We start from the raw sequence: 72089 nt of genomic DNA, 5'->3' as shown, positions 1-72089 counted from the left end.
GTTTTGAAAGAACTATGATCTCTTGCTTGTTCACTTTAAAAATACACCATCAATATTAATCTTTTGGATCTCCAAATTTGTTTTGGAGTCTCGAGATATTCCGATAGTTTGTTGCCTCTTCATTGTCCATTGAATATAATGAAAAGGCTTTTGGTTCACCTCTATTAATTCCCTAGCTAATATTCTTTGAACTTCTTTTATTATTAGGTGTTAAAATAAAATTTCTTTCATATAGTAATTTGATAATAAAGAAACAGTAATTAGATAATAAAATATAGTAGTTGGCATGATTAATATGAGAACAATGTGTTTAACTCGAAATATGCTTTGCATACATTGTATCTCCCTTCTTAATCACCGTCTTGTTATTTGTTTGTTTAGTTCAATTAATTTGAAATGTGCAATTCTACTCGTTTAACTTGTGTGATTACATAAATATGAGCCACTAACTTAAAAAAAAAATATGGTAGATGAAAACTATTGGAAGTTTGTAACTTACGTTGTTATGAAAACGAAAAATAATATATAGACTACATATACCAACTTGTTTAACATGTGTGATTAGGTATTTTGCTCTATATTTTGTCGTTCTAGTCATCCCAAATGAAAGTAAAAGGAAATGAGATACTCGGTGCTCCATAGTTTAAGCTTGTTCGGTCTTAAAAAGGAGTAAAAGTGAGCTTGAAAGTTTATGCAGCAGATCTTTGCAGTTTTGCACTGCAGGTCTATCCTAGCAATCCATCCAAAACTTTCTTGGACTTCTTTTTTAGAGTTAGTTTAGCCGTTTTAAACCATGGAAATGTGTATTCTATTCTGAATGCTACAGGTAGTTTGTTTGTTAAGAAACTTTCTTCAGCAATGAACTTCAGCATTGCAAATATCCACAAGGCAACAGTGTTCGAATTCAGGCTGTCCAGGGTTCATGAAAAGATAGGTTATGTGACTATATAGTATATACCCCTGTCATCATCTCTATTAGGGTAAAAAAAACTCACTATTATTCGACTTTGAATGAATCATGGTGAAATAAAGTAAACTGGTTTACTTAAGACTTGGGAATTTTTACTAATGCTTTAACCTTAAAACTATCCGTCCAGTATAGTCATTGTACATATAATTGTAATACGAATAACTTTTAGTTAGATCTTGATTAAATTGCGGTACATGATTTAGTCTTGTGGCTATATTCGTTTTAAGTAGTGCCATATCTCTCTATTCAGTAATACCATTACTTTGGGTATCAAGTTTGGTGGTGTCATATCTCTATTCAGCAATACTACAACTTTTTACATGGGATCTCATATACGTGTGCTTATCCACACATGAATCCAAGGATATAAAAATTCGATAAATTAGGGATTTTGATATGGTGAAGACATGGGAGTAGTTGTTTTTCGGCTAGGTGATTAAATTATATAGGTAGGTGGCATTTACTTTAGCAAGCTTGTAAAAATTGAATTATTTGTTTGGAAATTTAGATTGTGGACATATGTTCTTAATCGAATATATCTGAAGTCGCTGAAATAAGATTTGGAGTAAACCCCTGGCGTATTTCTCCTCAAAAGTTTGTTGTCTACTACTTCTTATGTTGATTAATTTCTCAGCAGGCCGAGGACTTCGAGACCGCAGAGGAAGTGACTGAATTTTGTTCATTAGCAACTTCTTCTTTTTGTGCCATGGTATAGTTTGTGAATTTTGTAACTATGTATATTATTCACTGTTGACGTGTTGATATGATAATCTTAATTTAACACGTTGATTCTGTTGTGTCAGTTATCGTGTTTTTTATTAAGAATAACTAATGTATTATGGTCCTAAGTGTCGTCTACATGGAGCTTGCAGAAACACAACATGAACAACAATACATTATTATTGGTATAGAGAATTTTTTAAAAGTACTAGAGGTTTCATTGTCCAGATTGTCATTCATTTATTATTTACTTAAGCAGAAAAGTAGGCCTTGGATCAAAGCGAAAAAGTGAGAAAGAAGTATTTGCTATGAATGGTCATCTTGGTCACCAGGTATCAAAGATTGAATCATGCCCTTTTAAATTTAGCATGTCGTGTCTTTGTCAGTGTCTATATTTAAGGTCCGAAGTTTATGAACTATATGGGTTGTATTATGTTTGGAATTGCGATAGGTAGAAGTGCAGAACTATCCAAATATATTAATTAAGCGGATCATATGGCACATATGCCACTATTGAGGCGAAGTTTTCGCCTGGATAATTTCAGAAATAGCTTGAGAAGTATGACTAATCATCATAACTAGCTATTTCCCAAGCTTTTGAACTAAGGCGTGCACCAAAGATGCCGTCTTTTGTGAATTTTTATTGTTGCTTTATTAAGGAATAGGTGAAGTCTTTGAGCAACCGATATGAGATTAAACAAAGGGTTTTCTCCATCCTGAGTATTGTCCACAATATGTCCCTTTAGAAGATTGAGTGAAGAAAGATAAACACATTGATGAGAAAATGGTGTATAGATCAATGATATTACTCCATTGATGATGGTGGTGTTAATGTCATGAAAATGGATGGATTCTCTTTAGTTATTTCTGTAATATTATTGAGATTCGAGAGTAGTACATTAGTAACTATGTTAAACGATGTGTATTGATCAACTCAGATCCTTGTTGGCTATTCGAAAGCAACATAATTAAATCTGACCTATATTTTATTTGGACGTGAATTCAATGGTTAATGGGTACGTTGTTAGGGATATACTCTGTTTTTCTTTAAGAATGATGCTAAATGCATTGAATTATTTAAGTATTTCATACTTCCATTTAAGTATGAATAAATTGTCTTTGTATGGTTTTAGAGAGGTTTATTGACTACTAGGTTTTTAATTTGTTGTTTCGTTTACTTAATGGCTTGGTATGAATTCACTCTAGAGGAGTTTGGATAACATAAATGTTGTAGCAATGTTCTCCAGTTTTATGAAAATAGCTTAGTATGAGTTCACTCGAGAGATTGGAAACTTCGGGTACAATAAAAGCGGTAGTAATGTTCTTTAGTTTTATAAAATGTTGGCCTCATTTGTCGATGGGAGAGTACCAATATAATACTCTTCATTTGGGAAAATAAGTAGTTTTATTGAGTCTACTTGTGAAAATCAAAGCAATTAAAAGCAGAAACCGAATTTTCTGTTTCGTAACTTTTACTGCTTTTGTCAAGTGTTGTTTGAATTATGTTCAGTCATTCAGCATTCGAGATTGGGGGAGGAGGAGGGACATTAGGAGAGGGCAAGGGAGAGGGAGGGGGATGGAGATGGAGAGAGGCAAGGGAGGGAGGGAGGAGAGAGGGAGAAAGGAAGAAATGAGTGTGGGAATGGGGTGGGAAAGAGAGTCTATATTTGTTTTGGTTCAAATTAAGGGTGCTAAAGGGAATGGAAGGGGTGATGTATCTATTGCTTTTGTTAATATTGTCTTCTCATTCTTAAGATATTGTAGCTATGTTCTACACCAACTTTAATATACCAACTTAAATGGCATTCTTAAGATGTTGGGTTATTGGGGCTGTTAATGTGTATCTTAAAGCACATTCTTAAGTAGCATTCTTAAGATTGATCTGCGTTTTGTGACTTGTCATGTAACACAACTTAGCTTCTTAATGACCTGGCTTTTTTCTGGCGATTGTTTAGTATTGGATGTCAGACGAGACAACGGCGCCTGAAAATGGTGAAAGACTATGGAAGCTTAATTATACGTGAGTTGTGCTATTAGTTGCTCATCCTTCGAATCGCTGCAATGGTGTTTTCTCACTGGGTTGTGTTTTTCTTGATAACTCAGATGTCTTATGTTTTCTACAGGTTCGTATGATTAGTACATTTATGCTAATAACTGATGTTTCTCAATACTTATAAGTCCATTCCTTAAAGACGCTTTAGGGAAAGAGATAACCGAATAAGCCAGTTGTTGTTTCACATTTTAAAACCTGCTTAACCACTGTGGCAATGCCATTATATGAGTTTGATTGGTCTTAGACTTTTGTAATGGCAAATATGCCATATCATGTGGAAGGTGGCATGCGCATTGTCAAGCCATCATCACCTGCTGACATCACCACTTTCTCGACTGTGAAGTAAAGAGTCCACCTCTAAGTTAAACCCACAAAGTACACCTGAAAAAGCAAGCTGACGATTTGTTAAATGGTCTTTAGATGTCAGCCCCCAAGTCTCATGGACCTTCCATCTGGTGGCGACGGCTGAAATACAGGGTGGATTAATTGATAAAATGAGTTTGCTACCATGAAGCAATATCCTACTTCACAAGAAAACCTGTCTTTACGAATATTGTCGTCTAATAACCCCTTTATACAACAATATATGTAAAGGCTCTTAACTACTTTTTTGTCATCACTACTATCGTGGAATGAAAAGTTAACCTAATCGTTTGGGCTTAGATTATGTGCCACGTCATAGTTTAATTTATTTATCTAATTCAAATATAATTTTGAACATGGATATATCCCTTTGAAAAATGTAACTTTGTATTGTTGTTAGTCTCAATCAGTTTCCTCACCACTTGTTTCACTTTCTTGCATTTTACTTAGTCAACTGATAAGGTCATCTTTGGTCTTATTTAACCTATGGTTGTTTGTTTAATGTATCATATGCAGATCAAAGCCAAGAAGGCATCTTGGAAACTCGAGTGGTTCAGTTTAGTGATTAGGAAATAAAATTGCCTCCTGGTAAGGGCGTTTATTTGTCTCCAAAATATTTGTTTTTCATCAAATAGTCAAGTATCTGCATATTAATTCAACCAGTCATTACACGCTGAGGTGTTGTTCCTTGTCGTGGCATATGCATACCTGATTAAACCGTGCTTTATTTGGGTCATTTGTATATCTGTTTCCTGGCAGTGGTTTCTCTTAGGGATTAGTGTATTTTTGAATATGTTAGGTGCTGATGTTGTCGTTTACAGCTTGGAGTCAAGTTATGGAAGCTGCCTTACTGCTAAGAGGGACGACAAGCTGCTCTTTGTACTGCGAAATGGCAGGTACTAGCCAGTTCATCATGTTCATACTCCCCCTGTTTTTTTTAATTGTCATTCTCACTTTTCGAGATATTCATTTCTCTCTTCAATATCTCTCAAAATATATGACTAAATATATTAAAATGTATACTCATATTAAAGCTTTATTCGTAAGGAATTTTATGGTGTAATTTTTATAATTTTTCGACCAATATATTTTTGTATAAATTGAATTCAAAGACTCGCCTTGTAAATTGAAAACGTCAATTATTTAAGAACAGAGGAAGTATATCTTAAACACCATATTCTTACCATAAACCCCAGGAGTAGGCCTTGGTTTCAACTAATTATAGGAGTAGGCCTTGGTTTCAACCAATTATTATTGAAATTCACACTGTGAGGAGTTTGTTGAGATAGTTAATCTAACACTTGTTGAACAAAACCTTCAGATTAGGCCAAGAGGCCCAAGCTGATACCGTATATGTTCCAAAGCTTAATCAACATGTGGAGTATAATGACCCGGATTAAGCTTTGGCAAGAAAAAAACTCCTCCGTCCCGGTCATTTATTTCCAATAAGCTTTCATTGTTTTCGAAAATGGAGTTTGGCAGACTAATAATACTACTGCAATTAGCTATTTAGCTACGGAGTATACAACAACAAGAAGGATAACGAGCAAAATAATATTTAGAATAGTAATATAGTAGTAGTAGTAGTAGTAGTAGTAGTAGTAGTAGTAGTAGTAGGATGAAAAGTGAGGACATATGGAGAGGACAAGATGGAAAGAGTCAGTTAGTGGTGAGATGAAATTATCTGAAGGGGTTAGAGCAGGACATACTGGCTGATAGTAGAAGTTTTTTGTTCAAGGTTCTGTTTATGAATTTAGAGGAGAGGACTATGTGTTTGTTGTTTATTCTGAGGTGTGTAGTATTTAAATTATATTTGAGATTTAGAACCTGGTGTAAATTAGGAACATATGTCTTAACTCTTAATAATTACTCTGTTATCGCTCTCAATTTTTTACAGCGAGAGTTTATTCAAACTTACGAGCATCGTGCCACAACTTAATCAACTCTGAAATATGATGTACTGTATGTTGAATGCAGATAGATATCAGGTGCATGCCCAGTTTCTCTTCTTGTATCACTGATGCTCTTTCGCTAACATCAACGAGGCCTTCCACACGGTTTTATTGGCTTCTAAGGCATGTCATTGTTGCATTAGACCAAAGCGTGTTTTGTATTCGTTCTCAGTGTAGTCGTTTTGTGTTGTAATCTCGGTCTTTAAGTCTGCTTGCAAAAAAAAGGCCTACACCTTTGTGCCAGTGTAATTCTACCTTCTTTTTATTAAAGTTTGTTGTTTAATTGTGTATCATTATTTTGCATTAGACATGGCGTCAAGCATTTAAGCAAATTTTGTAATAAATAATAAGCTTGTTCCACCATCTATCTGTAAATATGCAATGGACCAAGCACCTTTCTATTGATACACTACCACCAACTTAATCCCGCTTAGCATTCCACCAAATTGGGGTACCGCGCTCGATATGGCGCGGTGAAACAACTAGTGTGTTTAAATGCCCACAAAACATTTGACATCTTCACTTTCCATTATCTACTCAAATTGCGTGATATCGTCAACCCTACAAAAAAAATTGAAAAGGGGAACTAAAACTAATCTATACACCAATATCAAGAGTATTCATTATCAAAGATTGTTAATTAAGCAAATATACATCAATCACAAGGATCAAATATGAAAAAAGTAAGTTGGAGGTGTCACCTTGTGAATGTAGGATAAGTAGTTTGGGCAAAATTGAGTGCTTATGAATAGAGATCATTTGTTACATGTAAATTTTAGTTTGAGGGGGCATTTGAAAGGGAAGGTTGGTTATAACAATAGTAAAATTTAAAGGTTAGGACTTAAAAGATCATTGGTAGTTTGAAAGACAGGTTAGGTTACTAATTCACTATAACATTTAAGAGCTTTTAATTGGACCTAATGATGATGATGATGATGATAAGTGTTAATTAAATATCATTCAAATCTTGCTTCATGTGTCATTATAAGAGAGTTTTAATCTACCTTTTTATATTATTGTATAGATTGATTATGTCATCTTAATTAATTATTTAATTAAATTATTAATTAATAGTAAGATTAAACAAATGCAACAAAACCTTAAATTAAATATAAGAGATCCCAAGACTGCCACATATCACAATTTGATGCTCAAGCTAAGTTTTTTATGTTATTATATAGATTATGAGTTTTACTGTTAAGTTTCTGAGTTCATTCACTTAAACAATAAACTAAAAAAATTTAAATATAACTCAAAAATATTACATATAGGCTTAGTTAAATTTGAGTTTTTACAGAATTTTTTTTTTAAATCCAACTTATAAACTTTAATAAGCTCATAAAAATTATACGTATGCTCAAAGTCAAATAAATTTTGAGATATAAGCTCATAAAAAATACATATATGCTCAAAAACAAATAAACTCTGAGGTAGTACATTCCGTATATATTCCTTCAAATTGAACTATTATTATTTTTTAATAGAAATTCCCTACTTTATCAATAATTTTTATGTCGATAGAAAAATGTAAAAAAATAACATTAAATGACAAATCTAATTGATGAAATTTAATTTAATAAAAATATTTGATGTGAGTTATGTAAAAAAATTATTTAATGTGAGAATGAGGATAGCTGCTTGCAAAATTCATTTTTGTAAACATAGGATTCCATTAATAAATGGAGTAATTGTTCACCGTATTAATTAGAAAGCATTACATAGTTGACCAACATTAACAAAGGGTTGTATAATATACGGAGATGGAGTAAGGGAGTAATCAAAAGTAAAGTATTGTGATTGATCAAAAGTGAAAAAACAAGTCTAGGGTTTCCTAGGGCTCCGTCTTAACTTTCTAGGGTTCCGTCTTATCTTCTTCGATTTCTCCCTTCCTCTCGAGGCTTTTCTCACAAGTGATCGTGGGGATTGTTTCTTGCATTGCGCGTTTCTTTGTTGCTTTTTGTTTCTCTTTTGCAGGTGCCGAAGAATTTCTTTATGGCGGGCCAACACCGGGCAGGGAAAGAGCCGATGGGGTTAGAGGAGGATACTTTCGTGTGGGATGATGATGGAGGAGCAAACGTGGATACAAACGATCTTATTCTAGTCGGGAAACTATGGTCGTCTAGGGCAATTAATGTGAAGGCTGCCATTGCTATGATGATTAATCTTTGGAATCCTACTAAATCGATCTTGGGGAATGTGGTGGATGCGAAGGATAAGACTTTCATTTTTCGGTTTGAAACGGAGAGAGACAAGGCTAGGGTTTTGGAGGGACAACCCTGGCACTTCGATAAATTTCTCTGGTGCTTCAACGAACCAAATAATAATGGTAAGCTCACTGATGTCCCGCTTTTCCATTTTCCTATATGGGCACGGGTATATGACCTCCCTCTAATGGGTCGAAGTAGTATGTCGAATGCAAAGCGCCTTGGTGATATGCTGGGTTCGTTCATTGATGTTGAAGTCGGTCCGAATGTGGAATTGGATAGGGCTATTCGTATACGTATTTTGCATGATGTGCGTAAACCATTGAAAGCGGTTGTCCCTATTCAAATGAAGGGGGGTAAGACTATAAATTTTGACGTCAAATATGAACGGCTACCCATTTTTTGCTACGGTTGTGGTATCATAGGCCATGGGGAGAAGGATTGCGATGACGGTCCTTATGATGATGAGGAGTTGAAATTTGGGGAGTGGTTGCGTGCGTCACCATGGAAAGTCGTGAAAACGGCCAAGGAGGGTCCAGGAAAAGCAGCCAGGGACCTAAGGGCAAGTTTCGATTTTGTGAAGGCGCAGGAAACTGAGGATGCTGTCAGCTCTATGATCACTAAACTTCAGTCTATTGCTTTGGATCTGCGTGCTAAAAAAACAAGAAAGGAAGGGCTGGACAGTTCTGGGAGTGGTGAAGAACAAATGGTGCTTGATGTGGGTCTGCAGGCCATGACTGTGCAGGGGAGAGTTAAAAGGGAGAAGGGCGGGGAGGAGGTAGAGGAAGTTGGCTACGCAACTGAGGTGAGAAGGGAAGCTGGGAGCAGGGGGAAGGGGAGCTAACAGATTCGGGGATGTTGTTTTTGTGGGCTTTACAGGAGATTTGGGTTTGGGTATGGAGGAAGGAGGTGGGGGAGATGCTTTGATTTCGGAGGAGGCAGGGATTTATGGAGGTGTAGCTGGGAAGGGGGGGTACGGTCAGGGCAGGAAGTGGAAGAAACAGGCACGGGGGGAGGGTTATGGGACTGTGGCTACTGCCATGTCATAGGTGGTCTTAACTGATGGGGGGAAACGGAGTAGAGATGGTGAGGAGGATGAGGGTGTGCATAAAAGATCTCGGAACTGCTTAGACGGGGGCGTCTTAATACCTGAGGCGGAGGTTGATGAAGCTCAACCCCGCCGGACCCAATGAATACTCTAAGCATCAATTATCGGGGCTTGGGCAACCCCGACTCGAGGAGTGCACTCCGTGATCTTGTACGGAGGTAGGCCCCGGCCATACTTTTCCTATATGAAACTAAATTGTGTGGTCGTGAGATGAGGAGGGTGCGTGAGAGTATAAAAGGTTACTTTGGTATTGATGTAGATACTTAGGGCGTTCGGGTGGTTTGTCTTTTTGGTGGAGGAGGGAGGTGGATTGCATCTTTCAGTCATCATCAGTACATCATATGGACTTTTTGGTTCAAGGTGCGGAGGGTGAGTGGAGAATTACAGGGTTTTATGGGTGGCCGGCTATTTCGGATCGGCATCTATCTTGGGAATTGCTGCGGGTCCTAAGCAGGCAGTCTTCTCTTCCATGGGTGTGCATTGGCGATTTCAACGAAATTCTTTTTTCTACTGAGATGAAAGGGGGAAGCAGACCTCAGCAACAAATGAATAATTTCCGAGCTGTAGTGGATGAGTGTGGATTGCGGGATGTGCCGTGGGAAGGATATAAATTTTCTTATGACAACGGGCAAGCATGTGAGTTTAACAGACAGTCCATGCTTAATAGAGCCTTATGCACGATCTAGTGGACATATTTGTTCCCCTACGCAAAGCTGTTTTATCTTAACCGGGAATGGTCGGACCATGCTCCTATCCGTCTAGTTCTTAATCATAAAATACAGAGAGAAGTCAAGACTCGGCCCTTCAAGTTCGAGCAAATTTGGGTGGGTTCGGAGGGTTGTGAGGAAGCTGTGGAGCGGGGTGTTGAGAGGGGGAGAGGTGACCTGGTCACGGTGCTGAGGGAGTGCACTCGGGAATTGTAGGCGTGGAAGAAAACGAGCATTAGTAGGATAGGGCGGGATATTGATCGTAAATGTAAACAGCTGGAAAGGCTCAATGAAGGGGACATGGATGAGGAGAGTGTGCGACGTCGAAGGAAGCTCGTGGCTGAAATTTCTGATTTGCGTAGACAAGAAGAACAATATTGGCGACAACGGTCCAGAGCTCTATGGTTGAGGGACGGGGACAAGAGCACTAAACTCTTCCATATGCGGGCTGGTGAGCGTAAGAGGAAAAATTTTATAGCGCAGCTGATTGATGATGAGGGTGTTACCCGGATGGGGGATGAGGAAGTGGGGGTCGTGGCCAATAATTATTTTGCAGAGCTCTTCTCGACGTCTAACCCGGCTGATGACGAGACCATTTTCCAGGGCTTGGAGACGAGAGTGACGGATCCCATGAACGAGGTGTTGCAGCATGACTATTGCGAGGATGAGGTTATCGAGGCTCTTAACCAAATGCACCCACTGAAGGCCCCGGGCCCAGACGGTATGAATGTCTTTTTTTTATCAAACTTATTGGAGTACGATTGGGCCAACGGTCAATAGCACGGTCCTTGCTGTTCTTCGTGGCGAGCTATCTCTGAGGGATATTAATAAAACCAATATTGTTTTGATCCCAAAGAAAAAAGCTCCGGATAAAATTCGTGACTTCCGACCCATTAGTCTCTGCAATGTGGTTTATAAATTAATCTCGAAAGTTTTGGCAAATAGACTGAAACAATTATTGGGTGACATCGTCTCAGTCAATCAGAGTGCTTTTACTCCGGGAAGGGCCATTATTGATAATATTATGATAGCTTTTGAGATTTTTCATCACATAAAGAACTCGAAGGGGACGGATGGGTCCATGGCTATAAAGCTTGATATGGCTAAGGTGTATGACCGCGTAAAATGGAGGTTCTTGCAGCGAGTTCTTGCTGCTTTTGGTTTCGACAGAGGGTGGGTAAACAGAGTGATGGCGTGTGTGACGACGGTGTCGTTTTCGGTTCTAATTAATGGGCACCCGTCTAGAGAGTTTAGACCGTCGAGAGGACTACGACAAGGCGACCCTTTATCTCCGTATCTCTTTATACTGTGTGCTGAAATTCTTTCCCATCAAGTGCGTCAAGCAACGGAGATTGGAGCTTTACATGGTGTACGTATCTCGACGAGTGCACCACCTATTTCCCACCTTTTATTCGCCGATGATAGCCTATTTTTTTGTGAAAGCTATAGGGGAGGAAGCGGATGTGGTCTCAGATATTCTCAGGAGATACGAGCAGGCATCGGGTTAGCTGGTCAATCTTGATAAAACTACGGTCTCTTTTAACAAAGGGGTGCCGAGGAATAGGAGGAGTTGGATTGCTAGTAGACTGGGGATAGTTGAGGTTGAGGAGCAACACCGTTACTTGGGACTCCCTATGTGGTGGGCCAGTCTAAAAAAGTTCTCACAGATATCATTCGGGATAAACTAAGTAAACGGCTTCAGGGATGGCGCGGGAAAATCTTGTCTAGGGTTGGTAAAGAGGTTCTTCTAAAGGCTGTGGCCAATTCACTCCCTACCTACGTTATGAGTGTGTTCAAAATTCCTGCAAATTTATGTGATGAGCTACGTTCAATGATGTCGCGCTTCTGGTGGAATCACGAGGAAGGTAAGAGAGGTACAAGTTGGGTCGCGTGGAAAAAGGTTTGCAAACCCAAGGGAATGGGGGGAATGGGGTTCCGGGATTTTAAGCTGTTTAATCTCGCTCTCCTTGGTAAGCAAGCATGGAGACTAACCACAGAGGCAGGTAGTTTGTGGGAGCAAGTGATGCGGGCTAGATACTATCCTAATGGCGACTTTATGACGGCTACTCTGGGACACAACCCAAGTTACATATGGCGCGGTCTGGTTGAAGCGCGGATGGTCCTGGATAGAGGTATGCGAAGGAGGATTGGGGACGACAATTCGACAAAGGTTTGGCGAGATGCGTGGTTACCTAGGACCCATACGGGACGGATTATATCCCCGTGTACTGCTGGTAATGAGGAGATGATTGTATCGGAGCTGCTGACCGCTGGTAATGGCTGGAATGTGGAGCGGATAGCGAGCCTCTTTTTGCCTTTTGAGATGGACCGTATTACTAATATTCGTGTGAGCCAACATCGGCCTAGCGACATATGGTATTGGAGGATGGAAAAAGATGGAGTGTAGACGGTGAAATATGCCTATAAGCTTCTCGCTGGGGGGGATGGTGTGGATATGAGTGGTGCCTCAGACTGGAGCAGGGAGATGTGGCTTTGGAAGCGGCTATGGCAAGTCCCGGTTTGGCCCTGAGTAAAACTGTTCTTTTGGCAACTGTACAGTGAAGCTTTAGCAACGAGAGCGAACATTGCAACTCGTGTTCGAGGTGAGAATTCTTTTTTCTCTTTATGTAATTATTATTTTGAATCAAGCTTGCATTTGTTTAAAGATTGTTGGGTTGCCAAGAAGGTGTGGGAGGGGCTCGGGTTGGAGGGTGAGGAGGGGGAAGGAGTGGGCTGTATTCGCGAATGGGTGGAGGAAAGGTGGAGGGAGCTCGGGGCGAGGGAGGATAGTGTGTTTATGGTCGGTTGCTGGGCCTTGTGGGAGCATCGAAATAATGTCATTTTCGAGAGTAGGGAGGTCGATCCTTGGGTGGTTATAAGGAGGGTGGGTGATGTGGTGGCTGAAATGGAAGGGAGTGCATACGAGGCGATTAGGGGACGTAGGATGAAGGATATGGGGTCGGGGTCTAATGGGCCGAGGGGGTGGGCTCCTGCTCCTAGAGGTTTCGTTAAAGTAAACGTCGATGCTAGGGTGAAGGAGGATGAGGGGGTAAGTCTAGGCCTGGTGTGTCGGGGTGAGATGGGTGACGTGGTATGGGGTGTCACTATAGTGCAGGACCAAGTTTGGGAGCCACATGTTGCGGAAGCAGTCGCTGTTCTTGAAGGTCTGAAGGAAGCTTTACGAACGGGCTTCAGGGATGTGGTAATCGAGAGCGATTGTTTACAGGTTGTGGAAGCGCTCAAGAAGAAATTATCTGGTCGAAGTTGCTTTATGTTAGTTATCGAGGAAATTTTGCTTCTTTGTAATTCTTTTAATACTGTTCTTTGGTTTTTTTCTAGTCATGTGAACAATACTGTTGCTCACGCTTTAGCGCATATTTATCCTAGAACTACTGGTAGAATGGAGTGGTCGGATACCCTACCTCCGTCCGCAAACGATGTTGTATTGTTTGATTTATCGTTATTAAAGTAAGCCCTCGGGTTTTCTTCTAAAAAAAAACATTAACTAAGGGTTACATCTATATATAATAATAAAAACTCAAACTAAACATCTAACTTTTTGCCACATCAACATCTATATATACCAAAAAAAAATAACAATAATCTTATTAAAAGGGGAACTTAAAATGCCACGTACACTTGACATGACAAATTTTAATGTAACATGGCGAGCTAATGTGACATGAATTAATAACTTATTATTACATGGCATTAATTTACATATATTATTTTCCAAAATTTATATAACTCTTACAAATTTACATCAAAGTTTAATAATTTATAATTAAAATTGACATTTTAATTGAAATTTTTGTAATAAAACATGTTAATAAATTAATTAAAACTCTTCATATTGCTTAACACCCATCATTTTTATTAAATGTTTTTTCCTATTTAATTCTATTTTATAATAAAAACATGTTAATAAATTGATTAAAATTATTCATAATACTTAACACCAACCAAATTAATTAATATTTTTTCCTATTTAGTTATTTTTATAATAAAATATGTTAAAAATTTGATTAAAACTCTTTATATTACTTAACCCTCACCATTTTCATTAAACTTTTTTTCTTATTTAATTCACCTCTTGAGTTTCTCGGCATTCAATTATCTTATTCAACAATATCACAAAATAAATTAAAAATAAATTTAAATATTGGAATCTATGGTTGTGTAATGGCTATAAAAGTTATTGTTCCGGGTGTAATTCCAGAGCAGATATTTGTTACCACTCGTAGCTCGTAGAATGACGTCTTTGCTTGAATCCTCCTGTCGGTCTCCTGAAATGATGAACAAACTGAGGGCTCGGCTTTGGGCCGAGCGAACTCACTCCGACGCTCAAGTCAGTAACTTAGAGAGGTAAGTTGTTACTTGACTAAATGTATATTGTAGAGAGATAAGGAAGATAATACCAGATGAATAGTGATTCTTAGGTTAAATTGTGGATCCTTTCCTCAATGAAGGTTGAGGAGTATTTATAGACTTTCACCTTTTGTCACGTAGTGGCCAAGTGGCTAGCAAGTGGAAAGACCGTTCTACCCTCGGCCGATCGACCTATGGCAGGCCGGCCGAGGGTTCTTGGATATGAGTACGCGGATATGCGCCCACCGGTGAGTTGTCATGCCGAGACCAGTGACAGCCGATGGGTCGCATCGGCTAGGTCGTCTAAGTCGTTGACTTGTCAGTGGACACCTTTGACCTTACTCAATATGTTGACTTGGTCGGGTGCGGGCAATATGCCCCATCAATTTGCCCCCAGCGTAGTCTATGCCGTGGTATGGGCTCCGATGTATGTTTGAGCGTATATTCTGCGCAAGTAATTTGTAAAAAATTTTCTCGCATCGGCTTCTTCTCATCAAGGTCGGCCTCTTCTACTTCGGCCTGGTCTTTCTTAGGCCGTACCATATCCCCCCTCCACATGGATGTGTAAAGGGCATCCGATGTGGAAAAGAAAGTGACGCTGGCCGAGACCAGGGTTGAGAGTGCCGGTTGTTTTTGATTGCCCCCGGCCGCGCTACCTAGCTTGGTTGATCATGTGGCCGTGCAGAGAATGATGCTTGGGAATTTGTTGAGGAAGGTGAATAGGCGGAGAGATGTGAATGGGCGTGTTGAAGACGCTTGGTCACCGTTGCATTGATTGACGTTCAACTGCGCAACGATTGACATCCCGTGGTTGCATGTCCGACACGTGTCCGCACGCCGCGATTGGTTGACGCTTCATGGGTCATTCTCTCGATTGGTCCTTCTTCATGGGCTTTTCCCTATAAATAGGGCAGTTATTCCGTGAAATTGGCCACCAATTTCATTCTCCCAAATTTTCTTTTCTAAACTTTCTAGGGTTTCTTCACTGTTACTTCGGCGAGTGTTTTTCTTTAAGGTAAACAAACAAATTTCTTCACTTTTTATTTTGTTAAGTAATCATTGCTATCATGTCTTCTGCTGACGCCGGGACTAGCACTTCTGCGTCGGGGGGTTCCCCGTCGCGTCTTGATGGGGAGGAGAAGCTAGACGCCCTCCTGATAAGGTCTGGGGGCCCTAGGTTTCCTTCTCCTGAAGTTGATCCTCAAATTTTGGAGGAATGGGACGATGACGATGATGTCGATGATGACGCAGACGATTTTGGTGATGATGCTGAAAAGGCTCGTCCTAATGAGGGGAGGCAGTACGTTATGGATCACGGTGACGTCTGTAAGGTACGCGTTGACCGTGCTTGGACCCATAAGTTAGCCAGTTGTTCCGGCGAGACATTTTTCGAGGGCCATTTCTTCTTTGGCAGGGGATACAAAATTGTTATCCCTGAGGAGGGTCAGGCCGTCTGTTGCCCTCCACCGGGCTACACCGGCATATACATGCGACACTTGGAGTACGGGCTCCGGTTTCCGCTGAATGAGTACGTTATGACCATCATTAGGGCCATGAACGTTGCCGTTACCCAACTGCACCCGTTGGCTATGAGGACCATAGTCGGCTTTGTCTGGCTTTGTCTCTTCAAGGGGGAGGCCCCAACGGTGAATTTATTCCGCCGGCTTCATCATCTCCACCACAATCTCTCGGCGCGTCGGATGGTACAGTGTGCACATGGAGAAGGGTTATGTCTCTGTTGACAAACTTACTTCTTGCAAGGACTGGAGAGATCGGTGGGTGTACGTTAAGGTGCCGGATGACTATCCACTGCCTCGCTCCTTTCAGCACCAAGTTAACTTGCGGTGTGAGACTAAGGCGGAGCATGACAGATGGGTCTCCCGGAAAAAGCTCAAGATGGATGCCAGCAAGGTCCTTCTTAAAGAGGATGAGAAGTCATGATGAGGCTTTTTGAGGCGGACAAGAGTGGGGTGCCGAAAAGATGGATTCCCCCAACGCAGATCATTCTTCAGGATGAGCCGCTCTGTCATGTCGGCCTCATACCGGCCCTAGCACAGGGTGAGTGGGGTCGGTGTGAGGCCCATCACCGCTCTCAATGTTCCTGTTTTTCGAACTTCGATTTATTTCTTCTACTTAACTCTTGCTTTGTTTCCTTCGCAGACCACTTTGGACCGGATTTGTCTGAGGATATCCTCCGGAGAATGGGGCTGCACAAAGATAAAACCGTTGCTAACTTGCATCCCAAGGCTCTAACCCATGACCGCCGGACGTCGCCGAATGATCTCATGGATCAGCAGCTGAAAAGCTTGAATGTGGTGGAGGCCCAGGCGAAGGTTGTTAGCAACATGCCGCGCCATACGCGAAAAACAAAGCCTTTGGCGGTGATGGCGTCGACATCGGTTCCACCTCCCATCCCCCCTGTTCGGAAGGAGACGGTGGAGATTGTTGATATCACCAATGGGGAGGACTCCGATGAGGAGGGGTCTCCCCTTGTTCGTAAGAGAAAGGAGACGGCCTTTACCGCTGCCGTTGCTTCTGCTGCTGGCGAGGAAATGCGTCCTCCGGCCAAGAGGGCTAAGCATGGTACTGATCTATCCTGGTGCTCAGATTAGGCGCTGCCGTTCATTAGGCGCTGCTGATGACAGGCTCTCTGGCGTGCCTATGCATACTGATACTGATGCTTTCGTTAAATTTTGTAGATCAGCCGCCGTTGGCCGTCGTTCTTATTGAGCAGCAAGTGGAGGAGAATCCCGCGCAGGCAGGTGATCTTAACGTCGCCCTTGACTCTTCATCCCAGAAGGCTTCCCCCTCCCGACTGCAAGCTGGTGACCGAAACGTCACCACTGACTCTTCATCCCAGAAGGCTTCCCCTTCCCAACTTGTGGCGGAAAGCGCGAGGTTGATCGAGAGGCTGGCGAGGTGGAACGAGCTGACCGGTGCTCGTATTATAGAGCAGGAGAAGGCCGTGGCTCAATCCACTTTTGAGCTTAATGCCACTAAGAAGGTGGCCGTGAAGGCGAAGCTGGATCTCCTCAATGAGCAGAGGCTTAGGGGGGATGCTGAGAAAGCGCTCTTGGCTGAGAGAAAACTCAGGGAGGACGCCGAGAAGGAGGTCCTTGCTTTGAGAGAGCCAAGGCCGAGGCTCGCTGCGCCGAAGTTGCAAAGCTGCTGGCGAAGTGTGACCTTGTTCAGAGGCACGCCGACCTTTATTTCCAGCAGAGGAATGAATTCAGGGACCGGTTTCAGATCCAGGGGAAGGTGATTCGGAGCAAGGAGGCCATCATCAGACAAAAGGAGGATGACATTGAGATGCTCCAAACCGTCATGCTCCCTAACATGTGCGCCGAATTCCGGGATCTGGCCGAAGAAGCTGCCAGGGAAGTGATTGGGGAGCTCTTCCCTCTTGATGGTTCCTTTCCGTGGGGCAAATTTAACGAGCTTTTTGACGACAAGCTCGAAACTAAAGAGGAGGCCGTGACGGAGAAGGCCAAGGAGGCGGTGAGGGTGAAGATAGAGAAAGAGGCGGCCGCGGAGGAAGCAGCCCTTGCTGAGAAGGCTAAGACGGCCAATGAGGAAGCCAAGAGAATGAGGGAAGCTGAGGCTGCTAGGAAAACTGCTGGGTTGCCCATCGAAGAAGATGTCTTGCTACCGCTAGCGATGGCAAGCAAAGAATGACATAGGAGACATACTTGTAACTTTTTGTTTTTCTTTCCCTTGTTTTGTTGTAAAACTCTTGGTAGGTTGTGTTTAGGCTTATCCCTATGGGGACGGCCGTCGTCTGCATTCTCCTTGCTTGTAACCTGTTATTACTTTTAATAAGAGTTCGTTTCTTCTTCCTCCGGCTTGGCCGAGGTTTTTACCTCACTTCTTTTTCTTGCGCTAGTATTTGAGCGTCTCAACTGTACTTTAGCGTTTTTACTTTGCCTCTGGCTTGGCCGAGGTTTTTTTTTTTTTTTTTTTTTTTTTTCGTCTTCGTCTGGGTTGTCTTCTTACGTTATTAATTGAGCGTCTCTTTTGTTTCCGCCTCGGCTTGGCCGAGGCAGTCTAGAGTGCGTATCTCAATTGTGTTTAACGCTTCCGAGGCGTTTTGATCGCTTCAGCGAGTGTCAACTGCGCTGGTCGTGACCGTCGCGGTGTCTGTTTCTTGTCAGCGACTGCCGTGGCGTCTACCACTTGGGGTGACTGCGACGGCGCCTACTTCTTGATGGAGATTGCCATGGCGTCTACCACTTGGAGTGACTGCGACGGCGTCAAACCTCTTGGGGTGACTGCCGTGGCGTCTACCACTTGGAGTGACTGCGACGGCGTCAAACCTCTTGGGGTGACTGCCGTGGCGTTTACTACTTGGGGTGACTGCGACGGCGCCTACTTCTTGATGGAGACTGCCGTGGCGTCTACCACTTGGGGTGACTGCGACGGCGCCTACTTCTTGATGGAGACTGCCGTGGCGTCTACCACTTGGAGTGAATGCGACGGCGTCAAACCTCTTGGGGTGACTGCCGTGGCGTCTACTACTTGGGGTGACTGCGACGGCGCCTATTTATTGGTGGAGACTGCCATGGCGTCTACCACTTGGAGTGATCATGCGACGGCGTCAAACCTCTTGGGGTGATCGCCGTGGCGTCTACTACTGGGGTGACTGCGACGGCACTGCTTCTTGATGGAGACTAGTGGAGTCTAACACTTGGAGTGACTGCGACGGCGTCAAACCTCTTGGGGTGGCTAAGTGGCGTCTACTACTTGGGGTGACTAACGACGGCGCCTATTTCTTGGTGGAGACTGCCATGGCGTCTACCACTTGGAGTGACTGCGACGGCGTCAAACCTCTTGGGGTGACTGCCGTGGCGTCTACTACTTGGGGTGACTGCGACGGCACCTGCTTCTTGATGGAGACTGCCATGGCGTCTACCACTTGGAGTGACTGCGACGGCGTCAAACCTCTTGGGGTGACTGCCGTGGCGTCTACTACTTGGGGTGACTGCGACGGCGCCTACTTACTGATAGAGACTGTCGCCCTTGTCGGTATGACAGTGTGAGCCGGCGTCTGCTTCTTCCTAGTGACTATGGGGAAAATGAACATTTTGATGGAAGACTTGGACGATTTTTCATTAGATAAAAACATGCATCGGGGTGCCCACAGCTGTTTTGGACACCTCCGCCGCTACATAAAGTTTTCTATGAGATCAGCAGCGTCCTAATGGCTCATCAAAGGCACACCTTCCCAGTCAGCCACCAATCGCATCCACGAGGTCGCCCTCCTGTTGTAAGGATGGACTTTTCCCTTTCTCTGATTTCTTTGCCACTTTGAGGGATTGCATGTTGTATCCTCTGGCAGCTATCTGGACGTTGACCACTTCGTCCTTCTCGTCCTTGGAGATGAGCTTATGCGCTTCCCCCCGGTCCGAGACATACATCAGTGTTAGGGCCCGAATGGACATCACCGCGTCGGCCTCGCTCAGAGTGACTCGGCCTATGAGAACATTGTAGGCGGACGAGCCGTCAATGACCACGAACTCGGCTAGGACATTCTTAGCCGCCTTCCCTTCGCCGAACATCACCGGGAGTCTGATTGACCCCAGTGGTACCAGGCCGGCCCCGAGAAGCCGTATAGTGGGTTGGTGCGGGGGCTTAAGTCCTTGACTTTCGGCCGAGGCCGAGGAAGCACTCCCTGAACATGATGTTCGTGTACGCGCCTGTGTCAATCAGGCACCTCTTGACCAGGTGGTTGGATATGTCCAAATTGACTACAAGTGGGTCGCTGTGAGGAGCGATGACTCCTTCGTAGTCCTTCCTTCCAATGGTCATATCGGGGATGTTGGAAGCGGGGATCGCTGTGTTGGGCACAAAGTTGATGGCCCGATATAGCTCGTTCGGTGTCGTTTGTGCCCATGAGCGAACCTCCGTTCTCGTTGCCCCGATGACAACATGGATCACTCCTATCCGTTCAAGACGGATTTCTTACCCGAATCGCCGCGTCGGTCTTTTGGCCTTTGGCAACGTACTTGCCGAGGCTCCCCTTCCGGATCAACTCTTCAATGGCATTCTTCAGATGTCGGCAGTCGTTGGTTAAATGGCCGGTGTGGCCGTGGTACTCACGATCTTGCTCGTGTCACCGTCACTTTTTGGCTTGGGGGTCTCTCCCACTTCTGGCCCTCGTTTTTGCTCAGGGCGAAGACCTCGGCGGCTGATACGACGAGAGGGGTTTTATCATTATACCGCCTCTGGTGGTACGTTCCCGAACTCCACCCGGCGCCCGTCGAGTCCTGTTTCCTGGCAGATTTGTCGATCCGTGACCTATTATTCTCACGGCGTCTTTCATCGGACCGTGACCCGTTGTTGTCACGGCGTCTTTCATCCGGGTTGTCCTCCCGGCGGCTCTTTTTTCTTGAGTGCCCGGCCTCGCTGGGGCCTACCCAGGTCTTGTGATAGTCCTCTACCTTGATGGCCTGGTCGGCCATCTTCCTAGCGGCGTCCAAGCCCAGGCCTCCGCACTTGATGAGCTCATTTTTTAAGTCTCCCCTTGGGAGGCCCTTCATCGCCGCGAAGGCCGCCGCGGGATTAATTTCTCGAATCTGCTGGACCTTTCCGTCGAACCTCTTCACATAGCTTCGTAGAGACTCGCCCCCCTCCTGTTTGATAGTTAGGAGGTCCGACGTCTCCACGGCCCTCCTCTTATTGCAAGAGTACTGGGCTAGAAAGGCGTCCCTTAGGTCGGCGTAATAGTATACCGAGCCGTCGGGAAGCCCCTTGTACCAACTTTGAGCCATCCCATGCAAAGTTGTTGGGAAAACTCGGCACCAGACCTCATCGGGCTGCTCCCATACCGACATGTAAGACTCGAAAGCCTCGGCGTGGTCGGCTGGATCACTATCTCCTTTGTATGATATGGGTGGCAACTTGAGCTTAGTTGGCACCTGGACTTCTAGGACGTAGGCGCTGAGGGGCTGTCTGACCACGTGTCGAACGATACGCGGCGATCGACTCCTCGCATTCCTAGTCCGACTCCTCCCCTCGTAGCGGGAAGGACTCCTTCTTCGACTCGGACTTGTTCTCCAACTCTGCTGAGTCGGACTCCTCTGGCTCCTTTGGGGTAAGCCTCGTTCGTGCTGCGGGGACGCTGTCCTCCCATGAGTGCGGGAAGGACTTAGGTCTACCACGCCCACTTTGGGCTCCCCCGGCGTCTTGACTGGGTCAGCTTCTCCTAGTGCTCCGTTCAAATTTCTCGGAGTCACATTTCGGACCCTGGTCTCCTGGACGGTTTCCGCCGCTCTTGTCGGCGTGACAGTGTGAGCAGGCGTATTACCAATTAGGTCCAGGAGCATTTTCAGTTTTGCTACGTCAACCACATGTCCCATGATGGTGACCTGGTTGGCGGCGATGGCGTGTCTGTATTATTGGCATCCCGAACTCCGGTTGGATTACTCCGCCGGTGGAGGGCCGCACGACTCGCAGGTGTTGAAGGTATCATCTTGGTAGAGCGCGGTTTCGTCGGTCACGACTGCGTCTTGTTGTTTCGACATCTTCTTAGCTTTTTGGGTGGGTTTTTGTTGTTTTTTTTTTTTGTTTGGGAATGAATGTGACTAGCTTTTAGTAGCGATCTTCCCCACAGACGGCGCCAATTGTTCCGGGTGTAATTCCAGAGCAGATATTTGTTACCACTCGTAGCTCGTAGAATGACGTCTTTGCTTGAATCCTCCTGTCGGTCTCCTGAAATGATGAACAAACTGAGGGCTCGGCTTTGGCCCGAGCGAACTCACTCCGACGCTCAAGTCAGTAACTTAGAGAGGTAAGTTGTTACTTGACTAAATGTATATTGTAGAGAGATAAGGAAGATAATACCAGATGAATAGTGATTCTTAGGTTAAATTGTGGATCCTTTCCTCAATGAAGGTTGAGGAGTATTTATAGACTTTCACCTTTTGTCACGTAGTGGCCAAGTGGCCAAGTGGCTAGCAGGTGGAAAGACCGTTCTACCCTCGGCCGATCGACCTATGGCAGGCCGGCCGAGGGTTCTTGGATATGAGTACGCGGATATGCGCCCTGGTGTGCAGTTGTCATGCCGAGACCAGTGACAGTAGATGGGTCGACGGGTTAGGCTAAAGTCTAAGTCGTTGACTTGCTGTGGACACCTTTGACCTTGCTCAATATGTTGACTTGGTCAGCGGTGCAGAATATGCCCCATCAGTTATAATAATACTTATAATGGTTTATATTCATTTCATTTATTTATTTAATACCTATTTTCCATTTGTCCATGAGTTTCTAAGTTGTGGGCTATATATTTTATGATTTAATTATTTATTTGATTATGGTTTTTTTTTTTTTTTTTTTTTGGCAGCTGAAAAGAAAGGTTCCTAAAATAAACTCATAGCCTTTTTCGCCAAGGCATGAGCTTTGGAGTTACAGTCTCTGCGAACATAACTAAAACACAAGCAATGAAAAGCAGATGAAATAAGAGAAATGTCTTGGAGAATGCCCTTTATGAGATGGTGCATCGTCTGATTTCCCATCCATTGCGTCAGAAGCGAGAGGCAGTCAGAAGAGATTTCAATGTGAAGAAAACCTTCCTGACGTGCCCAAGCGATGGCCTCCTTCACTCCTAGAGCTTCAGCTTGAAGGGGAGATTCAGCCCGACCACATAAATAACCTTCATATATAGAATTTCCTTCAGGCCCAAAAGCAATCCACCCAAACCCCGCAAGACCCGGTTTTTTCCAACTTGCATCAACATAAATATGTATCATAGCATAAGGAGAGAAACTTCCGATACAGTAAAAAGGTCTACCCATACGTAGAATCTGGAGATCAATATCACCATCAGAAGGGGATCCTGGGGTACCGTCCTCAAAACCAGGCGGATGTAAAGGGGCATTGTTACTCCTATCATTTGCTTGAAGAACCTCTTTAATCAGTTGTCGAGCCTTGATAAAGAAGACGTTCGGGTTAAAGACTTCACCCCTGAAGCGGATGTTATTTCTTAAAGACCAGAGGCTAACCAAAATATCGAGAAAGCTTAAGACAAGAGTAACCCCCTCCTCAAGACCAGATAGATAAAGAACCCAGTTAATAATCCAGTCTCGAACATCTAGAGTAGGAAGATGACTGACATTGATACCCAGTTCCGATCCAGCCCAAATCCTGGAGCTAAGAGGACAATCACGGAAAAGGTGATCAAGAGTCTCCACAGTATCGCCTGCATTGTTGCACATAGAACAAGAGGGAGCCCAGTTTAAGTCCCTTTTTGCAAACTCACTCCCAACCGGAAGGGAACTTGTCATGATTTTCCATAGAAGGATCTTCCAAGGTTGAGGACCTGGCAGATTCCATAATCTTTTCCTACAAAAGAGTTCCCAGTTCGCGTGGAGCCTTTCTTTATCCTTTTTAGATCCATGCTCATTGAAGTAATCTTGAAAGCTAATGCCATATCCGCTCTTAACAGTGTAAGTGCCGCTGCTAGTTTTGGGCCAGAAAATTTCATCTCGTGATTGAGAAGCACAAAGAGGGATGGCCAGAATTTGATTCGCGCTATCTTCAGTGAAGAGTAACTTAATAAGACCTTCATTCCATCCTCCATTATTTACGCAGATGTCCTTAACACGAAGATCTTTTAGGAAAATAAAGCTTCCATCAAGAAGGCAGTCTTTAGGTTCCGGGGTTTGCCCGTTAACCCATTTTTTGTCCCACACATTAAGGTTAGAATCAATTCCAGACTTCCAGCCAATATGTTCCTTAATAATCTTTAAGCCATGTGAGATGCTCCGGGCCCCCCAGGAATAATACTTTCTGCTGCCAAGCCATGAATTGTTAACTATTCCCAATGGTCCCATGATCTTTTCTCTGAAGACCGAACAGAACAGAGATTTCTCATTTGACACAAGTCTCCACGCATGTTTTGCCAATAAAGCTTGATTGAGACAACCCACATTTCGAATACCAAGACCCCCTTCACTCTTCGGAAGACTAGTAAAGATTCCACTGCACCAGTGGAGGCACTTACCTGTTTTACTTCCAGCCCACCAAAAATGCGACAAGAGAGCATTAATCCTCTTAGTCACACTTACCGGTATTTTAAATGCCGATAGAAAGAAAATGGAGAGATTGGATAGGACGGAAGAGATTAAGGTAAGTCGTCCAGCTGGAGAGAGAAAAATCCCAGTCCACGAAGAAATTCGCTTCATAACCGCCTCTATAAGACCCATAAAAACCACCTTTTTTGATTCCTGGAACTCAGTTGGAAGGCCAAGGTATTTCCCAAATCCTTTGTTATGCTTAATGTTGAGGGACTTTAAACAAGATCTTACCTGGCGTAGAGTGGTGTTTGGGCTGAAAATGAGCCCCGATTTATCATCATTAATGACCTGACCCGACGCCTCGCAGTAATTAACTAGGAGACGTTTGAGATGGCGCACAGCCGCACCTTTGATTTGTATGAAGAAAACCGAGTCATCCGCAAAGAAAAGGTGCGTTAAGGGGGGCACCCCTCGACACAGTCGGATACCCTGGATAATGCCCTCACGTTGGGCACACTCGACATTGCAAGATAAGACCTCCATACATAGAATGAAGAGATAGGGTGATAGAGGGTCACCCTGCCGGAGTCCACATTGCGGCTTAAAAGGGCGGAGAGGGACTCCATTTAGTAAAATTTCATAACTTACTGTTGAGACACAATTCATTATCAAGCTAACCATCCTTGAAGGGAACCCGAAAGCAAGCAAAACAGCCTGAAGGAAATCCCATCGAACTCTGTCAAAGGCTTTGCTCATATCCGCTTTGAAGGCAACCCTACCAGATTTCCCATGCTTGTGTGAGTTAACTTTATGGATCGCTTCATGCGCTAGCAAAATATTGTCAATAATATTTCTTCCAGCCAGGAAAGCATTTTGGTAGTCCCCTACTAAGTACCCCATGACCCTCTGCATGCGATTTGTGATACATTTGGTAATAATCCTCATAATCACATTACAAAGGCTAATTGGCCTATAATCCTTGACCTCTTCGGGGCTATCACATTTGGGAATTAAGGCAATAAAAGTACGGTTCATTTCCTTCAAAACAGCGCCAGAGTTGAGGATGGAAAGAATAGCCTTAGTGCAATCCCTTTTAACGAGATGCCAGCATCGCTGGTAGAAAACTGCCGGAATACCATCCGGGCCAGGAGACTTCATTGGTCCCATTTGGAAGACCGCCTGCCGGACCTCCTTAGCAGTATAAGGCTTACCCAGAAAATCCGCATCATCATTAGTTACTCTGTTTTGAATATTCCCGATCAACTGGGTTAGAGGGGAGTGCGAGTGTCCATGAGGTTGCTGAGCCTGGCATGGCCGAGAGAAAAGGTTGGTGAAAGATTTCTGAAAATAGTCGCTAATCTCCTCATGATCATAAGTCCAGTTTCCATCATTTCTTTTAATGCCCAGAATATAGTTTCTTCCCGCTCTTCCTTTGACCCAGTTGAAGAAATATTTAGTACAAGTGTCACCATCGACCAACCATTTCAGCTTTGCTCTTTGTTTCCAAAGAAATGTGACCATTACCCTTGCAAACTCACGAACCTCCTCATTTACCAGTTCATATTCTTCTTCCCCACCTCCCGCAGTAGCAATTTCAATACCCCGTTCCAGGCGTTTATCAAAATCATCCCATTTATCAGACCAATCATTCCTTTTATCCAAGGCCCACTTTCTGACATGTTGTCGAACCCGAGCAAGTTTCCGAGTAACCCGGAAAGCTGGGGACCCATTATCGGATACAGTCCAAACATCCTTAATAACTTGAATGCATTCTGGATAATCCAAAACCCAAGCATCCAATTTATAAGGTTTGCTGCCAGTTGGTTTAGTAAGGTGAAGATCAAGTTCAATAGGTGCGTGGTCCGAAATCTGAATCGGATGGTATTTGATTATGGTGAGTACATATATTTGTATGTTGTTGTTGTTGTTGTTGTTGTTGTTGTTGTTGTTGTTGTTGTTGTTGTTGTTGTTGTTGTTGTTGTTGTTGTTGTTGTTGTTGTTGTTGTTGTTGTTGTTGTTGTTGTTGTTGTTGTTGTTGTTGTTGTTGTTGTTGTTGTTGTTGTTGTTGTTGTTGTTGTTGTTGTTGTTGTTGTTGTTGTTGTTGTTGTTGTTGTTGTTGTGTAGTCCTATAAAGTATATTTTTTTGGTTTTTATGAATTGTTTGCTTTATATTTGAATTTATGTTTTCCATTTGGTTTTTAAATAATTTACATGTGACAATGTTATGATTCGTTTGTCAGTTTTTGCCATGTTAATGTTTTACTTTTAGGTCAATTGGAGAGGGAAGAAATACAAAAGGCACAAAAATGAGGTAAAATTAAAGGTAAGAAAATGTAAGGTATAACTTATAAGTTATGGATGTATTGTTTATTAGTAGATAGACTCAAATAAAAGAGCACATATTTTGTCTCAAATGTCAATGGGTTGGAAAGTTTCCAAAACAAATTTTGGAAAACAATTTGTTCAAATAACGATAATTGATTTCATAGTCTCATATTTGTTTTCGTAATTGACACACAAAAAAAAAATTGTCTTCGTAATTCAAACTATTTATATTTTTTAAAAAATATAAATTGTCTTGTACTATATATCGTAATTTGTGCAAGAATTTATTATACATTTATACTCAAAGTTAAACATTGGTGTGCAATTTTTCGTTTAAAAATAAACGTCAAATTTCTAAGAAAACATACTTATATAGCCTGTGCATTGCACGGGTGACAAAACTAGTTTATCACTTATTCACCCATTTACCCTCCACTTCATCAACAACACATTTTCTTTAAAAAATAGAATAAGAAAAAGGCCACTAAGTAACAACTCTTCATCATCCCTTATAGGCTCATATTCATTACCTATTTTATAAAGAAAATCCCACCAAGCAACAACTCTTGACCCATTTACTTATGTAAGGCGACCTTAAACAATATTATTATAAAATGGGTCATTTTAATAACTGTCTTTATTCATTATCTTTTTTATGTTTGGATCCGTTTTACACCTTTTTTTTTTAATGTAAAACCAACTTATAGAAGTGACAAGACTATCCAATTTTTTAGATGCAATCGAAGCAAAACATTTTGCGAAAACCTACCATTTCATATAGAGTTTTTTTCCTGCAGCTTTAGTCAATAGTTTCTCTATTATAGTGGTTAAATAAGAAGTCTTTGAAATAGAATGTATAATGACAAAAATATGAAACCTACGTGCATTGCACGGGTAGAAAAACTAGTTTTTACTTTCTAAATGAGAAACAATTCAAGTAAACATTTTTCCATTATTTTACATGTCATCTAAATCAAGTGAGATCGAATCCTCGTGAACTTTATCCACCACAAAAAAAAGTATCACTGGTAAAAATAAATGGGTTATTTAATGAGAATACTCTGAACTATATGGGTCCTTCTCAAAATACTCTGACCTATGATTTAACTATGAATAATACCAACTAAAGTATCATTTATCACCTAATAGAACGGGTGGAAGGGTTACCTGTTCCACCGGTTACCTTTGATTAAACACACACATTTATCCCTAATTTTAAACTAATTCATTCTATCTCTCTTATTACCTTCCTTTATCTCTCTTTTACCTTTTCATCTTTTTCCTTCTACTACACACCTTATGACGCCATTGCTACTCTGAAATCAACCGTCATTCTTCTACCATTGTTATTCATTTTCATCTTGTTCCCTCATTCTTATGCACAAATCACCTGAGTGAAGGCGGATTTCTTTCAGTTTTGCCCTAATTTGATTGCACAATGAAAAAGGTAATTCGATTTTACTGATTTTAATTACCCTTTTTCCCCAAGTTTGATTTTATTTGTTGTGTTTTTATGCATTACAATTCATTCCACTTAAATTTGCTAATTTTATTTCCCTTTTTTTCCCCTAAGTTTGATTATTTTACAGATTTTAATTCAGATAAGGTGAAGTTGTTCTAATTTCTTGTGTTTTTATTCATTTAAGACAATATGTTGTTTTTGTGATTTAATTAGGCAAATCAATGAACTGTTGTGACTTCTTCATTTATGAAGAAATTTAGAGAGAAGGGAAATGGGGCTCTCGGAAAAGCTTTAAACCAAAATCAGTTACATTCATAAGTAGCATGGTCCAGCTTTATTCCTTTCTCTGTTCTCTAGAATAAGCAAGCTATACAAGAGATGTTCCCGAAGTGTATTTTCTGGGGAAGATGAAGTCTAAGTATCTATTCCACCTTAAGTTGATGAAGCTTCCGAAGCTGTTGGTTGATGGCCAGGCCAGAAGTTTTCTTGTTTAACTCGAAAAATGCAGGCTTGACTGATTGGTTTCACTAACTTTAATAAGCTCTAAAGATGCTGTTAAGTAGCTAAAGGAAGCAAAATCAACCGAGACCCCGGCTCTCTATCTAAGCAAGATGTTGTTAATTTATATATATATATATATATATATATATATATATATATATATATATATATATATATATATATATATATATATATATATATATATATATATTTAAATCAAAGATTCCCGCCTTACGAATCGCCCCGTGGATATCTTTGCTTCAAAATTGCGATTTTGTGTATAAGATAAAAAAAAGTATAGACGAGAAATTGGAGGCAGTTGTACAGGGAAGGAGATGGAATTGTGAAGTTAAGGAGATGAAGTTGTTACTAAACAAAAAAAAAATGGGCCTCACATCAAAGGTTACCTGCTACAACAGGTAAAAAAAAGGGAAATTCTATTTTAAGAGAGGGGGTATATTAGTTGGTGATATTCATAGTTAAATCATAGGTCAAAGTATTTTGAGAAGGACCCTCATAGTTCAGAGTATTTACATTAAATAACCCAAAATAAATTGAATACTGTTTAGGTATTTTTACCCAAGTCGATTAATTAGGGTCAATGTAGTCTTACTCGTTGGTTGCGTGTATGCTCGTTCGTATGTAAACAAATAAATAAAAAAATAAAGTGCGTAATGTAAATTGACACATAAGATTTGGTGACGCGGAAAACCCAATGTGGAAACAACCGCGGGAGGGACGGTACCCTGCCAAGTATTGCACTATATGAATGGGAGGATGATTACAATTATGGCACGAAGCTAATCCTGTTGGCCCTAGGCTTCAGGCCTGCAAGATCCTGGACGAACGTATATTTGAGTATAATATGTTGAGGTGTGATCTTGAATGCGGATGTTTGAATACGGGTGTGTTGAATGAATTCTTGATTTGCTCCTTTGGCTATTTATAGGGCAAGAACCCTTGATATGTCCTACCTCGAATATGGAAAGGGAATATAATTTCCATAAGGACTCTTTCCAAACCCGAACTCCCTTGCCAATTCTCCCTGATTTCCCTAACTTCTCCCTAACTTCTCCCTGACACTTCTTTCCTTAATGCGGACGCCTCCTATGATGTGCTCCTAATCTTCCTTGAGCCCGTTCCCCTTTCTCCAACCGCGGGCTTCCTTCTTCCTTATCACTTCTTTCATAGCCTTTACTTTATTAAGTGGGCCTTCTTTATTGTGCTATTTTTAGCCCAAACAGTTTGCCCCAAATTTCTTGTGAAGTACGCTTTCAAGTATCGAGCAAGGAATTTTACGTAACCAAATGCCAAAAAACCCTACGCCGTATTTTTTACTCCTTCCCATGCAATCCATCACTTCAGCCTCCTTTCTCCTCTTTTCTCGCACCCAACTCCCTCTCTCCTCTTTATAACTCCAACGTCCATCTTCCACTCTCATTAATCATTTCAAATCATTTCAAAAATACTTCTTCTTTCTTAAACCCTCAACCTTCCATCTTTTCATCCTTTGCCGGCTCTACTGTTCATCTTCCTCGTCTTCTTTATCAGGTAATCCTTCCCCCTTCCTTCTTTAATTTTCACTTTCTTTCTCCACCATGGGCAAAACTCGTCAATCCTCCACACCTTCTGATCGTAATCTCGACCCCACTTTTCCTTCTCGGGGACTTTTTAAGCACCCCCACGACTGTGATTCTGCTTTAACTCCGGCCGACATTCCCACGATCAAGAATCTGCTTGGTCTTGGTGACGGGGTGGATATCGCCATCCCTGAACTGGGACAAAAAGCTGACGCCCTTCGTCCAGGGTGGGTTAGTTTCTACCTGTACCCGTTTAGATATGGCCTCCGTTTTCCTTTCCCCAAACTCATTCAAGACTTCATCTTCACCAACAATTTCGCCATGGCACAAATTTCCGCTGCCATTTGGAGAGTTCTTCTCTATTCCCTGGCCGCTGGTCAGAGTACTGGTAAATCTGTCACTCTGGGTGACCTAGCCCATATGTACAACATCAGATCCCTAGGCAGGGGTCAATTCTCATTCTGCGGCCGTGGAGAGGCTCCCTTCAGACACGTGTCAAAATCCCGTGATGAGAAATGGTTTGAGGACTTGTTCTACATGAGAAAGGACTCCATCCAGCCTCCTGCTGACTACATTTTCGAGAAATGCGTTCTAACTTCGAGTAAGTAATCTTCCTGTCACCTGATTTGTTTTATCTCGCTGCTTACTAGCTTACTTCATCGTCTTCGTGTAGGCCCCTGTGACCTTACCCGTATTGGCGCCAAGATCCCTGCCTTCAGCAAACTGTTCAGCATCTCTGAATCTGAGAGAATTTTCCAGATCTGCTTCCTGGTTTTTCACCTGCTTCCTCCTCCAATCCTCCTCAGTCAGCTCACAGTATGTCTTCTGGTAAGACTTTTGCAACCACTTTTTATTTGCATGTTGTTTCTGCTGATGTTTTAAGTATTCTGTCATCTGAGGCTATCTATGCTTGCAGGTTCAAAAGTTGATCAGTTGGAAATCATCCTCCAAAGTGCCAAATGAAAGAGACCTTCTACCAGCCCTGATGTGGCCTCTGCCTCCAAGAGGAGTGCTCCTGCTGCCTCTTTCCAGACTTCTCCCACAGTTTCCAATTCTGCTGCACGTGAGCCCTTGGAGGTCAACCCGTTATCTCGCCAACCGCCTACTCCTCCTGCCAGTCCTCGGGCTTCATCTAGCGGAGGCATTATTGCTCATTTCCCAGAGGGCTTTGGTAATGTGGACAAGGCGCCCTACTGGCCGGAGATTGATCAGCTGCTCTTTCCTCCTATTGAGGAAACGTTTTCGGAGTTCTCCCCAGAGGAGGTGGCTGAAAATGACGTGCACAATGCCTTTTTGGTGAATATTCTTCATTTTCTACCTGTCTGTATGTCTGTCTGCTTTACTTAGATTATGCCTCCTGACTTCCTTGCTGACTCTTGACTTTTCCTGCCCCAGACCCTCCAATCTGCACTCTATAATAGGAAGATGATCAACATAGTGCAGACGACCAGCCGTGCTACTAGCGCCAAGAACCAGGAGCTGAAGGAGACTGTTGCTGATCTGGCACAGCAGCGGATCGATCTAAAGGAGCGTGTGGTAGAGCTGAAGACTGAGCTTGCTCTCACCAAGAAGAAGCTGAAAGAGGGGGCTGATCAGCTGGCGCGTACTCAGGCCAATACTTTCTCTGACTCCCTCAAGCGCTCTGATGATAAGATCAGTGAGCTGATCTTCCTGGCCACCAACGTTGTTGCCTATGCTACCTGGCGAGAAAGATCAGCGGGATGTGTGCTGCCCTCGAGGAGGCTCCTACCCAGCATGCTATAGAGGAAGAGGAGAAGCAGCTGGAAATGATTTACCCCACCCAACCTGATCTGAGCGTGCTGATGCCTGAAGTTGGGGAGGTGAATTCTCCTGTACTTGCTGAGGAAGTTGTTGGGGATGGAGCTGGGACGTCCCACGACGCTGCTGACGGAGCTCAGGGAGCCATGGCGGCTGAGGATGCATAGGTTGGTGCGGTACCTGAAACGGGGGGTCAGCAGGCAGACGAGGTGCCAGAGGTGGAGGTCATTAATGTGACCGATAATTAAGTTTTTATGTTTCGATGAACTTTTTGGTGGTCTGGCCCAGAGGTGACAGACTTTGTAATTTTTTTTTAAAACTCTTTCTGTGGTTGCTCCGCCAAGGTGGCGGTTTAAACTTTGGGTCGTACTTTTGCCATATTTGAAATGCCCCTTGTCCTAGTTTGGCAAGGATTTAGCTTACATATCGTGTGCTTTGTTATTTATATTCCCTATTTTTAGGAAATTTGTCGTGTCAGCCTGTTTGACTGATTTAGGCGAGTCCTATCATCCTGAGAAGGCTGACGTTATGACTCGGCTAGCTGTCGTGTCAGCCTGGTGGCTGATTTAGGCGTATGCCGCAATGTAAGGAGGAGTGGCCGTGTCAACCTAGGAGGCTGATTTAGACCAGCCTGGTCAGCCTGAAAAGGCTGATCCAGACTAAGCTAGCTATTGTGTCAGCCTGATGGCTGATTTAGGCGTATGCCACAGTTTTGGACTACTTAACCTTGTTCATGACGCAAGGTGTGTTCATCTCGTTTAAAGCCGACAGGGGAGTCATTGAGGCAAGTTTATCGTCATTCTAGGACCGATGGAGACGCTGCAGGATTCTGGTAGCGCAGATATCCCTACGTTCCATGTTCGTGTGCATGCATCTTTGGGGCCCAGTTAATTGCGATTAGTGCGAGCTATGTCCAGGGGTGGTATCGGGGGTAGTTGGGTAAGCGTATTCACCAAACCAGGCTCCCTTTCGTATGTTCCACATCACTTTGGTGAGGGTGCTCCTTGTGGAGAAAATAGGTTAGGCATGTTGAGTGCCATGTGCCTTGTCACCCCGCGTTGGCGCTTGATGATCTGCTAGACATCCTTTCAAAGTACCATAGATACCAGAATTCAAAGTGGTGTACTTAGAGAAGCCTGAAAATAAGAGAATCTATTAAAATGGTGTGAAGTACTTGTCGCCATCTCATGGGGTACCAGAGCAATTGTGGTCCCAGGACGCTGCCAGACCACACCATCTAATAGTAGTTTAAAATATTAAAAATAACTAGAGACATCAGAAATAGAAGTGAAATTGGCAGTATGCCTACTACCGGATTTTTATTTTAATTTTAAAAGATGGTTTGGCATTTCACAGTACATCATTCTGAAAGCTAGAGTCTACTTATTATTAAAAGTAATATCTCTTCAGGTGAAGTATGTTCCATGGGCGTTGTATGATTTGACCATCCATAGTCATCAGTCTGTATGCACCATGGCCAACAACTCCTTCTACCTGGTATGGTCCTTCCCATTTGTAGGCGAATTTGCCTGGTTTTCAATTCTTGGTGTTTTGAAACACCTCTCGGAGAACCAGGTCTCCTACCTCCAGGAGCCTGACTTTCACATTCTTGTTATAACTCCTGGCCACAGACTGTTTGTAGGCAGCCAGACGGATTTTTGCGCTTGCTCGCGGCTCGTCAATTGTGTCCAGGCTTCGTCATCTCTCGCATTGTTTAGTTCCCCTGTCATATTTTCATACCGTGAGTGGGAACTAGAACTTCGACGGAATGATCGTTCGTGCCAAACACCAGTGAAGGGTGTTTGACCTGTTATCTTTGGTGTCGTCGTCGACCATAACACTAGTGGCAATTCATCCGCCCACTTTCCTCCTAACTCCCGTAACCTCCTTCTCGATTGTCCATGATGATTTTGTTCTTTGGATTCAGCTTGCTCGTTGGACTTTGGAGTCCTAGGTGCGACTTTTTAAGGTGATGTTCCACCCGGCACAAAGATCCTCGGTATCGTTTGAGATGAATTGTGAACCATTGTCACATATGATTTCTGATGGGATACCAAATCTGCAAATGATGTTTCGTTTTATGAATGAAATGACCTGTTTGTCTTTTACCTCCGTGAATGCTTCTGCCTCTATCCACTTGGAGAAGTAATCTGTCATTGCTAGCATCCAGGTTCTATTTCCTGTGGCCCGTGGTAGAGGGCCTACTATGTCCATGCCTCATGCCATGAATGGTCAGGGATAAAAAATAGGGTGCAGGGGCTCTGCTGGCTGATGGATCATTGGTCTTTGAGCGCCGGCAGCGTCACATTTTCGCGCGTATTCTCGCCGATCCGCCTTCATCGTAGGCCAATAGTATCCCCTGTCTCGAGGGCTTTATTTGCCGGACTCCCCCCCTGCATGGTTTCCACATTCGCCATCGTGGAGAGCACGCAACACGATCTGTGCTTCTTCCTTGTCTAGGCACCGTAGGTAGGGGCTGCTAGCGATTTTCTCGAACAATGTATCATCAATAAGTAGGAATCTGGAGGCCTTCACTCAGAAAGCTCTCACTTCCTTCTTGTCATCTGGTAGCTTGTTATAGCGCAGCCAGTCTAGGTAAGGTGTGCGCCAGTCGTCCGCCTGATCGGCTATTTGGTCTGGCTGCCTGTTTGGCTGGGAGCTCTCACCTTCCTCTGTAACTGCTCGGATTTCTTTCTCGCTCTGTGGATCCTCCAGTTCACCTCTGTCTATTTCGTCCGCCTTCTGAATAGACGGTTCCAGCATGTGTGCTATTGGAATACTGGATAGCTCTGTTGGTTTAAATGTTGCCCCCAGGGTTGCTAGGGCGTCTGCTTCCACGTTCTGATCTCTAGGGATCTGTTTAAGCTTGCAAGTTTCGAATTTCTGTTTTAACTCCTTTGCTACTTTTAGGTATGCAATCATCTTCGAATCTCTGGCTATAAACTCATCATTCACGTGGTTAACTATTAATAGAGAGTCACTGGATATGAGCAGGGGCCTGAGCCCTAACTCCAAAGCTAGCTTCATTCCTAATATCAAGGCCTTATACTCTGTTTCATTGTTGGTTGCCTTGAATTCACATCTTACTGCTTGTGCTATCAGGTCTCCCTGTGGTGACTGCAGAATTAATCCTACGCCTGCCCCCCTTTGGTTGGAGGCTCCGTCAATATACATCTAGTCTGCCAGACTTATGCCTCCTTGCTTCCTTCTAAGGTGAGGATATCTGTATCTGCTAGATTTTGGATGGCAGGACTGAAGTCTGATACGAAGTCGGCCAATGCTTGTGATTTGATCGCTGTTCTGGGGTCATATTAGATGTCGTACCCACTGAGGTGCACAGACCATTTCGACATTCTGCCTGACAGTTCAGGCTTCCTCATGATAGCTTTTAGCGGGTAATTGGTCACGACATGTATAATGAGGGACTCAAAATAGGGGGGCAGTTTGCGAGATACTACTACCAATGCTAGTACTAACTTTTCAAGGGATGTGTACCTGGTCTCTGCCGGCAGCAGAGACTTTCTCACGTAGTATACTGGCTTCTGCTCCCTTTCTTGCTCTCTAACAAGGACAGCACTCACTTCTACCTCTATGACGGCTAGGTATAGAAATAGTGGTTCTCCTGGCTCCAGCTTTGATAGCAGCGGCGGGCTGCTGAGGTAATGCTTCAGCTCTCTGAAGGCTTGCTCGTGCTCAGAGGTCCATTCAAACTTCTGGCTTTTCCTTAGTACATCGTAAAACAGCCTGCATTTATCTGAAGATCTTAAAATGAACATGTTCAGGGCTGCTACTTTCCCGGCTAGTCTTTGAACATCCTTAGGCTTCTCAGGTGACTCCATCTGTAAGATGGCTTTGATCTGCTCGATGATGGCCTATATCCCTCTTTGAGTTACGATATAGCCCAAGAATTTGCCAGAAGATACTCCGAAGATGCATTTAGATGGGTTTAGCTTCATCTTGTATTCCCTCAGGGTGCTGAATGTTTCTGCCAGATGCCGCATGTGATCTTTAGCCTTCTCTGATTTCACCATCATGTCATCAATATACACCTCCATTGTTCTTCCTATTTGTTCTTTGAACATTTTGTTAACCAGCCTTTGATATGTGGAACCTGCATTCTTTAGGCCGAATGGCATGACGTTGTAGCAATATATTCCTCTTTCAGACATAAATGTCGTCTTCTCTTGATCTGCAGGATCCATCTTGATCTGATTGTATCCACTCCATGCGTCCAGGAATGTTAACATCTCATGTCAAGCTGTTGCGACCACCATTGCATCAATATGAGGCAGCGGGAATGGATCTTTAGGGCATGCTTTGTTGAGATCGGTGAAGTCCACACATACTCTCCACTTCCCATTCTTCTTAGGCACCACCACTACGTTAGACAACCATTCTGGATATTTTACTTCTCTTATTTTCTTCGCTACCAGCAGGCTATCTACTTCCCGGTTGATTACCTTATTTCTCTCCGCTGCAAACTTCCTTCTTCTCTGTTGGACGGGCTTACACTTTGGGTCCACACTAAGCTTATGTGTTATGATGGACGGATCTATTCCTATCATGTCATCGTGTGACCATGCAAAACAATCCATGTTATCCTGTAAGAACTTGATTAGCTGCTGTCTTAAGCTCCCTGTGCATCCTGCTCCAATGAGCACTGTTCGTTCTGGGTGCAGCTTATCCAAGTTGATTTGATCCAGCTCTTCTGCTGGAGGTTCGATGTATTCGTCCTGGATAGGCTGCTTCTGTAATTGCTATGCGGGGGGGCTGGCAGTGCACTTGAGTACCTTCTTATAGCAGCCTCTAGCTTCCTCCTGGTCTCCTTTTATCGTTTCTACTCCCCATGGGGTGGGGAATTTTATGCACTGGTGGTATGTTGAGGGGACTGCCTTCATCCGGTGCAACCATGGTCTCCTCAAGATGACATTGTAAGTAGAGGGGCCGTCTATAACCAGGTACCTGACCTGCTTGTTGACTCCCCCCATATAGGTTGGGATGACTATCTCCCCTAGCGAGCTGGCTGTTTCTCCACTGAAGCCTACTAGAGGAATAGTCTTCTTCTGCAAATCCTTTTCGCTGAATCCTATATTTTCTATAGTTTTCAGTATGATCAAGTTGACCGAGCTTCCTATATCTACCAAGACCTTTTTAACTGTGCAATTGGCCATCGATAAGGTGATAATAAGTGCGTCGTGATGTTCTCGCTCATCGTATGCATCTCCTTCATCAAAGCTGACTGCTGGCAGATCACTGTGAGAAATTCTGCACGAATTGGCTGGCCTATCTCCTTTGGTCTCTGTAGCACGTCTCTTAGCGGCTGAATATGTCAGCCCGCTTAAGTCTAAGCCGCCTGTTATCATGTTTATAATTTTGGTGCATGTGGGTGGGTCTTCCGGCTTGGTGGAGCCTACCTTATCTTGCTGCTTGCCCCCACGTGGTAATAGGTGGCTCAGCTTTCCCTGTTCGTACAGGCGCTTGATCTCTCTTCGTAATGAATAGCAATCCTCAGTGTTGTGCCCAATATCCCGGTGGAATTCGCACTTCTTCTTGCTGTCCTTCCTCCATGCTTGTTCTCCTACTGGTGGGTTGGGCCACCTAACTCCATCTCCCATCTCCCTGAGTGCCTTCAAGATTCCTCCGATTCCTGTGGTGAATCCGTATTCTGCCAGAGTGGGAAGTAGCTGATTTTCCTCGATTTTGTTGACTCCCCTCCCATATGGTCTGTATCTCTCATCCTTCTTGCTGGTGGTTTGCTTTATTCCTGATTTCTCCACGACTGAGGTACTAGAGATACTTGGCGTGCTTAGTAAGCTGACTCTGGCTGAGATATCTTCCTCCAATCTGATTGCGGCAGCTGCCTTCTCCTGTACTGCCTCGAAACTATGGCATGGATGCATGGTTAACTGCTTGTATAGGTCGGAGTCGTGGTGGAGGCCTCTTCTGAAGGCTTCTACTGCTGTTGAGACATCACATTCTCGTACTGCTACCTTCTCATTGTTGAACCTAGTGTTGTATTCTCCAATGCTCTCTCCTGCCCCCTGGACGATTCTATACAGGTCTCCTGCGTGATTCTGTGGCTTTCTGCTGCTTGCGAACTGTTGAGTAAATGCGTTCACCAATTTAGCAAATGTAGATATCGACCTGTTGGGCAGGCTCACAAACCATCGAAGTGCCGGTCCTGTTAGGGTGGACCCAAATCCTTTGCACATGCAAGCCTCCTTGACTTGCCCTATAGCTGTTATCGTCATCATTTTCTGCTTATACTGGCTGATATGATCAAAGGGGTCTGCTGTTCCGTCGAAGAGAGGCATATTTAGATTTGTGAATCCCTTTGGCATGGCTGTGATGGATATGGTGTCCACGAATGGTGAATTGGCATAACTGTCTAAAGCTTCTTTCTCGAGTGGGGGTGGTAGCCCTGGGACCCTGCTCAGCATCTCCTTTAGCTCCAAGTACTGCTGATTGGTTATACTGGTTGAATCTGGGGTCCGTCTGTCAGCTGTCTGCATATTTCCTCCTGATCCGGGTTCTTGAAGGTTCTGATAGGTTCCGGCAGCTAAGGGGGTTGTAGTAACGATTGTCGCCTGCTGCCAGTTCACTTGCTGGTTTGACTCGGATCCTGCTACAGGTGTCTGATCGATTGTTGCGGGGCTGCTGGCGGGGAGGCCACCTGTCTGTGTCCCTATGTAGTTAGCCGGCTGCCAGCTATCTGGTGTGAGGTATCCTAACCCTCGTGGGGTTATTCTTCCATCTCACGGTACTGTAGCCAAATCTAATCTTGTTATTAGTTCAGCTGGTATCCGCCGTCTGCTTGCCGATGCTCCCCGTGTCGGATCTACCAAAGGAGATCTTCCTTCACCTATCCCACTTCTTTGGAGTGACAGATCTTTGTCTCGGGATATCAATCGTGCCCGAGCTCTCTGTCTCTCCTTCTTCCTTCAAAGATCTCGCTCTCCTTTGGTCTTCTCTCATGTTTTCCATAGCTTTCTGAAGATTTTCCACGCCAGTGAGTAAGATTTGTGTGGGACTAGGTGGCGGAGTGATTCCTGAACTTGCTGTTCCCTTATCTGACCTGGCCTGGGTCACGACAGCAGGAGTCCTGGAAGGTAGAGAGGCTTTTGTTGTCGGTATGATTCTTGAGGTATGTCCGGCAGCCTACGTGGCCACTGTTGATGTTGGATTTTGGGTAGACGGTGGTGGTGGCGATGGTTGCCTGCTCCCTGACACGGCTTCAGATGCTTGGTTTTCCATTGTATATCTAGAATATCAACGATTGACGACCACAATGCCCCACGGTGGGCGCCAAACTGTTTAGGTATTTTTACCCAAGTCGATTAATTAGGGTCAATGTAGTCTTACTCGTTGGTTATGTGTATGCTCATTCGTATGTAAACAAATAAATAGAAAAATAAAGTGCGTAATGTAAATTGACACATAAGATTTGGTGACGCGGAAAACCCAATGTGGGAACAACCGCGGGAGAGGCGGTACCCTACCAAGTATTGCACTATATGAATGGGAGGATGATTACAATTATGGCACGAAGCTAATCCTGCTGGCCCTAGGCGTCAGGCCTGCAAGATCCTGGACGAACGTATATTTGAGTATAATATGTCGAGGTGTGATCTTGAATGCGGATGTCTGAATACGGGAGTGTTGAATGAATTCTTGATTTGCTCCTTTGGCTATTTATAGGGCAAGAACCCTTGATATGTCCTACCTCAAATATGGAAAGGGAATATAATTTCCATAAGGACTCTTTCCAAACCCGAACTCCCTTGCCAATTCTCCCTGATCTCCCTAACTTCTCCCTAACTTCTCCCTGACACTTCTTTCCTTAATGCGGACGCCTCCTATGATGGGCTCCTAATCTTCCTTGAGCCCGTTTCCCCTTTCTCCAACCGCGGGCTTCCTTCTTCCTTATCACTTCATAGCCTTTACTTTATTAAGTGGGCCTTCTTTATTGTGCTATTTTTAGCCCAAACTAATACCAAGTATGACATATCATTACTCGATTTTTCTTTTTGAATACTATTAAGTGAACATTAAATTTGTCCGTATTATACAAGAGATATGTTTCAACTTTCCACTAATCCGGATTATGAATTATGCACTGGTAATGAATTATGCATTAGTGTTTTGAATTTTTATGTGATTTGTTTGGGCTAAAAATAGCACAATAAGAAAAGGCCCACTTGGTAAATAAAAGGATATATTAAGAGGAAACGAAGCCCACGGTTGGAATAAAGCACGAAGAAGAGAATGGGTCGGCATGCATGCATGAGAAGACTGAAGCCTATTGAAGGAGGCATCCGGATTAAGGAAAGAAGAGTTAGGGAGAAATTAGGGAGAAGACAGGGAGATCAGGGATAATTGAGGGAGATGACCGAACATGGAAAGAGTTTTTATGGAAGTTATATTCCCTTTCCATAATCGAGGTAGGACATATCTAGGGTTCTTACCCTATAAATACCCCAAAGGAGCAATCAAAGGAGGACATTCATACCTTCATACATACACACATCCTCATCAAGACATCCCGTATTCACACACACTCGTATACATTCTTCCAAGATCCTGCTAATACGACGCCTCGTGCCAGCGAGATTAGCATTGCGTATCAATTGTAATCGTCCTCCTATTCAAGTATAGTGCAATATTTGGAAGGGTACCGTGCCTCCCGCGGTTGTTCTCACATTGAGTTTTCCACGTCACCAAATCTCACGTGTCAATTTATATTTCGTACTTTATTTCTTTATTTACGCATCAACATACAAACAATTAATCGAATATCCAACGAGTAAGACCACATTGACCCGAATCATCCAATTCGGTAAAATATACCCAAACAGTTTGGCACCCACCGCGGGGCATTGTGGTCGTCAATCGTTGATACTCTAAATACACAATGGATAAGCAAGCATCGGACGCCGTGTCAAGGAGCAGACAACCGTCGCCACCACACACTTATACTCAAAATCCAGGATCAACAGTGGAAACACAGGCTCCCGGACATACTCTGAGAACAACACCAACAGCAAAAACCTCCCTACCTTCTAAGACTCCTGTTGTCGCAACCCAAACCAGATCAGATTTGGGAACAGCAAGTTCAGGCCTCACCCCGCCGCCTAGTCCCACACAAATCTTGCTCACTGGCGTAGAGAATCTCTAGAAAGCCATGGAAAACATGAGAGAAGACCAGAAGAAAGCTGAAGCTGAAGCAAGGAAGAGGGACAGAGAGCTCTGGGCACAGATTGACATTCTCAAACAGGGGTCCGTCACTCCAGCAAGCAGGACAGGGGAGGAAAGGTCTCCACTAGTAGATCTGACGCATGGGGTATCGGGTAGCAGGAATCCACTTCGACAGATACCGGCTGAACTGATAACAAGATTGGATCTGTCTACAATACCATCAGATGGAAGGATAACCCCACAAGGGCTGGGATACCTCATGCCGGATAACTGGCCTGCAACCAGCTGCGTGGAAGTACGAGCAGGTGGCATCCCTTTCAGCAGCCCCGCAACGATTGATCAGACACCTGGAGTAGGATCCGACTCGAACCAACAGGTGAACTGGCAGCAGGGGACAGTCATTACATCAACTCCTCTAGCTGCTGGAACACGTCAGAACCTTCAAGAGCTAGGATCATGAGGCAGTATATTGAATCAGCAGGCGGCTGACAGACGGGCCCCAGATTCAGGCAGCATAACAAATCAGCAGTACTTGGAGCTAAAGGAGATACAGAGCAGGGTCCCAGGGCTACCACCCCCACTCAAGAAAGAAGCACTAGACAGCTATGCCGATTCGCCATTCGTAGACACCATATCCATCACAGCCATGCCAAAGGGATTCACAAATCCAAATATGCCTCTCTTCGACGGCACAGCAGATCCCTTTGATCATATAAGCCAATATAAGCAGAAGATGATGACAGTAACAGCCGTAGGGCAAGTCAAGGAGGCTTGCATATGCAAAGGATTTGGATCCACCTTAACAGGACCAACACTTCGATGGTTTGTGAGCCTGCCTAACAGGTCGATATCTACATTTGCTGAATTAGTGAACGCATTCACTCAGTAATTTGCAAGCAGCAGGAAGCCGCAGAAGCATGCAGGAGATCTATACAGAATCGTCCAGGGGGCAGGAGAGACCATTAGAGAATATAATACTAGGTTCAACAATGAGAAGGTAGCGATCGACGAGTGCGACATTTTGACAAAGAGAAGCCTTCGAAGAGGCCTCCACCATGACTCGACCTATACAAGCGACTAACTATGAATCCTCGCCATAGTTTTGAGGCCGTACAGAAAAGCATTCTGCAGCCGCAATCGAATCGACCGAAAGAAGACATACTAGCCAGAGCCAACCTACCTAATGCACCAAGTGTTTCTAGTACCTCAACCGTGGAGAAATCAGGAAGAAAGCAAACCACCAGCAAGAAAGACAAGAGGTACATACCATATGGAAGAGGAGTCAACAAAATCGAGGAAAATCAGGAACTCCCTACTCTGGCAGAATATGGATTCACTACAGGTACTGGAGGAATCCTAAAGGCACTCAGGGAGATGGGAGATGGAGTCAGGTGGCCTAACCCACCAGTAGGGGAGCAAGCATGGAGAAAGGATAGCAAAAACAAGTGTGAGTTCTACCGTGATATTGGGCACAACACTGAGGATTGCTACATATTACGAAGAGAGATCAAGCGCCTGTATGAACAGGGAAAGCTTAGCCACCTATTACCACGTGGGGGCAAGCAACAGGATAAGGTAGGCTCCACCAAGCCTGCAACCCCACCCACATGCACCAAAATCATAAACGTGATAAAAGGTGGCTTAGACCTAAGCGGGTTGACATACTCAGCAGCTAAGAGACGTGCTACCGAGACCAAAGGAGACAGCCAAAGAAAATTCTTGCGAAATTTCTCACTGACGACTTGCCACCGTCGCTTTGATGAAGGAGATACATACGACGAACGAGAACACCATGACGCACTTATTATCACCTTATCAATGGCCAATTGCACGGTTAGAAAGGTCCTGGTAGATACAAGCAGCTCTGTCAACCTGATCATGTTGAAGACCATAGAGAACATGGGATTCAGCGAGAAGGATCTGCAGAAGAAGTCTATCCCGCTAGTAGGCTTGGGGGGGAAACAATAACTCATTGGGAGAAATAGTCATCCCAACCTATCTGGGAGGAGTCAACAAGCAAGTCAGGTATCTGGTTATAGACGGCCCCTCCACCTACAATGTCATCCTGGGAAGACTGTGGCTACACCAGATGAAAGCAGTCCCCTCAACATATCACCAGTGCATAAAGTTCCCCACACCATAGGGAGTAGAGACAATAAGAAGAGATCAGGAGGAAGCTAGAGGCTGCTATAAGAAGGCACTCAAATGTACTGCCAGCCCTCCCGCATAGCAATTACAGAAATCGCATGTCCAGGACGAATACATCGAGCCCCCAGCAGAAGAACTAGATCAAATTAACCTGGACAAGCTGCACCCAGAGAGAACTGTGCTAATTGGAGCTGGATGCACAGGAAGCTTGAGGCAACATTTAATTAAATTTCTACAGGATAACATGGACTGTTTTGCATGGTCACACGATGACATGATAGGAATAGATCCGTCCATCATAACGCACAAGCTTAGTGTGGACCCAAAGTGTAAACCCATCCAGCAGAGAAGAAGAAAGTTTGCAGCAGAAAGGAACAAGGTGATCAACCAAGAGGTAGACAGTCACCGGCAAAAAAGAAAATAAGAGAAGTAAAATATCCGAGAATGGTCATTTCTAATGTGGTGGTGGTACCTAAGAAAAATGGAAAGTGGAGAGTATGTGTGGACTTCACCGACCTCAACAAGGCATGCCCTAAAGATCCCTTCCCACTGCCTCATATTGATGCAATGGTAGACGCGACAGCTGGACATGAGATACTGACATTCCTGGACGCATGGAGTGGATACAATCAGATCAAGATGGATCCTGCAAATCAAGAGAAGACAGCATTCATGTCTGAGAGAGGAATATATTGCTACAACGTTATGCCATTTGGCCTGAAGAACGCCGGCTCCACGTACCAAAGGCTAGTTAACCGTATGTTCAAAGAGCAGATAGGAAGAACTATGGAGGTATATATTGATGACATGGTGGTGAAATCAGAAAGAGGCAAAGATCACATACGGCATTTGGCAGAAATATTCAAAGACCACGAGGGAATACGAGAATGAAGCTAAATCCATCTAAGTGCACCTTCGGAGTATCTTCTTGCAAATTCTTAGGCTATATTGTAACTCAAAGAGGGATAGAGGCCAGCATCGAGCAGATCAAAGTCGTCTTACAACTAGTCACCTGAGAAGCCTAAAGATGTTCAAAGACTAGCTGGAAAGGTAGCAGCCTTAAGCAGGTTCATCTCGAGATCTTCAGATAACTGTAGGCTGTTTTAGGACATACTGAGAAAGAGTCAGAAGTTTGAGTGGACCATGGATCACGAGCAAGCATTCAGAGAGCTGAAACACTACCTCAGCAGCCCACCACTACTGTCGAAGCCGAAACTAGGAGAACCACTATTCATATACCTGGCCGTCACAGAGGTGGTAGTGAGCGCCTGCTCAGTCGAGAGCAGAAAAGGAGCGAGGCTTGCGCTGTACTACGTAAGCAAGTCTCTGCTGCCGGCAGAGACCAGGTACACATCTCTTGAAAAGTTAGTATTAGCATTGGTAGTAGCATCTCGCAAACTGCGCCCCTATTTCGAGTCTCATACTATACATGTCGTGACCAACTACCCGCTGAAATCTATCATGAGGAAGCCTGAACTGTCAGGCAGAATGTCAAAATGGTCTGTACACCTCAGTGGGTATGATATCCAGTATGACCCCAGAAAAGCAATCAAATCGCAAGCACTGGCCGACTTTATGTTATACTTCAGCCCAGCCATCCAAAATCTGGCAGATGAGGAAATCCTCACCCTAGGGGGAAGCAAGGAGGCAGAGGTCTGGCAGATGCATATTGACGGAGCCTCCAATCAAAGAGGGGCAGGTGTAGGGTTATTCCTGCGGTCACCACAAGGAGACCTAATAGCACAAGCGGTATGATGTGAATTCAAGGCAACCAACAATGAAACGGAGTACGAGGCCTTGATATTAGGAATGAAGCTAGCTCTGGAGTTAGGAGTCAGACACCTGCGCATATCCAGTGACTCTCTGCTAATAGTCAATCACGTGAATAACGAGTTTATAGCCAGAGATTCAAAGATGATTTCATACTTTAAAATAGCAAAGGAATTAAAACAGAAATTCGCAACTTGCAAGCTTAAGCAGATCCCCAGGGATCAGAATGTGGAAGCAGATGCCTTAGAACCTCTGGGGGCAACATTTAAACCGACAAAACTTTCTAGCATTCCAATAGCACACATGCAAGAACCTTCAATCCGGAAAGCAGATGAAATAGATAAAGGTGAACTGGAGGATCCACAGAACGAAGAAGGAGTCCAGGCAGTTACAGAGGCAGGTGAGGACTCTAAGCCAGCCGGTTAGCCGCCCGACCAAGCGGACGAACAGGCAGATGATTGGGATTGGCGCACGCCCTACCTAGCTTGGCTGCGTCATAGCAAGCTACCAGATGACAAGAAGGAAGTAAGGGCTTTCAGAGTGAAGGCCTCCAAATTCATACTTATTGACGATATGTTGTTCAAAAAATTACTAGCAGGCCCCTACTTACGGTGCCTGGACAAGGAAGAAGCGCAGACTGTGTTACATGCTCTCCATAGTGGCGAATGTGGAAACCATGCAGGGGGCAGGAGTCTGGAAAATAAAGCCCTCAGACAGGGATACTATTAGCCTACAATGAAGGCAGATGCAGCAGAGTACGCACGCAAATGTGACGCCTGCCAGCACTCAGCACCAATGATCCATCAGCCAGCAGAACCCTTGCACCCTATCATTTCTCCCTAGCCATTCATGACATGGGACATGGACATAGTAGGACCCCTACCAAGAGCCACAGGAAACAGGACATCGATGCTTGCGATGACAGATTACTTCTCCAAGTGGATAGAGGCAGAAGCATTCACAGAAGTAAAAGACAAACAAGTCATTTCGTTTATAAAACGAAACATCATTTGCAGGTTTGGTATCCCATCAGAAATCATATATGACAATGGCTCACAATTCATCTCCAACGACACCGAGGGATACTGCACCAGGTGGAACATCACCCTAAAAAAGTCAGCACCCAGGACTCCAAAGTCCAACGGGCAAGCTGAGTCCAGCAACAAAATCATCATGGACAATCTGAGAAAGAGGTTACAGGAGTTAGGAGGAAAGTGGGCACATGAATTGCCACTAGTATTATGGTCAGACAGAACGACGCCAAAGGTAGCAACAGGTCAAACACCCTTCAGCCTGGTGTTTGGCGCAGAAGCAATCATCCCATCAGAAGTTCTAGTTCCCACCCACAGGTATGGAAATATGACAGGAGAACTGAACAATGCAGAGATAGCAGAAGCCTGGACGCAGTCGACGAGCTGCGAGCAAGCGCCAAAATACGTCTGGCTGCTTACAAGCAGTCAGTGGCCAGGAGTTACAACAAGAATGTGAAAGTCAGGCTCTTGGAGGTAGGAGACCTGGTTCTCCGAGAGGTGTTTCAAAACAATAAGAACCGAAAAGTAGGCAAATTCGCCTACAAATGGGAAGGACCATACCAGGTAGAAGGAGTTGTTGGCCATAGTGCATACAGACTAATGACTATGGACGGTCAAATCATACAACGCCCATGGAACATACTTCACCTGAAGAGATATTACTTTTGATATAAGTAAATTTTAGCCTTCAGAATGATGTACTATGAAAAACCAAATCATTTTGAAATAAAAATAAAAATCCGGTAGTAGGCATATTGCTAATTTCAGTCCCATTTCTGGTGTCTTTAACCGTTTTAAATTTTAAAACTGCTGCCAAATGGTGTGGTTTGACAGCGTCCTGGGACCACAATTGCTCTGGTACCCCATGAGATGGCGTCAGGAACTTCACATCATTCTGGTAGATTTTCTCATTTTCAGGCTTCTCTAGGTACATCACTCTGAATCCTAGTGTCTATGGTACATTGAAAGGATATCTAGCAGGACTGTCAACTGCCAACGTGGGGTGACAAGGCACATGGCACTCCAACATGCCAAACCTATTTTCTCCACAAGGATCACCCTCACCAGGCGGACTGTGGAACATACGAAAGGGAGTCTGGTTGACAACTGAACACGCTTATCCAGCTACCCCTGATACCACCCCCTGGACGTAGCTCGCACTAATCGCAATTCATCAGGGCCCCAGCAAGCATGCACGAACATGGAACGTAGGGATATCTGCGCTACCAGAATCCTGCAGCGTCCCATTGGTCCTAAAATGACGATAAACTTGCCTAAATTATGCCCCTGTTGGCTTCAAACGTGATGAACACACCTTGCGTCATGAACAAGGTTAAGTAATCCAAAACTGCGGCATACGCCTAAATCAGCCATCAGGCTGACACCGCAACTAGCTTAGTCTGGATCAGCCTCTTCAGACTGAGAAGACTGGTCTAAATCAGCCTCTCAGGCTGACACAACCACTCCTCCTTACATTGCAGCATATGCCTAAAACAGCCATCGGGCTGACATGGCAGCTAGCTGAGTCAGAACGTCAGCCTTTTCAGGATGACAAGACTCGCCTAAATCAGCCAGCGGGCTGACACGGCAGCTTCCTAAACTAAGGAAATCTAAGAAACAAGCACAAGATATAAATCAAACCTTACCAAAACTGCGGCAAGGATATTCCAAAATATGGCCAAAATACGGCCCCTAAGTTTAACCGCCACCTAGGCGGAAAAACCAAGAAAAAGTTTAAAACTTACAAGTCTGCCACCTCTAGGCCAGACTGCCAAAAAGTCCATTAAAAATAAAAATACTTAATTATCGGTCACATTAATGACCTCCACCTCTGGCACCTCCTCCTCCCGCGACCTCCTGTTTCGTGCACCGCACCGCCTTGCACATCCTCACCGCCATAGCCTCCCGAGCTCCGTCGCAACATCCTAGGACACTCCAAGATTCCCCCGGACTTGCTCGGCAAATACAGAGAATTCACCTTCCCAACTTCAGGCATCAGCGCACTCAGATCAGGTTGGGTGGGGTAGAGCGTCTCCAGCTGTTTCTCCTCCTCCTCTATAGCTTGCTGGGTGGGAGCCTCCTCGAGAGCAGCACGCATCCCGCTGATTTTTCCCCGCCAGGTGGCATAGGCAACAACAATGGTGGCCACGGAGATCAGCTCGCTGATCTTCTCATCAGAACGCTTAAGGGTGTCGGAGAAAGTGCTGCACACCTCTTGAGTGCGGGCCACGATCACCCTTCCTTCGCTTCTTCTTGGTGACAAAGCTCGGCCTTCAACTCCACCACACGTTCCTTCGATCGATCGGATCGCCGCGCAAGTCGGCAATTGTCCCCTTCAGCTCCTGCTTTTTGGCATTGGTGGCACGACTGGTGGTCTGCGCTATGTTGATCATCTTCCTATTATAGAGTGCGGACTGGAGGGTCTGGGGCAAGAAAAGTCAGAAGTCAGCAAGAGAAGTCAAAGGTTAGAATCTAAAAGAAGAAAGAAAACAACAAACAAACAGGTAGAATATGAAGAGCATTCACCATAAAGGCATTGTGCACATCATTCTCAGCCATCTCCTCTAGGGAGAACTCTGAGAACGTCTCCTTTAGAGGAGGGAAGAGCAGTTGGTCGATCTCCGGCCAGTATGGTACCTTGTCCACATTCCCAAAACCTTCTGGGAAGTGAGCAATAGTGCCTCCGCTAGCTGAGGCACGAGGGCTGGCAGGAGGAGTAGGCAGATGGCGAGGGAGCGGGTCAACTTCCAAGGGCTCAGGCCCAGCAGAACTGGAGTACGTAAAAGGGGCCTGGAAAGAGGCAGCATGAGCGTTCCTCTTAGACGCGGATGCCACGTCAGGACTGGCAGAAGACCTCTTTCTTTTGGCACTTTGGAGGATGATTTTCAGAGGATCAGCCTTGGAACCTGTGAACAGCCATCACCCCAGGCGTCAGGATACCTAAAGCATCAGGAGAAGTTGCATGCAAGTTGAAGCAATTGTGGGAAGCTTACCAGAAGACATGCTGTGAGCTGACTGAAGAGGGTTGGAGGACGAAGCAGGTGAAAAACCAGGAAGCAGGTCAGAAAACTCTCTCGGATTCAGAGATACAGAACAGCTTGCTACAGGCAGGTACCTTGGCACCAATGCGAGTCAGGTCACATGGGCCTGCACGAAGACGATGAAGTAAGCAAGTAAGCAGCGAGATAAACGAATCAGATGACAAGGAGGCTACTTACTCGAAGTTATGACCCATTTCTCGAAGATGTAATCAGCAGGCGGCCGAATGGAGTCCTTCCTCACGAAGAAGAAGTCCTCAAACCATTTCTCATCTCGGGATTTGGACACATGCCTGAAGGGAGCCTTTCCACGTCCCGGAGAGAGAACTGGCCCCTACCCAGGGACCTGATATTGTACATATGGGTCAAATCGCCCAGGGAGATGGAATTACCAGTATTCTGACCAGCGGCCAGAGAGTAGAGGAGAACCCTCCAAACAGTGGCAGAGATTTGTACCATGGCGAAATTGTTCGTAAAAATAAAATCTTGGATGAGTTTGGGAAAAGGAAAACGGAGGCCATATTTAAAAGGGTACAGGTAAAAGCAAACCCATCCTGAACGAAGGGCGTCAGCTTTCTGTCCTGGTCCAGGGATGGCGATATCCACCCCGTCACCAAGGCCGAGCAAACCCTTGATCGTGGAAATGTCAGCAGAAGTCAAGGCGGAGTAACAGTCGTGGGGGTAAGTGCAGAGTCCCCGGGAAGGGGATACTGGGTCAGGATTATGGTCAGCGGGTGCAGTGGTTGACGAAGATTGTCGGGTTTTACCCATGGTGAACAAAGAGAAAATGGAAACTAAAGGAGAAAAGGGGAAGAATACCTGGTGGAAAAGACGATGGAAGGTGGGATAGCAGAACCGGAGAGGTGAGGAAAGAAGAAGATTAGGGGTTTAGAGAGAGGGAGAGTTTTTGAAATGATTTGGAGTTAATGAAAGTGAAAGGTGGAGGTTGGGGTTATAAAGAGGAGAGAAGGAGTAGGGTGCGAGAAAAGAGGAATGGGGCGGCTGACGTGATGGATTGCATAAAAAGAAGTGTAAATGACGGCTTAGGGTTTTAGCATTCGATTACGTAAATTCCTTGCTCGACACCTCGAAGCGTGCTTCACAAGAAATTTGGGGCAAACTGTTTGGGCTAAAAATAGCACAATAAGAAAAGGTCCACTTGGTAAATAAAAGGATCTAATAAGAGGAAAGGGAGCCCACGGTTGGAATAAAGCACGAAGAAGAGAATGGGCCGGCATGCATGCAGGAGAAGACTGAAGCCCATTGAAGGAGGCATCCGGATTGAGGAAAGAAGAGTTAGGGAGAAGTTAGGGAGAAGACATGGAGATCAGAGAGAATTGAGGGAGATGCCCGAACATGGAAAAAGTTTTTTATAGAAGTTATATTCCCTTTCCATAATCGAGGTAGGACATATCTAGGGTTCTTACCTTATAAATACCCCAAAGGAGCAATCAAAGGAGGACATTCATACCTTCATACATACACACATCCTCATCAAGACATCACGTATTCACATACACTCGTATACATTCATCCAAGATCCTGCTAATACGACGCCTCGTGCCAGCGAGATTAGCATTGCGTATCAATTGTAATCGTCCTCCTATTCAAGTATAGTGCAATATTTGGAAGGGTACTGTCCCTCCCGCGGTTGTTCCCACATTGGGTTTTCCGCGTCACCAAATCTCACGTGTCAATTTATATTTCGTACTTTATTTCTTTATTTACCCATCAACATACAAACAATTAATCGAATATCCAACGAGTAAGACCACATTGACCCGAATCATCCAATTTGGTAAAATATACCCAAACATGATTTTCTTTTTCTGAAAGTTTGAACATTAAATAAACATAAAATAAATGAACTTTCATGTGATCTTTTATTGCGTGTAAAGACTTATGAATGCAACCATTTTGTTTTACTAAAAAAACGGACGTATTTTATCAAATAGATTAATATGATATTTACGAATGCTGGTTTTACGTTACAAAATTTGAATCAACTATGAGTAATATAGATTATACATGCCTACCGATCGGTACATGTAAACAATCTTACCACAAAATGACTCACATTCTGCATAATATAAGAATTTTAGAAATATGCATTGGTCATTAATTATTCACTGTTAAATGTGGAAAAAAAATATATGACGAAATCGCTTGGAAACATACAAGCCCCTAATTCGTCTGCTAAAGGAATAACTGATCTCACATGCCATTAGCCACCTCCGTCTTCTTCATTACCAATAGTCCCACATAAAAATAATATTAGAATCTCAACAATATAACAAATTATTATCTGTACTATCCAACCAATCCATCAATATCTATCTATATTATTAAAGGAAACTTTTTTCGAGCAATTACAGAGAGTCCAACTCTTTTGAACCACTTTCGAGCCAGAAACTATATCTTTTACGAATCACTTCATGATAAGATAAAGAAAATAACATAATGTGTTTGACTATGATACAAAAAGAAGATAAGTAATTTACTCCTATAATATGATAAGATTTAATATTGTGTTTGTATACAACTCTGATATGGGCATTGGCAATAATACGTTGGAAGTTTTTTATATAAAGCTTGACTTCTTCTATTCTCTGCATATTCAAGTCGTTTTTTTGTTTGTTTTATATTATTTGTTGGTAGTCTATTCTGTTTATATATTAAATTATCGAAATGCAAATTTAACAATTTCATACGGGGTAATGATAAGTCTGTCTATAATCTGTGTGTTTGTTGTGCTTTTTCTTCTTATTTTTTTAGTTCTCTAATTTTGTACCACTTGATTTTGTTTGTAGGTACTCTATTTACAATTGACAAATAATTCATGATTTTACTCGAACGTACACAAAGAACAGGAGAATCGGAAACGGGTGAATTTCAGTTGATCAATATGACTCGGTGATTATTAGTTGTGAAAAGGTTACTCCATATTTTGCAAGGTGTTTACGAATGTAAACTACTCGTGTTTACTTTGTTTCTGATGGTAGCTTTAAAGTTAGTTTTATGTATTTGTTCATTGATTGTAGATTGCTTTATTTTTCCTTTTGAATACCTAGCTTTTTTATATTTTAATGAATGTAAACTAATCGTTTTTACTATGTTTCTGATTGTAGCTTTAAAAGTTAGTTTTATGTATTTGTTCATTAATTGTTGATTGCTTTATTTTTCCTTTTGAATACCTAGCTTTTTTATATTTTAATAAATGAGTAAGACTGACTGTTATGTTTAGCCGTTTAGGTCATTTACATTGGTCTAATTATAAATTAAATGAGCTTATGAAGAATGCAAATTCTTCAACGTGAAAAATAAATGTTATCGACTTTTTGAGAAATTTATTTCACTAAGTCTTTATAGTAAGCAGAGATTGTGTTTTAATCTTATTAGAAGTTTACTATCTTAAGACCGTATCTTATCATTTTATTTTGTTTTATTATATTATCTTTTTAAAATGAATAATCATGATGTATATGGAATATTATAAAAAAAAATATTACAAACAATTTATTTAAGTATATCGTATTGATTGAGCAGAGAGTTTTCTACTCTTAATTTTCGTATCGATAAACCACACAATATTATACTCTACGTATTGAATACTACATTTGTTTTTGTTATTACTCATAAAATTTGTTGTTTGCATATAAGGTTAAATGGTACGTGTGCATGCAGTAAATCGGGTTTATTGACGATGGTCACGTCGATTACGCTTGGATTTCCGACTAAAACTCCTCTATTATTTGTTTGAGATATAAAAGAATTACTATTATATTATTAGCAATAGCTAAAAAAACTTCCTTTAATAATATAGATAGATAGATTTTAGCTATTGTAAATATCTACAAGGACTTCAATTATAAAAAATAAAAAATAAAACAAATATGTATATACGTCTTAGCTGTAGCTTCCCAACTTCATTAGCATTAGGAGTGTGATTAAATCAAAATTCAACCTCTTTCACGGGTTTTCAATTCTTCCATCTATTTCCATCTAAAAGAAATTTGGTACCTTTTCATGTTATAACTCCTTTAATTTATTTTAATACTAAGCTTGTGCTTATTACTCAATGTTTCTTTGTTTTGTAGGACTTACCCCGATGTACATGGATGAAAATATGCTATTACAAATATATACGTTTACGGGTGAGTTTCTTTGACTTAACATCAGAAATTCATAAATTTTATGGTTTTTTTTTTTTTGACAGCTGCAAAGAAATGTTTTACATTTTTATAGCTTGTCTAGCCAAGCCATGCGCAATACTATTTAGATTTCTCGGAATAAAGTTAAAACATAAGCAGTGAAATGAATTTGCGAGCCCATGCATGTCCTCCAATATGCCTGCAATCAGATGATCTACTTTATCGACTCCAGCAATCTCATTTATAAGTTGTAGGCAATCTGACGTAATATCCAGATAAAGCCAACCCTCGGAGTTCGCCCACAAGAGCACATCCCGAACACCCAAAGCCTCAGCCTGCAAAGCTGATTCCGCTCTAGTTTTCACCTGCCGTCGCATACACTCTTGCCCCAGCCCATCATATGCCACCCATCCAAACGCCGCCACATAATTCCGTTCCCACCGGCATCCACCTTCACACGGATGACATTACAACGTTCCGGAATACCAATTAGTTGGACGGGATGTCCGGTCCGTATATCCATCCTTCTTTGATCAAGAAGCTCTCCCACACCCCCTTCTAATCGTTTCGCCATACCCTTGCCCTCAAGTTGATCTTTTAAAATGCGTACCTTTTCTTTAGTCAATCCAAACAAAAGATCCGCAAGAACATGAGGATTCTTAGTCATTCCCTCAAACTTGACCTTATTACGAATAGTCATAATCCCCCATAAAATTGCTATGAAGTTTATGGCTCTCATCCGCCCTTCATCCTGTCGCCAAAGATACCGAACCCAATCAATTAGCCAATCAGCCATGTTGACCGATGTTGCACCATCAACTCTAATACCAAGCGTAGATCCTGCCCAGATCCTAGCCGATACCTCACAATCCCTAAACAGATGTTGGATGGTTTCCATACAATTGTGATTCTCCCCACATAAACCACAAAGAAAATCAACCTCCAGGTGTCTTTGGTGAAACTATTTTCCTACGGAGAGTGTGTTCGTAATGATCCTCCAAACCAGAATTTTCCAAGTGTTTGGGACCGGAAGAGTCCATAACTGTTTTCTGAAAAAAAGCCCTTCCCCGCTCTCCGATCCTAGTTTTATCTCTAATTGTACCCTTCCTACTCATATAATCTTCAAAAATCAGGCCATATCCACTCTTGACCGTGAAAACCCCGTCCTTTGTAAAAGGCCAATAGATCTCATCAGACATGTTCATATCCCGCACCCGAGTTGCCAAGATCCTCGCCGCGTACTCATCTCTAAACAAAGCCCGGATGAAGTGCTCGTTCCACCCATCATTAGGAATCAAGAGATTCCTAACTTGTAGATTCGCCAAGTGCACATCCCTAACCCCCAACTAATGATCCCTTGGTTCCGGGCACTCACCCCCTACCCATCTTGTTACCCATACGTTTAGGCTTGAGTCTCGACCCGGCTTCCACCCCAAGTAATCCTTAATCGCCTGAAATCCATGAATAATGCTACGTGTGACACCCTCATTCATTGCGGAAAAGTAAACACATAATTCTAGATAAAAACTGCATGGATATGTTTGTAATAGGTTCATTTGGGTAGAAACCTGTAAGTTTTAAAACCGAAAACGAAACCTGAACCTGTTATAAAAATATCCAAATGGGAAGGTGTCAAACATGCAAGGTCTAAAATAAATCGCATAAATAAAACATCGCTAAAGTCGCGAAACAAAGTTATACAACCCAAATATGAAAAAGAGAGACATATGTCCCTAAAAAGTATATGACATAAAAAGTGTTTAAGGGTCACAATAAAATAAAGCCAATCTAGGTCCCAAGGTTACTTTGCTCGCTAGCTCGTCCATGTACCCCATATATGCATCACCTACCTGTCAATCGCATTTTATACAAAACGAAAGCCACGGTCAGTGGGGAGTAACTCCGAGTTCTCCCAGCCACAAAATGTCATAATTAATATAACATGTAAACATAAGAGTATGAATATAAATAACACATAGTCTTAGCATATAGATGCTAGACAATCGTGCTTATCATGTGAACAACAATATAACAACACATTGTCCTAGCATGTGAATACTAGACCGACTCATACTACACTATCATGTGAATCACATAACATCCAGAAATCCAAACTCTATCAACCATAGCCGGCTTGCATCTCACCTTCTATGATTCATAGAATCATCAAACAAGAAAGAACAATATATCTAGAGACAGGCATAAGTTCTTAGTACAGTCAATAGTCACTCTGTAACTCGAGTCTATACCACGAGGTAAGGTAAACACCCTAGTCCTAAACCTGCGCAGACCTAGCGACATGCGGAAAACTACCGCATCCAAGACCCATGATAACAACACATGATTACCCCTAAGGAGTCCACCAAAGGGTTGGCTAGTACTTAAGCTGACCACATACTTCTAAGAGTACGTCAGGAGGTCATGCCCTAACTTGGATATAAACCCACCAAGCTAAGACACAAAGGCTATTAAGCGGTGAACATACACTCGTCAAAGACTATAATGGCCTATCTATGATGAAGGCCGAAATACTCACCTAGGACCTAGTCCCAGCTTGAATACTTTAGCCCACACCACACAAGACAAGTAGGACACCCAATTAACTATAAGAGGGGCAAAGAGTCCAAACTTGGACACATAAATGATCATACACAACCTAGCATATGAAAGGCTACGCAAGAGCATATTCAGCTGACAATCCAACAATATCTCCAATATCAATAATAATCCAAATTCCAGTTAACCAACAGTACCATAATCCATGAGAACAAGCTAAAATGGCAAAGAGGCAACAAGACTCAAGCATAAGGCATCCAAAGCATCCAACAACCAACATGTGAAATTATAATTACAAATATCAAGGCATAACATAAAACATCCAATAACAACCAATCTCACCTCAAAGACAAACCCTCGACCCGAGTCCCGCGACGGGTCATTGGTCAAATCGAGGCCGATCAAGTTTAAACCTAGTTTGACCAAACTCATTCGGTCAAACCGGCCCATTCAGTCTTGGCCCATTTTGGCCCAAATCACAACATTCATTACAATATCATTCTCATGCAATATTCCAATTTCTATCATGTGAACACTATCAACATAAAGAAAACATTCTAACTTACAAAATAACTAATTCCACAAAATTCTCGCATAATAAAATAGCATAAATAACCGTCTCACACAAGGGTAAACTTTTCTATAAATTTTTAATAGATAAAACGACGCCATTTACTCATACGGACTCCGAATTGAGTGATTCAAGTGGCTAAACCACCTAATTTTTCGATGCCGTTCAATCTGTCATATTTTTGGAAACATTGGAAACCGTCTCGGTCCGGTACTGACGCTTTCCAGCTAAAACACGGACTTGTCACAACACATAATTCATCATCCAAACTTGTTCAAAATAATAATATACAAATGGGTAACATAAATTAAACATAAGCATACTCATCTTACTCTATTCATTCATTTATCAATAAGATCATCTCAAACAACAACAAACAACAACAAATGACAACAAACAACAACAAACAACAAATACAACTACTAATGTGACATTAATTCGTCGAGTGACTCGGAATAGTTACCTTAAGCTAGAAAAAGAGAACAATAACACTTGAGAAAGTGCCCTAGAAAACGAAATCACTCATCATCTTCTACAATATATGAGTCACCTAACTCATCTTCAAATTCTTCACCTATAAGAACAACAAAAACACAATTATTAAGCTTAAATTCGAAACCCTAAAAAGATGAGCCTTTAACAAAAATTGGGGGAAATGAAAATAAAACTTACTAGTAGATGAGGATTGAAGAGAGGATTCCAAATATATAATTTTTATGAGATTTGGTGGAGAAATGAAGGATTTATGGTGGTGTAGACACCTCATTTCTGCACCTCCCGCCAAACACCCGGTGATGATTGGGCCGCATGTTTGTTACGCGGAACGATTTGTGACAGTTCGTAAGTTTATCATCAAGTGGTCGATCAAACACTTGTGTCTACCTCATGGTCGTCATCTAGGTGTCATTACGGTCGTTTTGGCAGTAATTAGAGTACATTTGGAGTCTGGGTCAAAAACCGTCTTCATTTCCTAAAACCGTCAAATCCCATGTCAAAGCAATGTGCTTGTCTACCTAAGGTTAGGATGTCATAAAATGTTGAGATTATATCTCATTTTGAGTCTCATATCACTTCTTTAGGCTAAACTAAAAGTTTACATTACAAAATGTGCATTTCATTTAGCTAAAATGACAACCCGACCTTTACGCCCGTTTTACGAGGTCATAACGACGTTTTTGGGTCAGGCCTATTTCCCAGAAAGTTCGAGATCTTTATTTTAGCTTTCCAACGCCACCGAAATCACCTTATTCCAAGTCTTGTAGAGAAAGTTACGCCTAAAATACGACAGGCTGTCAAACGCGCTTTCTTGCGCAGGAGGAACCCGCTGAGGAAAGGACGCAGCAAGTGCTGCGCCTCGTCCAAGGGACGCAATACCTACTGCGCCTCTTCCTCAAGGCTTTCTTTTTGTTCAAGTTTTCGTGTTTAACCTAAGTCGGTTGTTTCCGGATCTTTCTCTCCTTTCCTAAACCCTAATTCCGTGATTAGTATAAATAGAGACCTTCGGTCTCTCATATTTCTCACGTGAGTGTCCGCCCTTCTCTTCTCCCTTTGCATTCTAGACCTTTGTTCTTACTTTTTGGCGTCTACGTGCTTGAACATTCGACCACGTAAGCTCGGATACTTCTGAGTACCAGCCTCGTTTGCATGACCGACCAATTTGACCAACTCCACATCAATCAACTTAATTAATCTTAATCGTTTTCCTCTTACGAGGGCACTTTCATTACATTCGCGTCGAGCATCACTAATCGATATCTTAGTCCTTCTCATTTCGTCAAACATGTAAGTCTGAGGGTGTAAATCTCTCTTTTATTATTGTTCTTTACTTTTTGTATCACTAATGTAAAGTTTATGTCGAAAATACCTTTTAAAACCGATTTCTAAAACCGTGCTTTAAAACCTCTTTTTACGGATTTCCAGAAGACAAACCGTCGAGAAAGGACGCAGCAACTGCTGCGCCTCTTCGAAGGAGCGCAATACCTGCTGCGCCTCTTCGTGAGGCTGCCGCATTTCCTGCTTCCTTTCTTCTTCATTCGTCCTCTGTAATTCGTTGCTTTTATTTGTTTCGTTTGTTTCTTGTTAATTCTTTGACATAATAGCATCCTAACTTCACATGTATATTATTCATCATTAACATGTTTAATTCATCATTAAATTCGGCTCAAATCCCTTATAATCTCATATTCGCGGGTTTTCGTCATTAAACTCAATCCGGGTTGTAGGAATTCGATTTGGTTCATATTGAGTTTCTGGAATTCGATCTTTGATATTTTCATCTGTCTTTTGTCATATTCGTCATTAATTTGTCATTAATTCATCATGTTTAGTTTATTTCGTTCACCCATGTCACTAATCAATCATTCTTTCATGTAATAATCCGTCTTTATTCCGTCTCATCCATGTTTTATTGTTTTATGACCCTTAATCACATGTAATTAACCTGATAATCACTTCCATCCGAGTATATATTATAAATCAATCCTTTAAATTCACCAACGAACATTAACGATTTGCAGTTCCGGCTTCACAGCCAGAACTCACCCTTGGAACAGACGCAGCAATTGATGCGCCTCTTTCAGAGATCGCAGTCTTGCTGCGCCTGTTCCAGGTTGAGTTATGTCTCTGAACTCCGTTGTTGCTTGACTTAGTTTTATTAGCTTACGTATAATTGACTATTTTTCGTATTACCGCCTTCTATTTGGTTCGTTAATTTATTCTTTTATTCGTTTTCCCAAATTATCAGTTTTAAAGGTATTTTCGACATAAATCACCTAATCCGTTGTAATTATTGTAATTTTCATTATTGTAATTTTCTTATTGTATTTATCATTATTCCTTGTATCATTTGTATGTTTTCACATGTAATTGAGCATTAAATCCTACTTCGACCCAATTGTATGTTAAACTAATTGTCCACCGACTTAGTCTAATTCTTCACATGTTAGGATTAATCTAATGAATGTTGCATTGCATGCATATAACCGACGATATATCAAGTATAAATGATGTCCCTAATCATTAGTAGAGGCCGCTATCGAGGCGGGCGGGATTAGGTGTTCGATCAAAAGAGTTTCCTAATACGTACGCTCACCCCTTACTCCAGATCTCTATGAACATCCGTATTCATTGGCATCCACGAGAGTCATTCTAGACATAGAATGCTAAGGGTGACGATTGCTTAGTGTTCATGTCACTACTTTGTGTCTTGACATGGCACGAGGTATTCGAACGGTTCCAATTTCCCATAAAAATTGGTGGCGACTCCAACAAAAATGCAAACGCTTGTTCTCTTCCTCCCAAGCGCCCCCGTGGGCCCCCGCTGTCCACAGTTTGGCGACTCCGCTGGGGATAATACACTTACGTGTAGCCAAAAGGGTGAAACTTGAACAAGGTTAGGGAATAGTTTGCAAGACAATTGTCGGTTTTCATAACTCGGTCTTCCTAGATCGTTTCATTCGGCCTTCCTAGGCCCAATCAACCCATTCGACCAATCGTCCCGTCTAAACGATCCTAATTCTTATTTGGGCCTAAGGATGGATAGCGATTAACGCATCCATACTATGGTACTTACTCTTGTTTGTATCAAGGACTTTCACTACTTGAGGAAATGGACTAGGAATCGGCCTTACTCTTGTTTGGTACGAGCCTCTCCACAGACCCCGGGTTTGATTGATCGGTATGGCAACCCACCCTTTAAACCAAAACCCTTTTAAATGCACTCAGCATCCCGTTATAATGCCTGTATATATGTTTGTATCATATGTGATCACTATTTTCTAAACAAAACCATTTTGTAAAATAAAATTCTTTTCAAAATATAAATATTTTCAAAATAGCGCAAAATAAGCCTAAACTCTGTCCATATGTCGAGTCAAACTTTGGGCCTAAAACCCATTTCAAAACCAAATACAAAAACAAAAAAAAAAACGTAAAAACAAAAAAGAAACCAAAAAAAAATCCAAAAAAAACAAAAAAAAAATATTTTCCAACATGTAAATGTAAATGTGTAAATTCAATTGGGCTAAGTTAGAGTCAAAGTTAAAACTGACTATGTCCTAGTCGAAACTCTGTCGAGTCATAAACCCGTCTTCCTTTACATTTTGGGTCTTTTCAAAATTCAAGTCAAGTCCTAAGGCGTCACGCCGTCATTTTGGACCCCCTACCCCAATTCAATTAGGAGCTAAACATTTCCACACCTCGACTCACACATCGAGTCATTCCCATATCTGTTTCTTGAATTCCCCTAGTGACACATACCCGAACCTCGAGTCAAGTCTGTTTTAAACATACGAATTAGAATTAACACGTGTCATCAATTCCGTCAACAAAGTCAATCATATGAAGGTAACTCCGTCAAAGTCAACACTCGAGTCCAAAATTATAGTCAAGCACCGTGAATTCAAACACGAGAAGTCGCTCACGACATTTCATGAATTCACAAGTCGACGTCTAGATTTATCATCTTGTCCTTTCCTTTTGTTTATTGCCTTAGTATGCGTGACCTCATGTCGAATCGAGTTGTAATGCGCGTCATTTCTGTCGATTAGGAATCCAGCAAGTTCTGTCAATCAGCAAAGTTACGAAGCAGATCAAGCCACCATCACCGTGTCTCTCCAAGATGTTTATGCCATGGTCCTAGGAGTTCAAGCTACAGTGGAAAATTTGAGCATTCGCGTCCTCACCCTTGAAAATGGAATGGTGGAAAAGAACACACCGCCTAGAGAAACCTCTAGTCTAGGTCGTCCAAAGCTTACCTCTTGCAATAACCATCGTCCTAGAAAGCCGAAAACAGCTGAAAGGAAACCTGGGAGGCATCAAAGGGTGCTTACCAATTTAGGCATGTCTTATGCCGATGCTTTGAAGAGACTCTCTGCCCAAGGCAAGCTACATTCAATAGGGCCAACTCCGGATCCACCTTTAGAGAAACAGGTGAACCTCTGGAAGGGCAACAAATACTGCTTATATCACCATGGTAGAGGCCATGATATTGAAGAGTGTTTTCTCTTGAAACACACCATCCAAGATATGATCGAAGTGGGCAAGCTTCCTAAGATACCTTCTGTCGGAAAATCCAAGAAAATCGACCCTCTTGGGTCTAATATCATTAAGCATGATGAAGAACCATCTCTAGATTGTTCTCATCTCCTCAATCATCATGATGATAAAGAAATCAATGTCCTCGAAGATGAAGATATCCAAAATGGAATGCTCATGCTTTCCATTACCTTCAACAATAAATTCTCCAAAATAGAAGGAGCCATTGATAATCTAAACTTCCGACTTTCCAACATGGAGAAACAGTTTGCTGAAATGAGTAAGAAGCTTGATGCCCGACCTCTCAAGATGAAAAGTGTCCAGACAAACCCTCAGCTTGACAGTCTTAAGGAGAAAGCAACAAATGGACAATCTATTCCTAGTTCTTCTCATCCAAGAATCAAAATCAATAAAGGCAACCTCATGGAGCCTTCGGGGTCATTTACAAAGGCTTCCGAAAATAAGGGCACACCTCCTAGGAAGTTTACCAACATTGGTATTACATACACCAATGCCCTTCAGAGACTCATGGAGCGACGAATGTTGAAGCCTATAGGACCTACGCCTAACCCAAAGAAGAAATCCAAGTTTTGGGATGAGAATGCCTACTACAAATACCATAGAGGCAAAGGGCATGATACAGAGAAATGTTACAAATTAAAAAATGACATTCAAGATATGATCGAAAGCGGGGAATTGTCCCTCTCGACCCTTAACTCACATGGCAGGTTAGGCAATCCTTATGGATATACCACTTATCAAGAAAATTTTCTTGACTATTACCCTTTCAATGTTCCCAATGACGAAGATGAGGTGCTCAAATGGGTGAATGCTCAAAATCAGATGCCGAAGCCAGTTGCTGGAAGGGAAAATGCTCAAGCATGGGCCGATGATCACGAGTCTAGGTCTAAGATCGCGTCAAAATCCGGGTCCGAGTCCGAGTCTTAGGCTTTCTATCTCATATTTGTTCTACTATCTTTCTCCATTTCCATTCCTAGTGACAACCTGGGGGCTGTTGCACGAGTCACGTGTCTTCTCGAGTCTATGTTATATGCATTCATCATTCATTTCAATAAAAATACAATTCTCAATCCACGTATTCTATCATATTATCTCCTTTCCCTTTTCCTGTGACAACAAGAATTGGTTTGAGACATTTTTTTAAAAATGACAACAACAACACATGACAGTCAATGTGAGTGCACTTATATGATGTTCCGTTCAAAGTTGTAGAGGACCTGAAACTCCGTGTTCTTTTCTTACCTATTCCATGTCTGGCAATAGAAACCACAATATACCCCAGTTTAGGACGAGCCTATCTCAAGAGATTCTAGGACGAATCCAGACCATCTCCCTTGTTGACAATCCATGACGGAAGGCAAGCCCATTCCCCACAATAAACAACCCGTGTTACTAAAGACCAACCCGTTTCACACCAAAGGTGCTAGTCTGACCCAAATCCATGGTAGCAAGCAAGTCCAAGACGATACGAGCCACGATCAAAGACAAAGGCTCAATCAAGAGAAATACCTAAGATCAATATCCGAAGCCGTAGTTATGCCCGTAGTCCAAGACAATAGAGTCTAAAGAAGAGGTTCAATCAAGCAAGTCAATATCCAAAGTTGAAGTCATCCTTAAAAACTGAATCAAAAATCTGAGCAAAAGCCAAGATAAGTTCTATACCAAGAATCTGAGTCTGAATCAAGAACAAGCCTGAAATCAAATACAGAATATTGTTGAAGTCTAGGTAGAATCAAGACATCGATGAAGATGGTCAGCTAGCACCCTCACTTAGCCTTTCACACATCGCACATCCTAAGTCCTTCTCGAGACCGTTATAGGGAGACAGTTAAGAATTTTGGGAATCCTCTCAAGCTCGTCAAGAATACCCATCCTTTAGGGCCAAGACATGGAAACTTGATCCCACGTCATTTTAACCTACCTTTATGTGCTCAGGCTACATCAAGCCAAGAGACTCCATTTCCAAGCCATATTACAAGACATAGCCCCATAAAGCCTTAACTCCACAAAATCAAGCTCCAGAGATTTGTTCATCAAAGCCTCTTATTACCGAGCTCCACATTCCAAATATCCAATCCAGTTTCATCTTGACCCAGACACAGAGTCTTCATATACTTTGCTACCTAGAACGGGACATACCCATATCATTCGTAGGGTCCACTTTCGAGTGTGCTCACACGACAAGGAAATTTTTTTTTTTTACAAACTTAATTATACCTCTTTGGTCTATGATCAGAGGGAGTTATCTTAAATCGATTCTTCGAGTCACCAAAGGAATATACCCTTGTGACCCCTGCACTTTAAGGTCCTAACAACATAGCTTAGGCACACACTTGAACTACGAGCATGGTTTGATTTCACCCTTTCAGGTGGATACGTAGGCAGTCTTTTTTTACACAAGAAGGATACAACCACAACACCCAAACAAAATTAACCAAACCTCAGAACTACGATCTGGTTTGATTTCACTTCACGTGAATACGTAGGCAGTCCTCAAGGACACAACCATCCCCACTTCCAACTTTCAACCTCAAATCATCAACCATCCCAATTTTCAACTTTCCAACCTCAATTAACATCCCTTCCACAACCAACACCTCTATACTGGGGGCTCCTTATTATCGCCCAGCATCTTTTTTACCAAAGTCCAGAGTCATCCTCTCATCCTGGCGGCTTCTCTTCCAAGATTCCACCCTTCCTTTATTCCTCTAAGTCTAGCTAGTACTCGGTCCGGACAATGACAACGATCTTAGATCAATTCTCCAAGTCATCGGGCCTCAAGAGGAGTGTCTTTTACAGCAAACGGTGGTGAAATAAGTCCTAGTAGACAGATGATCCATGGCTCATGCCTCACCTTTATATGCCTTCATCATTATTGCAATTCTTCTACCTTTGGAACTGATACGCATTGTCGCCCATATTTGGCTAGGGGTTGCGCATACTTAAACAAAGTCTGTCAGAGTCATCCCTGTGTCGCGCCAGTCCACCGCATAAGGTCTACGTCGCGTCAGTCATGTGTCTAAAGCCCATTGAATATGCATAACGCATTACAAACGACAAACTTCTTTGAACAAGTTTTAAACAACTTTTATAAAGAAACAACTTTTGCAAAGCCTATGTGTTTCCTCGTTCGAGGTCCATGTGATAATCGCTTACGTGCATATATTAGATTGCATTCTTGTGTGGCTACTAACCATGCAGGTAAGTATCGTAAGCGATTTTTTATCAAGACCTCGCTTGCCACAACGAGCGAATATTCTTTGACAGGTGTTTCGACACACCTCTATTCTGTTCCCTCAGCGAGAGTACACGGACAGACATTCCCTCTCGAGACATGGAGATCAGTTCCCGATTATGTTCCCCTAGCGAGAGTACACGGACAGACAATCATCCCTCTCGATACGTGGAGATCAACATTAACCCCAAGACTTATCGAAGTTTGTTTGAAGACGACCCAAGCAGATTTCCCCAGTAGTTCCCGCCTACGTCCTGCTACCCTTGACATTTTTGTTTCCTCACAGAGTTCGACAAAGGGATCGTTCTCCAGAAGTTCCCAAACCAGCGCCTCCTTCCTTAGGTTCATAAACTCAAAGTTAGGATTCATACCTCTAGGTTCTTAGATCCCAAAATGGCTTCCTTTAGGTTCATAAACCTTTAAGCTCCCACACGAACATCCTTAGGTTCATAAACCCATAAATCCTTTTGGAGTTCTCATACCTCAGAATGCTTAAGCGCACGCGTTTAAAACAAGAATTAGTAACCCAGTAAGTTCCTAAACTTAACCCTAGGATCCCATTCCTCTTAGGTTCATAAGACTTTAAGTTCCCATACCAGCCGTCCTTTTGGGTTCGTACACCTAGAGTTCATACACCTTTTCCCTTTAGGATCACATTCCTTTAGGATCACCTTTTCCCTTTAGAATCCCATTCCTTTAGGATCAGCTTTTCTCTTTAGGATCGTATTCCTTTAGGATCACCTTTTCCCTTTAGGATCATATTCCTTTAGGATAACCTTTTCCCTTTAGGATCATATTCCTTTAAGATCACCTTTTTCCTTTAGGATCATATTCCTTTAGGATCACCTTTTCCCTTTAGGATCATATTCCTTTAGGATCATCTTTTCTTAGAGTTCCTAGACCCAAACTTTGGTTACCCCTTAGGTTGAACTTATATTTGACCTCCTTCCTGACGATGCTTTCCTCTAGGGTCCTACACCCTAACACAATCCTTATATATCTTTTAGGTCTTACCCTTAGCTCCTACGCTTACCCTTAGCTCTTATGCTTACCCTTAGCTCCTACGCAACTCCGGAAGCATCTCGAGAAGGAAGTCTCAGGTATGGTCTCTTCTTATGGCTGGCGAGCTTCCTTACGTAGTCTAATGGACTTTAAACGACCCTCCCCGATAGTCGACAGACTCTAAAATGTTCCCGACGACAGGTCCTTGGTTCAGACCCCTTGAGCCGCCTCGCGTCGCCATAGTCGTCAGGTTGTAATCTTCGATTGACCTGATGGCTATACTTTGACTTTTGCCTTGTCCAAGCCTCAGTCAAAGTGGGGGCTCTGTAGACACCTCATTTCTGCACCTCCCGCCAAACACCCGGTGATAATTGGGCCGCATGTTTGGTACGCGGAACAATTTGTGACAGTTCGTAAGTTTATCGTCAAGTGGTCGCTCAAACACTTGTGTCTACCTCATGGTCGTCATCTAGGTGTCATTACGGTCGTTTTGGCAGTAATTAGAGTACATTTGGAGTCTGGGTCAAAAACCGTCTTCATTTTCTAAAACCGTCAAATCCCGAGTCAAAGCAATGTGCTTGTCTACCTAAGGTTAGGATGTCATAAAATGTTGAGATTATATCTCATTTTGAGTCTCATATCACTTCTTTAGGCTAAACTAAAAGTTTACATTACAAAATGTGCATTTCATTTAGCTAAAATGACAACCCGACCTTTAGGCCCGTTTTACGAGGTCATAACGACTTTTTTGGGTCAGGCCTATTTCACAGAAAGTTCTAGATCTTTATTTTATCTTTCCAACGCCACCGAAATCACTTTATTCCAAGTCTTGTAGAGAAAGTTATGCCTAAAATACGACAGGCTGTCAAACGCGCTTTCTTGCGCAGGAGGAACCCGCTGAGGAAAGGACGCAGCAAGTGATGCGCCTCTTCCAAGGGACGCAGCACCTGCTGCGCCTCTTCCTCAAGGCTTTCTTTTTGTTCAAGTTTTCGTGTTTAACCTAAGTCGGTTGTTTCCGGATCTTTCTCTCCTTTCCTAAACCCTAATTCCGTGATTAGTATAAATAGAGACCTTCGGTCTCTCATATTTCTCACGTGAGTGTCCGCCCTTCTCTTCTCCCTTTGCATTCTAGACCTTTGTTCTTACTTTTTGGCGTCTACGTGCTTGAACATTCGACCACGTAAGCTCGGATCCTTCTGAGTACCAGCCTCGTTTGCATGACCGACCAATTTGACCAACTCCACATCAATCAACTTAATTAATCTTAATCGTTTTCCTCTTACGAGGGCACTTTCATTACATTCGCGTCGAGCATCACTAATCGATATCTTAGTCCTTCTCGTTTCGTCAAACATGTAAGTCTGAGGGTGTAAATCTCTCTTTTATTATTGTTCTTTACTTTTTGTATCACTAATGTAAGGTTTATGTCGAAAATACCTTTTAAAACCGATTTCTAAAACCGTGCTTTAAAACCTCTTTTTACGGATTTCCAGAAGACAAACCGTCGAGAAAGGACGCAAGAATCGCCGTGCCTCTTCGAAGGAGCGCAATACCCGATGCGCCTCTTCGTGAGGGCCGCAGCCTTCTGCTTCCTTTCTTCTTCATTCGTCCTCTGTAATTCGTTGCTTTTATTTGTTTCGTTTGTTTCTTGTTAATTCTTTGACATAATAGCATCCTAACTTCACATGTATATTATTCATCATTAACATGTTTAATTCATCATTAAATTCGGCTCAAATCCCTTATAATCTCATATTCGCGGGTTTTCGTCATTAAACTCAATCCGGGTTGTAGGAATTCGATTTGGTTCATATTGAGTTTCTGGAATTCGATCTTTGATATTTTCATCTGTCTTTTGTCATATTCGTCATTAATTTGTCATTAATTCATCATGTTTAGTTTATTTCGTTCACCCATGTCACTAATCAATCATTCTTTCATGTAATAATCCGTTTTTATTCCGTCTCATCCATGTTTTATTGTTTTATGACCCTTAATCACATGTAATTAACCTGATAATCACTTCCATCCGAGTATATATTATAAATCAATCCTTTAAATTCACCAACGAACATTAACGATTTGCAGTTCCGGCTTCACAGCCAGAACTCACCCTTGGAACAGACGCAGCAATTGATGCGCCTCTTCCAGAGGGCGCAGTCCTGCTGCGCCTGTTCCAGGTTGAGTTATGTCTCTGAACTCCGTTGTTGCTTGACTTAGTTTTATTAGCTTACGTATAATTGACTATTTTTCGTATTACCGCCTTCTATTTGGTTCGTTAATTTATTCTTTTATTCGTTTTCCCAAATTATCCGTTTTAAAGGTATTTTCGACATAAATCACCTAATCCGTTGTAATTATTGTAATTTTCATTATTGTAATTTTCTTATTGTATTTATCATTATTCCTTGTATCATTTGTATGTTTTCACATGTAATTGAGCATTAAATCCTACTTCGACCCAATTGTATGTTAAACTAATTGTCCACCGACTTAGTCTAATTCTTCACATGTTAGGATTAATCTAATGAATGTTGCATTGCATGCATATAACCGACGATATATCAAGTATAAATGATGTCCCTAATCATTAGTAGAGGCCGCTATCGAGGCGGGCGGGATTAGGTGTTCGATCAAAAGAGCTTCCTAATACGTACGCTCACCCCTTACTCCAGATCTCTATGAACATCCGTATTCATTGACATCCACGAGAGTCATTCTAGACATAGAATGCTAAGGGTGACGATTGCTTAGTGTTCATGTCACTACTTTGTGTCTTGACATGGCACGAGGTATTCGAACGGTTCCAATTTCCCATAAAAATTGGTGGCGACTCCAACAAAAATGCAAACGCTTGTTCTCTTCCTCCCAAGCGCCCCCGTGGGCCCCCGCTGTCCACAGGTGGTTTTAGGGATTGTAAGGAGGTTATTTTGAGAGGAATTTGGTGTTTGATGAAAGGAAGAGAGATAGTGAATTATGGAGGAAATGAAAAATTGAAAGAGGAAGACAAATGGTGGAGGTGGCCGGCCCATGAGGCATGGGGAGTGGTCAATTGTTTACGTTTTGGGTTTGTTTCGACGGTAATTAGAAATATTCGTCGAACGCGATTTCCGAGAATATTAAAGTTCTTAAACATGATTTTACTAAAAGATTAAGTACTCATATGCCCAATATCCAAACTCGTTTACCCAACGACCGTAAGAAATGGGAAAATCCCAATTTTACGACTTTTATCCGAAATCTATTTTATCAAAGGAAAAGGTTTAAATATAGTTTAAATCGCTTTTAAACATTTCTAAACTATCAAAAATAATTACATTTCTTCAAAATAAAATAAGATTATATTTTATCAAATAAATTTTATTTCAAATAAATTAATATTAAATTAAAATAGATTAAAATATTACTTTTAAAATATAATAAAGGTCTTCAAATTTACGGGGTGTTACAATCATCCCTCCTTTTAAGAAGTTTCGTCCCCGAAACTTAGAAGAAGGAACATTGTATATATTTAGGTCTATCTCTTTAAAATCAAGTGAACAAAATTTTCAAAATGTGAACAAATGAAATATAAGTGTCTTTTCAATGGAACAGAATATCCTCGTCGGTCGTTCAAGAACATCAACACACCAACAAATGAGAAAACCTATTATCGGACGTCTCCAATGACAAGCTTTACCACTCATTGACGTTAAAACCAGTGGAAAATATTAGAACATTTTCAAAAATCTCTAGATCGAAACTCTATAAAAAGGATAATAACTCCACTAGCTATGACCAAACTCTAACTAAGACTTTTAAACAACTAAGGAAGGACTACTAACGCGGAGAGTATTTAAGGGAATGAGAGGAACACTCGGAAGGATAGCTAAAACTCACAAGAGTTAGATAAAGGAAAGAGAATTATCTCACGAGAAAAGTTCGGGATATTTAGCTAACATAGAAGATTCAGGCTCCCAAGTTTCTTCTTCGACATTTCCACAACGCCAAAGGATACGAACTAGGGGCACCACTTTGTTTCTAAGTTGCTTGTTTGCCCTTTCGAGGATTCGGATCGGCCTTTCTTCCAAAGCCAAGTTAGGTTCCAAATCTGGGATTTCTTCTTGAATAACATGGCTCGGATCACTAATGTACTTCCTCAACTAAGATACATGGAACACATTATGAACCTTGCTCAAAGTTGGGGGCAACTCTAAACGGTAAGCAACGGGACCAATCTTCTCAAGCACACGGAAAGGTCCAATGTATTTGGGACTCAGCTTTCCCTTCACACCAAAACGTTTCAGCCCTTTCATAGGTGACACCTTAAGGAATACCCGATCATCAACCTCAAAGGCAAGTGGTCGACGACGGACATCGGCATAAGATTTCTGTCGGTCTTGAGCGGCTTTCATACGCTCTCGAATGAGCTGAACCTGATTGATGGTCTCAGTCACCAAATAGGGTCTCAACAGACAGGACTACGGCACTTCCTACCGTACAAAGCCTCATAAGGTGACATCTTGATAGAGGAATGATAGTTATTGTTTTAGGAGAATTCGACAAGAGGTAAGCACTTCTCCCAAGAAGTGTGGAAATCTAAAGCACAAGCATGGAGGAGGTCCTCTAAAGTCTGGATAGTCCTCTCAGTCTGTCCATCTGTAGCGGCATGAAAAGCGGTACTCATCAGTAGCTTACTACCCATGGCTTCTTGCAAAGAAGTCCAGAAACGGGAACATAATCTAGGTTCACGATCTGAAACTATATCCTTAGGCACTCCATGGTAGCGTACTATCTCCCTCACATAGGCCTCTGCTAGGACATCTAATCTCCACGTCTCCTTGATAGGTATAAACCTAGCACATTTGGTCAATCGATCTACAACCACCTAAACCGCATCTTTTCCGCTAGCAGTCTTAGGTAAAGCCATCACAAAATCCATGGAGATGGACTCCCATTTCCAAAGGGGAACATCCAAAGGTTGTAGCAAACCCCCGGGTTTCTGAAGCTCAATCTTCACTTTCTGGCAGGTAAGACACTTGCTAACATACTCTAGGACATCAATCTTCATCCTAGGCCACCAAAACTGTAATCTCAAGTCTTTATACATCTTGTCACCACCAGGATGAATAGAGTAAGGAGAAAGGTGAGCTTCATCAAAGATCTTCTTCCTCAACTCGGCTACTCTCGGAACATACATCCTACCTTGGTAACGAAGGTATCCATCACTATCCACCACACAATCCTTAGCTTGCCCAAGTTGGATTTTTGCTTGAATGGACTTGAAAGTAGCATCCTCAGGTAGGCACGTACGGATCTCACGGTAAAAGTCGGGTTCTGCACTCAAGGCACTAAGATAGTCAAAGCCCTTCCCAACAAGGCTTATCCCTAACTTTTGAAATTCCGTGGTAAGTTCATCAGGTAACACACGGATAGTGCTCAAAGAGTGACTAGTCTTCCTACTCAAAGCATCGGCCACCACATTTGCTTTCCCTTCATGATAAATCAACTCGGCATCATAATCATTCACCAACTCTAGCCATCTTCTTTGCCTCATATTCAATTCTTTCTGGGTAAAGATACAACTCAAACTCTTATGATCGGTATAAATGCGGCAATGAACTCCAATAAGGTAATGCCTCCATGTCTTTAAGGCATGTACCACGACGGCTAAATCAAGATCATGAGCAAGATGAAGCGAGGAAAGGAGGTATGAACGGTAACGCTTATGGTCAAAGAAGAAAGGAAATTAGATAATAAGGAAACGCCAGGTACTCAAATCTCACACCACAACATCAACCTAAGCGGTTCCGAAAACTTCTTAGCAACAAAACTTATAACCACATCACTCCCAAGGATTTCCTCAAAACGCTCATGTTACTTCATCCTAATCTATTCCCTGAAACAGGGTACTCCACTATAAGTGTGATTTCACCACTCCAAATCCTCAAACATCCACAAACAACTTCCATAAGATCAAGGTCAAAGTTCCAACAAAGCTATACTCATATCCAACTAGTGTCAACCATGGGTTTCTCAAAATAGTAAAATCCTCAATCAAAGATCTGAATACCAAGCTATAAATTCCCAGAAATGGTTCCTCAAATATTCCACCATTCAATTCCATCCATTTAAAGTCAAGTACCAAGCACTAGTATCCCAAGACATGTCTCACTACACTTCCCAAGGCTCTCAAATCCCAAACCTAAACAACAAAGCCAAGTTCTATAGCCTTAGTAACAAACGCAACTCACAC

General features: G+C 42.7%; 1 protein-coding gene across 1 annotated transcript; it reads right to left on the bottom strand.

Moving 5' to 3' along the window:
• Positions 1 to 22799: 22799 nt before the first annotated feature.
• LOC141631147 (uncharacterized) lies at positions 22800 to 41609 on the bottom strand. The gene is made up of 3 exons (XM_074443855.1): positions 41388 to 41609; positions 41124 to 41273; positions 22800 to 26324 (listed from the first exon to the last, which is right to left on the bottom strand). Exons 1-3 carry the CDS (start codon positions 41607 to 41609, stop codon positions 22800 to 22802), a joined length of 3897 nt encoding a protein of 1298 aa, XP_074299956.1.
• Between the last annotated feature and the right edge of the window lie 30480 nt (positions 41610 to 72089).

This window comes from Silene latifolia, chromosome Y (genome assembly GCF_048544455.1).
Source record: "Silene latifolia isolate original U9 population chromosome Y, ASM4854445v1, whole genome shotgun sequence".
Classification (NCBI taxonomy): Eukaryota; Viridiplantae; Streptophyta; class Magnoliopsida; order Caryophyllales; family Caryophyllaceae; genus Silene; species Silene latifolia.
Note: the sequence above shows the minus strand (reverse complement) of the source record. Positions and strands in the feature narration are given on the sequence as shown.

What these genes read in the sequence shown, in the direction of transcription:
- LOC141631147 (XM_074443855.1), bottom strand. Translation starts at nt 41,609, where the DNA reads ATGCCACCTGCTCGTACTTCCACGCAGCTGGTTGCAGGCCAGTTATCC. An exon ending in CCCCTGTCCTGCTTGCTGGA is followed by an intron (nt 41,274 to 41,387) that starts GTGACGGACCCC and finishes ATGGCTTTCTAG; the next exon opens with AGATTCTCTACGCCAGTGAG. An exon ending in CTGTTGGTGTTGTTCTCAGA is followed by an intron (nt 26,325 to 41,123) that starts GTATGTCCGGGA and finishes CATCCGATTCAG; the next exon opens with ATTTCGGACCACGCACCTAT.